This window comes from Oryctolagus cuniculus, chromosome 4 (genome assembly GCF_051225735.1).
Source record: "Oryctolagus cuniculus isolate XC-2025 breed Fujian yellow rabbit chromosome 4, ASM5122573v1, whole genome shotgun sequence".
NCBI lineage: Eukaryota > Metazoa > Chordata > Mammalia > Lagomorpha > Leporidae > Oryctolagus > Oryctolagus cuniculus.
The window spans coordinates 110353785-110414732 of record NC_142870.1 but is presented as its reverse complement, the minus strand read 5'-3'; the positions used below and the strand labels follow the sequence as shown (position 1 = coordinate 110414732).

The 60948-nt window shown below is 43.3% G+C and overlaps 1 protein-coding gene and 2 long non-coding RNA genes across 8 annotated transcripts; 2 read left to right on the top strand and 1 right to left on the bottom strand.

Annotated features, from left to right (window-relative positions):
- Positions 1 to 415: 415 nt before the first annotated feature.
- Positions 416 to 21138, top strand: LRRIQ4 (leucine rich repeats and IQ motif containing 4). 3 transcript variants are annotated; one of them, XM_002716389.6, is made up of 5 exons: positions 416 to 1479; positions 9084 to 9257; positions 11450 to 11588; positions 14687 to 14883; positions 20849 to 21138. In XM_002716389.6, exons 1-5 carry the CDS (start codon positions 457 to 459, stop codon positions 20999 to 21001), a joined length of 1686 nt encoding a protein of 561 aa, XP_002716435.3. In that variant the 5' UTR covers positions 416 to 456; the 3' UTR covers positions 21002 to 21138. The 3 variants fall into 3 exon arrangements, with proteins under 3 accessions (XP_002716435.3, XP_089187087.1, XP_089187086.1); XM_089330961.1 differs by lacking the exon at positions 20849 to 21138 and having other exon boundaries at positions 425 to 1479; positions 14735 to 17516; XM_089330960.1 differs by lacking the exon at positions 20849 to 21138 and having other exon boundaries at positions 425 to 1479; positions 14687 to 17508.
- Positions 21139 to 21270: 132 nt separating this feature from the next.
- On the bottom strand, positions 21271 to 31556 carry LOC149127075 (uncharacterized). Of its 4 annotated transcripts, XR_016232573.1 has the most exons (4): positions 31296 to 31501; positions 30079 to 30178; positions 28065 to 28157; positions 21271 to 22693 (listed from the first exon to the last, which is right to left on the bottom strand). It is a non-coding gene; the product is annotated as an uncharacterized LOC149127075 (long non-coding RNA). The 4 variants fall into 4 exon arrangements; XR_016232571.1 differs by lacking the exon at positions 28065 to 28157 and having other exon boundaries at positions 31296 to 31556; XR_016232572.1 differs by lacking the exons at positions 21271 to 22693; positions 28065 to 28157 and adding an exon at positions 28165 to 29626.
- On the top strand, positions 30552 to 31408 carry LOC149127076 (uncharacterized). The gene is made up of 2 exons (XR_016232575.1): positions 30552 to 31154; positions 31258 to 31408. It is a non-coding gene; the product is annotated as an uncharacterized LOC149127076 (long non-coding RNA).
- Positions 31557 to 60948: the final 29392 nt, after the last annotated feature.

Here is a 60948-nt window from a genome sequence, read left to right as displayed (position 1 = left end):
CTAGGCTCCTGGCTTCTGTCTAACCCTGCCCTGGCCATCGTTGTCATCTGTGAAGTGAACAAGCAGATGGAAGATTCTCTCTCACTCTAACTCTGCCTTTCAAATAAATAAATAAGCCTTTAAAAAAAGTAATCACCTTTGCAACCTTCTTCATCTTACCTGGGAACAAAATCAAAATAGGAACACATACATATTGCATGCTCTATAACATATATATAGTCCTATATAAATTTGATGTGACTCAACCTGTTAGGAAAAGAGGAGCCTACATTTTAATTCTGCTCACATAAAACAAAAACCTACATTTCATGTTGCTTCATACATTCAAGTACTAAGTTGAATCAACTAAATTTTATGTTTCTTAGGGATAAAAGGGTGGTGGCAGGTAAATTCTAATTTCCCCCCCTTTATCCACAGTATCTCAGTTTTTGAATATTTGAAGCTTTCCTCAACATAATGGCCAAGCACATCATAAAATCAGAAGAACATTCACCTAAAATTCCTCAAAGACCTGATCCACAGCAGGTCACCGACAGAACATTTTTCATCGATGCAGCTAATCGGAACTTGACGGCCATCCCATTGGAGATACTAGCACTCAAAGAGTTAGAAGAAGTGCATTTAGAAAATAACCTGATTGAAGAAATTCCCAAGCATATTCAGCACTTAAAGAACATCAAGATCCTTTACCTGAACAAGAACAACCTGAGGAACCTCTGCCCAGAACTCGGTGGCCTGGGCAGCCTGGAGGGCCTGGATCTGAGCTACAACCCCATCCTCGCCTCCTCCCTCCCCGTCATCAGCTGCCTCCACACCCTGCGTGAGCTCCGGCTCTACCACATCAACCTGGGGGAGATTCCCATCGTGATCTGTAAGAACCTTCACCACCTGGAGCTGCTCGGACTCACGGGAAACCATCTGGAATGTCTGCCCAAGGAAATCGTGAACCAGACCAAACTCAGGGAGATCTACCTGAAGCAAAACCAATTTGAAGTTTTCCCACAGGAGCTCTGCGTTCTCTACAACCTGGAGATCATTGACCTGGATGAGAATAAACTCAGCGCCATCCCCGAGGAGATCGGGAACCTGACAAGTCTGCATAAGTTCTTCGTGGCTTATAACAACCTGCCCTTCGTGCCCGACTCGCTGGGCCAGTGTGAAAAGATGTCAGTGCTCGATGTATCCCACAACCTCCTCCAGTCCCTCCCGCACACTCTCAGCCAGCTCACGGAGATGACAGAAATTGGGCTGAGCGGGAACCACCTGGAGAAGGTGCCGCGCCTCCTCTGCAGGTGGACCTCCTTGCACCTGCTCTACCTGCAAGACACCGGCCTGCGTGGGCTGCGGCGCTCCTTCAAGCGCCTGGTCAACCTGCACTTCCTGGATCTCAGCCAGAACCATCTGGACCACTGCCCGCTGCAGATTTGTATGCTGAAGAACCTGGAAGTCCTGGCGCTGGATGACAATAAAATAGGACAGGTAGTGATTCCCCTTGCTGGCTTCTCACTCTGCTCTTATCCAGGGCCTTGCTGCCCTGGGTTGGTGCACTTCTCTGTCTATACAGCACATTTGAACTGGCTTTCTGGCTGAAGTCCAGAGTTACCAAAGATGTCCAACAAGGTGGCACTTACTGCCTTCTTATTCCCTAAGTGACAATGGGCACCAGAGATAGGAGCTGATGTTTGTTTAGAGCATGGATGTTGCAGTCACTGAACCAAGTGTTTTACATGGAGTGTCTTGTTTCATCCTTACAGTAACTTTTTCTCCACACTGATATATAAGGAAAATGAGCGACAGAGAGTCTAACTAACTTCCCAAGGCCAAACAGCCTGTTAGTGATAAATCAGGATTTTCACTCAGAGCTGCTGGGCTCTAGGGTTCAATTTTCTTTTCTTTTCTTTTTTAAGATTTTATTATTTATTTGAGAGGTAGAGGTACAGACGGTGAGAGGGAGAGACAGAGAGAAAGGTCTTCCTTCCATTGGTTCACTCCCCAGTGGCCACAACGGTTGGAGCTGTGCTGATCCGAAGCCAGGAGCCAGGTGCTTCTTCCTGGTCTCCCACGTGGGTGCAGGGGCCCAAGGAGTTGGGCCATCTTCTACTGCTTTCCCAGGCCATAGCCTAGAGCTGGATTGGAAGAGGAGCAGCCAGGACTAGAACCAGTGCCCATATTGGATGCCAGCACCACAGGTGGAGGATTAACCTACTGTGCCACAGCACTGGCCTCAAGGGTTCAATTTCTTAACAAAGACCACCTGATGCCAGGGCTGCTTTCAACAACAGATTTTTGTGACACATGTTAGACCTCAATGTTCCAGCCCAGGGAAAATGGAGAAACAGATTTTTTTTTTCCTACAGAAACTCTCTCATGTGCATGCAGGGTTGCATGTTCAAAAATGGTCATTGAAATATTGTTGATAATCATAAAGTATGGGGGACAGCAGAGAAGCAAACAGGTAAACAGTGGAGTAGTCACAGAATGGCATGCTATACAGTAACTGAAGTGATGTGGAACGCTATGGGCCAGTGTGGGTACATCTCAAAATTCTGATGTTTATTCAAAAGAAAAGCACAAACTTGTGGAACCTTATGAATGCATTTATGTCTTTTTAAATCACACAAAAGAACACATATATGTGTATACATACAACACCTATTTCATTCATGTTTATTTATTTATTTAACAGGCAGAGTTAGACAGTGAGAGAGAGACAGAGACAGAGAGAAAGGTCTTCCTTTTCCGTTGGTTCATTCCCTAAATGGCCACAACGGCTGTAGCTGAACTGATCCGAAGTCAGGAGCCAGAGGCTTCTTCCAGGTCTCCCACGAGGGTGCAGGGGCCTAAGCACTTGTGCCATCTTCTACTGCTTTCCCTGGCCATAGTAGAGAGCTGGATTGGAAGAGGAGCAGCCAGGACCCAAACTGGTGTCCATATGGGATGCCACACCGCAGGTGGAGGCTTAGCCTACTGTTCTACTGTTCCACAGTGCTGGCCCCATGCATGCTTATATATGTAATACAAGTATAAAAATATGAATTGAAAGAAAATTTACTAAATTCCTGAGGATTTCTGCTTCTGGAAAGAGAAAAGAAAGAAGTCAATTAAATGGGAAAGGATCATAGAGGAACTCAGTTTTAATTGCAGTACTTCAATTTGTTTATTAAAAGATTTGGGTGGTGGGCATGCATGTGTTTGTTTTAATATATATATTTTAAAGATTTATTTATTTGAAAGTCAGAGTTATATAGAGAGAGGAGAGGCAGAGAGAGAAGAGAGGTCTTCCATCCAATGGTTCACTCCCCAAATGGCTGCAACGGCCGGAGCTGCACCGATCCGAAGCCAGGAGCCAGGAGCTTCTTCCAGGTTTCCCACGCAGGTGCAGGGGCCCAAGGACTTGCCTGGGCCATCTTCCACTGCTTTCCCAGGCCATAGTAGAGAGCTGGATCGGAAGAGGAGCAGCCGGGACTAGAACTGGCGCCCATATGGGATTCTGACGCTTCAGGCCAGGGCATTAACCTACTGCGCCACAGCGCCAGCCCCATGTTTTAATATTTTAGGATTATGTAGAACAGGACCTTGGTAGGCATTTGGCACAGTAGTTAAGGCCCCTCCACTCCCACTTCTAGCTTCCTGCTAATGTGTACCCTGGGAGGCAGCAGGTGGAGGCCAAGTGGTTGGGTCCTTGTCACACATATGGAGTCCTACATGCAGCTCTCTGCTCCTGGCTTTGACCTCACCAGTACTGGGTATTGCCAGCACTTGAGGAGTGAACGAATGGATAGATCTCTCTTTCATTCTCTCTCCTTTCCCCCCCTCTCAAATAAAGTAAGCCAATCATCATCATAATAATTTCTTAAAAAACAAAGCTGCTGTTAAAAGCAAAGCGGCCGGCGCCGTGGCTCACTAGGCTAATCCTCCGCCTTGCGGCGCTGGCACACGGGGTTCTAGTCCCGGTCGGGGCGCTGGATTCTGTCCCGGTTGCCCCTCTTCCAGGCCAGCTCTCTGCTGTGGCCTGGGAGTGCAGTGGAGGATGACCCAAGTGCTTGGGCCTGTACCCCATGGGAGACCAGGAAAAGCACCTGGCTCCTGCCATCGGATCAGCGCGGTGCGCTGGCCATAGTGCGCCGGCCGCGGCCGGCCATTGGAGGGTGAACCAACGGCAAAGGAAGACCTTTCTCTCTGTCTCTCTCTCTCACTGTCCACTCTGCCTGTCAAAATAAATAAATAAATTAATTAATTAAATAAATGCAAAACGACTGTAGAAAGTAAAAAGGGGTGATTTGGAAACGATCAATTTTAACCGAATAATAGGTCTGCTTTTCCTGGCCTGGGAGTTTCGTGTGTTACTATACGTTATAAAAGTCCTAGACATAAAAGTTTTTAAACCTTCTGACTGATTTTCAACTTCTAGAATTTTTCTTTTTTTTTTTTAAAGTATGTAATATGTTTATTGAAAAGATGATTAAGTTTATTAAATTACAGTAACTTCACTACCCTAAAAAGCATTTTTATTTTTATTGACCTCACAGTCCTCATGCTCATTAACAGACTCAAAGTTACATACCATAATAAGTAGCACATTATAATTACAAATTTCCACACCATTAGAACTACCTCAAATTTTAAGTCCAAAAGATAAACTCAGAAACTTACCAAGATGAATATTTACAAATACAGTGTAGGAAAAACCAAAGTATTTCAACACTTTCTCTTGGACAAAAAGTCGCTACAGAGAGTGGAAAAGCTGATAGTCTATAGGTCACAGAAAAGAGAACTTGAACCAGAAAACGCTAAAGAACTATGCTTTCCAAAACCTTCCAGTGAGCTTGAAGTTAAGACACAAGCAACTAAGTATACTTCCCAAGTTTCAAATTTTCATTATTTGACTTTAGTAATCAACGATGGTACCATGCTGCATACATTGCTGTCTTTGGTATTCCTGCAATATTTTCATTCATGAGAAAACTTGCAGGCAAGAGCTATATTACACCAAAGCAAGGTAGCAAGGAAACAGGTTACCGTGGGATAATAAGGCCCTAATTTCTTTCTTTTTTTTTTCCTAATCGCTGTTGGGTTGTAAAACTGTGACGATTTATGCAGAGAATTTAGGACTGAGTCTACTGAGATAGCCACCACCTTGGGGAGTTTCAAAGTTCCGTGAGTACCCGTCTCCACAACATTCCACCACATATGGAGGAAGGTGCTTTCAGTGGACAGAGTCTTTTTTCCACAGTTGGATTGAGAGACTTGGATATAAAGCATGCTCAGGAGGGATAATACATTGCCCTCATTTCTGAATAATACCTAATCCTCCCAGAGAGAAATTTTAAGACATCACAGGAATGAATTACATTCAAACTGTTTAACAAAGAGAAGGTTCATCCAATACTGACTTTTACCCCCAAACTGCACTGAGATGGAGCTCTAGACCCTTGCATTGTAGTCTTCAGTTTTTCTGATGGTATTTGCAGGGCTTTGTCTTTCCTTTGCAATTTCCTCTCATGCTAATACATCCTGTACCCCTCAAGGCATTTCTGTCTCTACGGACACCTGGCATTTAAGCCAGCACTGTATCTCTTCCACTGCAAAGACTCCATTGATGGATTTCTGGCTCTTGAAGCCTGGTCAGTAACTTCTCCTTGCCTAGATAGATGCAAAAAATAACTAATTTTCAACATACACCTACGTGGATTTTATTTGTAAAGGGAAAGCCAAGGTGACATATTCAGTCTCAAAATGTGACTGCTCAATTATAGTGTCAGCAGAAATTGCCTTTCCTTGATGCCCTGCAGATCTCCTGTACGTCCAGATTTGTTTCCCTTATACTTTAATCTGACTATGATAAAACTGTGGAGCTGGACTGTCCTGAGAAAAGTCTCTGAGCATTCCGTGTGCTTTGAAAAGGAAACGTCGGGGCAGGTATTTGGCTCAACAATTAAGATGCCACTTGGGATGCCCACATCCCATACTGGGGTCCCTGGGTTGAAGTCCACCTCCACTCCTGATTCCACTTCCTGCTAATGTGTACCCAAGAAGGTAGCAGGTGATAGCTCAAATAGGTGGGTCCATGCCAGTGAGGTCCTAGCTCCTGCCTGGCTTTGACCTGGTTCAGCGCTTGGTGACTTGGCATTTGGGGAATGAACCAACACATGGGAGTTCTGCTTCTCTGCTTCTTAAATAAGTAAAATAAATAATTTTAAAAAGCTAAATCTAGGGGTTAATAAAAGAGTAATAAGAATTAAATTATTAGATTATAATGAAGTGATTAAAAATCACTGTGTTATTTTGAATGCAGGTGCCTTGTACTGAAGGGATCTCTGTGTCTGATGAACAATTTCGCAATAGTCAAGGAAAGCTTAAACATCCGTTTCTCTGCGGATTGACCTGACCTAATTTTTTTAAGTTAATAAATTAATAAACCTGGAAACAACATTTTAAGGAAAAATGAGTCATCACCCTACACACCACACATACACACACACATACACACACACACACGGGGGCGGGGACAGAAAGAGAGAAATGTCTTTTGGGAGCTTCCAGATGTGTGAAATGTTTACAGATAGGTTATCCATATAGTGAGCTTTCTTTTTGTCCAACTGTTAGTGACGCATTCACTGTCTGTCCCACCCGGCTGCAGAAGGGTGTAGCTGTGTGTGTGTGTGTGTGTGTGTGTGTGTGGTAGATCTGAGCTGAGCTCTAGATGACATGAAAAGTAGGTGACTGATTAGAGAAAGGGTGAGAGGAATACCCAAGGGCTAAGGCGGGGAACTGTGAGAAAGGATTTTCCAGTTGGGAATAAAGCCAAATAAAGGAACCTGTGAGTGAAGAAACTGCTGAGCTATATCGCTGGGCTTCATCTTTGACAAGAAAATAAAGCATCTCTGTTAGAAACATACCAGGGCACTCCAATTTAATCCCATCAAGGTGGCATGTACCAATGCCATCTCACTAGTCCAAGTGATCAATTTCAGTTCACAATTGATCATAATGAAAGGACTAAGAGTCAAAGGGAGCACATAAACAAGTCTAGTACCTGCTAATACTAACCGATAGAATAAATAAAGGGGAGAGTGATCCAACATGGGAAGCGAGATACTCAGCAGACTCATAGAATGGTGGATGTCCTAAACAGCACTCTGGCCTCAGAATCAGCCCTAAAGGCATTTGGATCTGGCTGAAAAGCCCATGAGAGTATTTCAGGCATGGAAAGCCAAGACACTCTGGCAAAAAAAAAAAAAAAAAAAAAAAAAAAAAAAAAACAAAACTAAATGAAAGATCTCTGTGAGTGAGATCCCAGTGGAAAGAACAGGTCTTCAAAGAAGGAGGTACCTTTCTCTGAAGGGAGGAGAGAACCTCCACTTTGACTATGACCTTGTCTAAACAAAATAAGAGTCGGAGAACTCAAGGGGCTTCCATAGCCTTGGAAACTCATGACTGGTGCATAGGGTGATTACTGATGCCATAAACAGGAGTGTCAATTTGTAAAGTCAACAACAGGAGTCACTGTGCACTTACTCCTCATGTAGGATCTTTGTCCTTAATGTGCTGTACATTGAGGCTTAATGCTATAACGAGTACTCAAACAGTATATTTCACTTTGTGTTTCTATGGGGGTGCAAACTGTTGAAATCTTTACTTAATGTATACTAAACTGATCTTCTGTTAAAAAAAAAAAAAGAAATTATCAATTCCCAACTTGACTCTCACTGGGATTAAACATGACAATAGGTCTGATCTGATTTCATCATCATTTAAAAAATCATCTATTTTTCACTTTATGTTTCTGTGTGGGAGAAAACTGTTGAAATCTTTACTTAATGTATGCTAAACTGATCTTCTGTATATAAAGAGAATTGAAAATGAATCCTCATGTGAATGGAAGGGGAGAGGGAATGGGAAAGGGGAGGGTTGCGGGTGGGAGGGACGTTATGGGGGGGAAGCCATTGTAATCCATAAGCTGTACTTTGGAAATTTATATTCATTAAATAAAAGTTTAAAAAAAATAAAAAAATAAAGAGAACTACATATCAAAAGAAAAAAAAAAGAAAATAAAGTATCTCTGAAACTTAATCAGTTGGGTAATTGTGTCACATATTCTTTTTTTTTTTTTTTTTTTTTTTTTTTTTTGACAGGCAGAGTGGACAGTGAGAGAGAGAGAGAGACAGAGAGAATGGTCTTCCTTTGCCGCTGGTTCACCCTCCAATGGCCGCCGCGGCCAGCGCGATGCGACCAGCGCACCGCGCTGATCCGATGGCAGGAGCCAGGAGCCAGGTGCTTTTCCTGGTCTCCCATGGGGTACAGGGCCCAAGCACCTGGGCCATCCTCCACTGCACTCCCGGGCCACAGCAGAGGGCTGGCCTGGAAGAGGGGCAACCGGGACAGAATCCGGCGCCCCGACCGGGACTAGAACCCGGTGTGCCGGCGCCGCTAGGCGGAGGATTAGCCTAGTGAGCCACGGCGCCGGCCTTGTGTCACATATTCTAAGAATGAGATTTTTCTTCCATGTGATCCAGAGGGCAAGAAATAAACCAATAGGTGGGCATGACAGTGATGCAGATTATGAGCTGACAAATGAAGAAGAAAGTATGACTATTAGAGATATTCATGGAAGATAATAAAGTTTTTCTTTTCTTAAGATTTCTTTTCTGGTTTTCTTCCCTCTCCCCTCCCCCCACCCCTTTTTTTTAATTTGAAAGGAAGAGAGACATAGAGAAAGCTTCCATCTGCTCATTCACTCCCCAAATGCCTAGGACAGCCAGGGATGGGCCAGCCTGAAGCCAGAAGCCCAAAATTCAGCCTCCCACACGGGTGGCAGGGCCCCAGGAACTTGAGCCATCATTTGCTGTTTCCCAGGGAGTGCATTCTTGGGGAGCTGGATTGGAAACACTGGAGCCCAGACTTGAAGCAGGCACTCAGATATGGGATGCGAGTATCCCAAGCAGTGAATTACCATGGCACCAGGCACCTTCCTGTTGCTCAATATTTTGTGTAGCAATCTGCCTAAACCCAAATCCTGATTTATTTTCTGAGTGTTAATGATAATCTCAACCTGAAACTTTATCTTTTTGGATTACTTCTAGCTACCTTCAGCACTGAGCTTTCTCTCAAAACTGAAGATTCTTGGGCTCACAGGAAATAAGTTCTCTGTCTTTCCAGAGGAAGTCTTTGCTTTAGCGTCTCTAGAGAAACTCTACATTGGACAAGACCGTGGATCCAAGCTTACCCATGTGCCAGAAAGTATTGGGAAACTGCAGGTAAACCGCCTCGAATGAACAGGCCGAGCACCACAGGTCCCTGTCCCCTTAAGCTGGCTGACCCTGAGAAAGTACAAGTTATCCCCACAGGTTGAATGTGGATCACACATACTAGGTTCCCAGCTCCAAACCAGCCATCACTGCCGCTGGACAACTCCCACATCTTCCAGTGATTGCTGCTGGGTGCACCCTGTCAGGTTTCTTTCTACTGTGTGGTCTGGCATGTTTTATTGTCAAAATTGGGTCATACCTCTTTCGACTTAATTTCCACTTTTTATAAGTAGCTCCTGAACATTGTACTATTTCGAAGTTATATCATCATGTAAGTGAAATGATTGGGAACCTGTATTTTGGTGCCCAAGGTCCTGGTAAAAATAATCATGTAACACTAGGTTCATACTGAATGTAAGTTCACAGTACTGTGCTGAACCCTAGTGAGCCAACAAGATAATGTCACTCAAAGAGTCTTACTAGCATGTCTTTGTAGATGTATCCTTATTCTTTCAAATGCGTCTGCTATTGCACCCTTAATAATGATATTGATGTGGGTTACCATGTAATTGCTGGTTATAGAACCAAACAATGGCATGTACAGCACAGGTAATTCTCACTATGACATAGGGGTACTGGTCCCAGTTCTCCTTCCCTTTACCTTGTGTTCATAGAACATCTTCTATTATTTTATTCCTTGTGCATGTTATGCCACAATCTTATTTATGGTGAAACACAAATATTAATTTTTTGCCCAGTGGACTTGAAAATACTTAAATTGAATACACCCAAACAAATACCTGTGCATTTTGCCTACTTCCACTTGGGTTGATATTTTAGGCAATTATAATTATGTAGCAATTATCAAGGTAATTAGTTAATAAGAGGCCAGTGTTAAGCCAGCGCCGTGGCTCAATAGGCTAATCCTCCACCTTGTGGCGCTGGCACACCGGGTTCTAGTCCCGGTTGGGGCGCCGGATTCTGTCCCGGTTGCCCCTCTTCCAGGCCAGCTCTCTGCTGTGGCCAGGGAGTGCAGTGGAGGATGGCCCAGGTGCTTGGGCCCTGCACCCCATGGGAGACCAGGAAAAGCACCTGGATCCTGGCTCCTGCCAGGATCAGTGCGGTGAGCCGGCTGCAGCGGCGGCCATTGGAGGGTGAACCAACGGCAAAGGAAGACCTTTCTCTCTCTGTCTCTCTCTCACTGTCCACTCTGCCTGTCAAAAAAAAAAAAAAAAAAAAAAGAGGCCAGTGTTGTGGCATAGCAGGTAAAGCCACCACCTATGATACCAGCAGCCCATATGGGGACCAGTTCACGTCCAGCTGCTCCACTTCTGATCCAGCTCCCAGTTAACAGTCTGGGAAAAGCAGTAGAAGATGGCTCAAGTGATTGGGCCCCTGCTATCCACATGGGAACCCAGATTAAGCTTCTGGCACCTGGCTTCAGCCTACCCCAGCCCAGGCCATTGCATCCATCTAGGAAGTAAACCAATGGATGGAAGCTCGCTATCTATCTATCCCTGTCTCTGTAACTCTTTCAAAATAAATAAATTTTTTAAAAATTAGTTATTTAAACGGAGCAAGCTAAAAATTATTTTCCCCTAATGTTCTAGTTAAGCAAATAAGCACTAGATTCCCATATTTTATTCTCCTTGCATCAGTGGAAACCAAGTATAATGGCTTCACTCAAAAATAATTTAATTTCTTGGTTGTGGGTTTTTTTTTCTTTTTTAAAAATTTTATTCATTTATTTGAGAGGTAGAGTTACAGAGAGAGGGAGAGACAGAGAGAAAGGTCTTCTATCAGCTGGTTCACTCTAACTGGCTACAATGGCTGGAGCTGGGCCGATTTGAAGCCAGAAGCTAGGAGCCCTGCAGGAGCCAGGAACTTCTGGGTCTCTCATGTGGGTGCGGGGGCCCAAGCACTTGGGCCATCCTCTACTGCTTTCCCAGGCCATCAGCAGAGAGCTAGATCAGAAGAGGAGCAGCCAGACACGAACCGGTACCCATATGGGATGCCTGCACTGCAGGTAGAGGCTTATCCTACTATACCACAGCTGCGGCCCCTGGTTTTGGTTCTTTAAGTATGTTTTTTCCCTTTATCCCAATTCATGATTTCTCCAGTGAAAGTACATGGGCATTCTGGTAATGATAATGCATTTATCAAGGTAAGGATCATTAAGATATACTCTTGTGTTATTTCAGAGTCTTAAAGAGCTGTACATAGAGAACAATTATCTGGAATACCTGCCTGTCTCCTTGGGGTCAATGCCTAACCTGGAAGTTCTTTTTTGCCAGCACAATTTGCTTAGGCAACTCCCAGATGCCATTTGCCAAGCACAAGGTAAGGAAACCTAGTAGATCTTAGCTTAGTAGACTTTGAGGCTGGGAATGCCCTTGCTGAACTGCTCCCTTGTTTTATTAAGGACCTGTCCCAGTGTAGGGAGAGCTGAGCCCTAACCCATTACCTTTTTGCAGGGCTTGCTGCTCAAATTCCAGAGCCCAAGTGCCCTAATTAGTGCAGCTAAGAGCCTCAGGGGGCAATTAGATTGTTTATTGGGAATTGGAAAGAGGAGTAAATAACAAATACTAAGAACATTATCATTCATCTATACACTCATTACACAACGAGCAATGATTTACTGAGTAGACTATATGTCAGATTTGGAATTGGGGTCCTGCAGTAGATTTTCATATAGGTCACTGAGTTACATGAATAAAAAGAAAAGTATTGACCTAGTATAGTGAAATTAGCAAGGGGACTTTTGGAGCTATATGATTGATATGGAAAATCATACGTGATTCCTAAACATCCAAAGGTTTTTCACTAGGCTAAGTCATTCTCTACTTGTACATCCAACAGTCCATCCATCTGCTTAATAAGCCTTTGCTGAGAATGAAGCCATATTAAAAATGTCTTTTTTAATAAAAGATTTATTTATCTATTTGAAAGGCAGAGTTATAAACAGGCAGAAGCAGAGAGAGACAGAGAGACGGAGAAAGGTCTTCCATCCCCTGCTTCACTCCCCAAATGGCTGCAATGGCTGGAGCTGGGCCAACTTGAAGCCAGGAGCCAGGAGCTTCTCCCAGGTCTCCAATGCAGATGCAGGGACCCAAGGGCTTGGGCCATCTTCTGCTGTTTTCCCAGGCCGAAGCAGAGAGCTGGAATGGAAGTGGAGCAGCACTGAAACAGCACCCATATGGTGGCTGCTGCAGGCAGTGGCTTTACCTGCTATGCACAGCACGGACCCCTAAAAATGACTTTTGTCATAGTGTGCTGAATATCCAGACTTATGGACATGTTTTCAAACTATGGGTGTTCTCTAATGAAGTAGGATGCAAGATAAGGAGAGTAAAAGCTGTTGCTTGCCCACAAGACATTTAAAAATTGGGTGTGAGGTAGGATGTAGTTCTCCTTGGTAAGGCTCCTGAGCATAAATTCTTGTCCTTGTCCTTGTCCTTGGTGCCTGGAGGAGTGAAACATTGCTTATTATTTTCCTGTCTATAATATTTATTTTTTAAATATTTATTTATTTGAAAGGCAGAGTTACAGAGAGGGAGAGGGAGAGAGGGAGAGAGGGAGAGAGGGAGAGAGGGAGAGAGGGAGAGAGGGAGAGAGGGAGAGAGAGAGAGAGATCTTCTATCCACTGGTTCACTCCCCAAATGGCTGCAACAGTCAGGGATGTGCCGATCAGAAGCCAGGAGCCAGGAGCATCTTCTGGGTCTCCCACAGTGGTGCAGGGTCCCAAGGACTTGGGCCATTTCTACTAAGTTCCCAGGCCATAGCAGAGAGCTGGATTGAAGTTCAGCAGCTGGAATTTGAACTCATGCCCATATGGGATGCCAGTGCTACAGACCAGGGCTTTAACCTGCTCTGCAACAGCACCGGCCCCTCTAATATTTATTTACACCACTTGCAGCATCCCATGTGGGTGCCGCTTCGAGTCCCAGCTGCTCCATTTATGATCCAGCTCTCTGCTATGGCCTGGGAAAGCAGTGGAGGATGGCCCAAGCCATTGGAACTCTGCACCCACATGGGAGACCTGGAACAAGCTCCTGGCTCCTGGCTCCTGGCTTTGGATCAGCCCAGCTCCAACCGTTGCAGCCAATTGAGGAATGATCCAGCAGATGGAAGACCTCTCTCTGCCTCTCCTTCTCTCTCTGTACATCTCTGACTTTCAAATAAATAAATAAATCTTTAAAAAAAAAAAAAAGCCACAGCCTGCCATACCAGCATCTTACGTGGGTGCCAGTTGGAGTCCAGGCTGCTCCTCTTCCAATCCAACTCCCTGCTAATGTACCTGAGAAAGAAATGGAGGATGGCCCAAGCCTGCGTCTACATGGGAGACCCAGAAGAATCTCCTAGTTCCTGGCTTTGGCCTGGCCCAGCCCTGATCGTCACAGCCATATAGGGAGTGAACCAGCAGATGGAAGATCTCTGTCTTCCCTTCTCTCTCTAACTCTGCCTTTCAGATAAATAAATAAATCTTAAAAACATATTTTGCACCAAAATAAATTTACCTTCAATTCCACTTTCCACAAACTTAAACAAAATTAGTTATTTATTTTCATTTTATTTGAAAGGCAGAGACAGACAGAGAATCTTCCATCTATCATTTTACTTCCCAAAATGCCCACAACAGCCAGGACTAGTTCAGGCCAAAGTTAGGAGATGAGAATCCAATCCGGGTCTCCCATGTGGGTGGCAGGCACCTAAATACTTGAACTATCATTTGCTGCCTTCCTGGAGTACACATTAGTAGGAAGCTGGGTCAGAAGCAGAATACCTGGAACTTGATCCAGGCACTCTGATATGGAATGTGGACATCCCAAGTGGTGACTTACCTACTGTGTCACATGCCTGCCTCCTTCCACAGACTTTTTTTTTTTTTAATTTAAAAAAGGTATTTGAGAGACAGAGAAATACAGACAGAAAGAACACCTATCCTCTGGTTCACTTCCCATATGCCTACAACAGCTTGGGCTAGGCCAGAATGAAGCCTGGAGTTGGCAACTCAGTGCTGGTTTCCCATGTGTAAGGCAGGAACACAATTACTTGAGCCATCACTGCTGCCTCCCACGGTATAAGTAGCAGGAAGACAGAGTCAGGAGCTGGAGCTGGGGGTGGAACCAAGACACTCCCATATGGGACATCCTCACAGATATGGAGTATGTCCTAACAAGGCATCTTTAACCACTAGCCAATGACTGCCCTCACACACTTTTTGAAGTACCCTTGCATTAAAAGAAACAACAAACGTAAAGACAGAGCTTTTATTAGATGGTGTAAAACAAGCTTTTTTAATTCTGATATATCTTTCCTCTCATTCCTCTTATAAATGCAGAGTAGTTGTATCCCTCACATACCAGGACAGATTTAGGTACTAAGTTAATGTTGCTTGTTCTTAAGGTAAATCCATCATTAAAATTTTTTTTTGTCAGCTTTGAAACAACTATGGCTGGATGACAACTTACTCACTCGTCTTCCAGAGAATTTGGATTCCCTCGTGAATCTTAAGATTCTGACACTGAAGGACAATCCCATGGAAGAACCCCCTGTAGACGTGTGTACTAAAGACATTGAGATCATATGGGACTACCTTAAGCAAAGCAGAAATAGGAAACGAATGGCAATAAAGGTAAATTCAGCACGGATTCCCATCAAGGTGCTCCCATTGCTTTGGGACAAGTCTAATGACACACCACCAGGGATTTTCCTTTGGGGCAACCCTTCACACATCACACCTCATCCCTCCTGGGAGAAGAGACTTCCAGTTACTTTCCGGATCTCCAGGGCTAATGAAAAGAATTTTATGTCAGCCCCAGTATTTCTGTCTTTTATGTCCCTTATCTCTTTGTCAGATAAGAAGGCAACAAACAGAAAAAGGAGCCAAAACTTCAAATCCTGAAACTTTCTTGAACAATTTCATTGGAGGGAAAAAAGGCTAACAAAGGCAGTAAGATAGGGTGAAAAATGAGAAATGGAAGCATTTATAGATCCGGGGACCTAGAGATCCGAATTCTGCTCTGGGCACTAACTGGCATCAAAGCACCAAGTGCTTTATCTTTCTGCTCTTGCCTGTTGGGCCCATGGAGGCAGGAATATGCACGCAGGCCAGGAATGTGTCCACTTTAGCCAATAGTCTTTATTCTTTTCAGCCGCCCAGTTCCCCATCATCTTACAAAGGATGACTACATTTGTCTCCTAAGCAACATCCCTGCTTCCATGCCTGCTCCCCATACAACATCCGCTCCAGTCAATAGTCTGACCAATGCTGTTAAAGCATAGCTTGGATCTTGCCAGTCTCTGCTGAAGCTGACAATTCTCCATTCCCCTGGTGGAGAAGTTAGTCTTTGATTTGCCCTCAACCTTGTCACACCTAACCAACTCCCTTTTACAGTAAATATTTTTAATTGACTACTTCCTAAAAGTATTTTGCACATTTAAAAATTTTTATCTAAATTTCTTTTGCCACAAAGCTTAAATTATTATAAAGGTCATAATTTCAAGGGGTTTCCCCCCCACCAGAGACCTTTTATTTAAGGGATACAAACTTCATGCTTTTCATAAATACAACTTTAGGAATATAGTGATTCTTCCCACCATACCTGCCCTCCCACCCACACTCCCATCCCTCTTCCTCCTCCTTCACCTATTCCCATTCTTATTTTTTACTAAGATCTATTTTCAATTAACATTATACACATATGACTAGTTCTATACTAAGTAAAGAGTTAAGTAAATTGGATGGGAAAAAAAAACCTATTCCTCAACAGTTGAGACAAGGGCTGTTCAAAGTCATTGCATCTCAAAGTGTTAATTTCACTTCTCTAGATTACCTTTTAGGTCCTCTATTAGTTATCACAGGTCAGGGAGAACATATGTATTTGTCTTTTTGGGACTGGCTTATTTCACTAAGTATGATGTTTTCCAGATTCATCCATTTTGTTGCCAACAAGAGGATTTCATTTTTTTTTTCACCATGTAGTATTCCATGGTGTATATATCCCATAATTTCTTTATCCAATCTTCAGTGATGGGTATTTGGGTTGATTCCAAATCTTAGCTATTGTGAATTGAGCCACAATAAACATAGGGTTACAGTTAACTCTTTCATGTGCTGATTTCATTTCCCTTGGGTAAATTCCCAGGAGTGGGGTGGCTTGGTCATATGGTAGGTCTATATTCAGATTTCTGAAGTATCTCCACACTGTCTTCCACAGGAGCTGTACCAGTTTACATTCCCACCAACAGTGGATTAGGGTACCTTTTCCCCCATATCCTTGCCAGCATCTGTTGTTTGTTGATTTTGTTATGAAAGCCATTCTAATGGGAGTGCAGTGAAGCCTCATTTTGGTTTTGATTTGCATTTTCCTGACAGCTAGTGATTCTGAGCATTTCCTCATGTGTCTGTCGGCCATTTGGATTTCCTCTTTTGAAAAATGCCTATTTAAGTCTTTTGCCCATTTCTTAACTGGGTTGTTTGTTTTGGTTGTGGAGTTTCTTGATCTCTTTATATATTCTGGTTATTAATCCTTTATTAGTTGCATAGTTTGCAAATAATTTCTCTCATTCTGTCAGTTGTCTCTTTTCCAGTGAATTTTAAATGTTGGCATTTTAAAATAGAGCTATTAGGTCAATATTATAAATCTTTCTAATGGAATCTTGTCAACATCAATTTTAAAAAATGCTTGGACAGGCTCTTATTTTGCAAGATTCTTTTTCTTCTTGAATATGTACTTCAATTCAGCTTTTCCCTCGAAGTGTCTCTCTTTCTCTATGTAGATATATATGAAAATATTTGTATACAAGCATATATTGCTTAAAATCTAGTGGGGAAGAAACAGAAACATGAACTATAACACATAAAATTGTGTTCTATATTAGAAAGTGATAAGTGATCCCTGGGGGATTGATGGAGAGGAAGGATGCCCAAGCTAAAGGGAACTGAGATTGCCAGAAGTAGTGTGAATATGGACGGGGGTGGAGGTCGATTGAAATGACCTGGTTGTGGTAGGTTTCATTGAACAGATAACTCAGTCTGCTTGAGATGCCACAGCAGGTACCATGGAATGGGCGGCTTAAACACCAGAAATCTATTTTCTCATAGTTTTAGAGGCTGAAAGTCAGAGATATGATAAGGGCCCTCACCCTGGTTTGTAGACAGCTGCCTACTTGCTGTGTCCTCCTTCAGGAGGGGCAAGGGTGGGGGAGGGACAACTCTGTGGTGTCCCTTCTTAAAAGGACACTAATCTCATCATGAGCAGTACCCCCCCCCCCCCCCCGCCACCTCTACCCCATCTAAACATAGTTAACTTCCCAAAGCCCTGTATCCAAATACTATCACATTGGAGGTTTGGGCCCGAACATACAGATTTGGAGGAAGTTAATTCAGTTCATAGCAGTGGCAGTTGAACAAACTTTTGGAGGAGAGAACCATCTGAATTTTGGAGAGGGTGCCCCAAGCAGAGGGAAGCAGAGAAGGCAAAGGCCCTGAGGGTTGTGTCTAGAATATCTGAGCAGGAAGGAGGCCTATGTGGCTAGAACAGAGCAAGGTTGGAGAGGAGTTCAAAGCAGAAAAGGGGCCCTGTGTTGGGGTGTAGTGGGTTAAGCCCATGTGAGCACCAAATTCAAGTCTCAGCTGCTTCACTTCTTTAAAAATTATACTATAGTGGCCAGAGCTATAGTGCAGGAGGTTAATCCTCTACCTACGGCACAGGCATCCCATATGGGTGCTGGTTTGAGTCCCAGCTGTTACTCTTCCAACTCTTTCTCTGTTACGGTCTGGAAAGCAGTAGAAGATGGCCCAAGTCCTTGGGCCTTGGGCTCTGAAAGGAAGACCTGGAAGAAGCTCCTGGCTTCCAACTGGCCCTGCTCTGGCAGTTGCAGCCATTTGGGGAATGAACCAGCCATTGGAAGACCTTTCTCTGCCTCTCCCTCTCACTGTCTATAACTCTACCTCTCAAATAAATAACATCTTTTTTAAAAAAATTATACTATAGAAAGTTTTTAAAAAGATTTTGTTTTATTTGAAAGGTAGAGTTACAGAGAGAGAGACAGAGAGAGGTCTTCCATCCTCTGGATTACTGCCTAGATGGTCGCAAGGTTTGGAGATGGGCCGATCTGAACCCAGGAGCCAGGAGCTTATTCTAGGTCTCCCATATAGGGGCAGGGGCCCAAGGACCTGGGCCATCTTCCACTGTTTTCCCAGGACATTACCAGACAGCTGGATCTGAAGAGGAGCAGCCGGGACACTAACTGGTACTCATATGGGATGCCGGCACTGCAGGTGAAGGCTTATCCAACGTTGCCACATCATTGACCCCCTTGCTGCTCCACTTCTGATCCAGCATTACTGCTTGTACACCTGGGAAAGCCGTGGAAGATGGCCCAAGTGCTTGGGCTCCTGTACCAACATGGGAGACCCTAATCACTTTCCTGGCTCCTGGCTTTGGCCTTGCCCAGCCCCAGGCCATTGCAATCATTTGGAGAGTGAATGAGTGGATGGAAGATCTCTCTCTCTTTCTCTCTTTCTCTCTCTCTCTCTCTCTCTGTGTGTGTGTGTGTGTGTGTGTTTATCTCCCCCCAACTATGTAACTCTACCTTTCAAATAAAAGATCGAATCTTTAAAAAAAAAAAAAAAGCAGAGAGATCAGGAGGGAGAGGGCAGGTCAGTAGGGATTTGCAAGCCATTGTAAGGACTTTTATTCTGGTGGAAATGGAGGCCAGTGGGAGGTTCTAGGAAGAGTCTACTACCAGAGGACAGGGAGTTCTTCAGTAGGTGGAAAGGAATGGGATCTAGGGAATAAAGGGAGAGCCTTTAGATGGGAGCCCAGACATCGAAAACAGGAGGGATGTAGGGCACACACATGCAGATTCCCCTTCTCACCACCTATCATTCTCCACATCTGTAAGACCACTCCAGATCAAGGATATTTACCAGATCAAGGATATATCACCAGTTTGTTGTTGTGTTAGTCCCTTTTCTGTTGCTATTACAGAATGCCTGAAATGGGTGATGTACAAAGAATAAAGGTCCATTTTGGCTCACAGTCTGGAGGCTGGCAGTCTGAGGGGACGTAGCAGTGGCATCTGGCTAGGGTATCATAACATGGCAGAAGGTGAAAGCACAACTGAGTGTGTGTGCAAAAGAGAGGAAAAACACAAGGGTGGAAACCAGCTCTACAGGAGAGTGAGAACGCACTCACGCCTGAAGGACTTAACCCAATTCTGCAAGAGCAGCACTAAACCCTCATGACCCAAACACTTCTTCCCCACCCCCCCAAAAGAACTTTTATTTAAGGAATACAAACTTCATGTATTTCATAAGTACAACTGTAGGAATGTAGTGATTCTTCCCACCATAACTACCCTTCCACCCACTCTCCCACACTTCCTCCTTCTCCCTATCCCAGTCCCAGTCCCATTCTCCACTAAGATCCATTTTTGATTAATTTCATACACAGAAGACCAACTCTATACTAAGTAGAGTTCAACAATTTGTACAGAAAAAAAAAAAAAACTGTTCCTCAATAGTCCAAACAGGGGCTGTCAGTCATTGTAACTTGAAGTTAATTTCACTTCTTCTTCTTCTTATTTTTTTTTTAGAAAATTAACTTTAAAGAAGCATTCAAGAATGATACATCTTTTGCGAGCACTTAGACATAGTTATAATACAACTCTTTGAGCACAGAGGTCCTGCATAGGAAGTTAGTGCACAGTGACTCCTATTGTTAATTTAACAACACTCTTATGTATGATGTTGGTGATCACCTGAGGCTCTTGACACAAGCTTCCTATGCTATGGAAGCCTATCCAATCCACAAACTCTGTCAGTATTTAGACAAGGTGATAAGCAAAGTGGAAGTTCTCTCTTCCCTTCAAAGAAAAGTACCTCTTTCTTTGATGACTATTTCTTTCCACTGGGGTCTCACCTACCAAGATCCTTCATATAAGACATTTTTTGTCACTGTGTCTTGGCTTTGCATGACTGAAATGCTATCATGGGCTTTTCAGCCAGACCAGAATGGCTTACGGGCTGATTCTGAAGTCAGTGTGCTATTTAAAGTGATTGTCATTCTATGAGTCTGCTGTGTGGACTGCTTCCCATGTTGGAACATTCACTCTTTTTTAATTCTATCTATTGTTATTACCAGACACTTAATCCTATCCAGATGATCACTTTAACACTTAAGGTGGCATTTTTACCATCCAGCAGCTTAAGAGGATTTGTGGTCCCATTGCAAGTTTTTAAACTGTACCCTTAGAAGTAAGTCCATAGGAATGTGTGCAGAACTATACAACTTTACAGTTACAAACTTCATACACTTCATATTTACAACTTTAGGAACATGGTGATTCTTCAAATCTCAGTAAAAAATAAGAGTGGGAATAAGAGAGGGAGGAGGAAGAGGAGTGGGAGTATAGGTGGGAGGGCAGGCATGGTGGGAAGACCCAAACACTTCTGAAAGGTCCCACCAACTTCAACCCTGTTACCCCGGGAACCAGATTTTGACAGGAGTTTCAGAGGGGACCAGCCATTTTCACACCACAGCAACCTTGATGCCAGCTGATTCTGAGTTTGAGTTTAATCTTGTTTTCAGATTCAGGCGTGGTGGCGTGGAACAATGGTACGGAAAGGATTCGGGAGATTTGCAGAACTGGCAAAAACACGAAAGAAAGGAAAGACGTCTCCAAAAGATAAAAAAGGAAAGAAGGATGCAAAAGGAAAACCTGAAAAGGGAAATAAGAAATAATTTTGTTAATTAATGAATTGAGACCATGGCCCCTAGTGAATTAAGAAGGAAAAATATCTAGGAATTAGATACTTACCACACTAAAATTGCTCATAGAATTATGATTACTTGTAATAATAAAAAATTCTTAGTTTTACTGAAATATTTATGGGTAAAATGATATGGCACCTAGGAGTTACTTTAAAATAATGTGGGTAGGTAAAAGGTACAGGTGAAAGAAGATTGGCCATGATTGATAACTGCACAGGCAGGGGAGGGGTCCATTATACCATTCTGTCTAATTTTGAAACTTTTTATTTTGAAGATATTGTCGATTCATGGGAAATGCCAAAGAAATATATTGGTAGGTCCAAGTACTCTTTACCACCCCTGATGTTGACATCTTGCTTGACCACAGTACTATAGTAAATCTACGACATTTATAATGATATGATTGACAGATTATTCAGATTTCATCAGTTATTCATGCACTCATTGTGTGTTTGTGTGTGTGTTTCAATACAATTCTGTCAAGTATAGCTTTGTATCACTACCACCACAATCAAGATACAGAATACACAAGGCTCTCTTGTGCTATTTCTTTGTAACTATACCTACCACCTAGCCCTCTCCCAATCCCTAATCTGTAATCGATCTCTAAATTCTCCAATATTTACAGACTCATACAAATGGAGTCATACAATTTGTAATTTGGTTTGGCATTTTTATTCAGCATAATTCATTTGAAATCCATCCAAGTATTATAGCATTAATACTTTGTACCTATTTGTTTCTGAATGGTTTTGCATAGTCACATAGTTTGTTTAACCATTCACCCACTGAAGAACATTGGATTGTTTCTCGTTTTGGGGCATTACAACTAAAGCTGCTCTGAATCTGCCTGTATATATTTCTGCGTAAACATAGGTATTCATGGAATTCATGTTACCCAAACATCCCCATTTACAGCAGCCAAAACTACCTCAACTGGATAATTATTCTTTTTGATTTTAAATTCACGTGTCTTTCAAGAAATGATTGCAGTCCTAATTATTAATGTAGCAAAAGGGAAAGAAAGCAATTAGATTTGAGGATATCAGAGTAGAAATGTGTAGGCATTCATTTCAACCTCACAATGACTTTCATGGTTTTGTAAAATAAAACCAAAAATTTCAAAAATTGCTTACAGCAACACAAAAACTCTAGTTAATGAACTAAGTAGGTTTCATGTAGCAAATTCTCTCAAAGAAACCCCTAGAGGTAATATGTAAACAATTTGTTAAACTACAAGAGATCTTATTTTAACAGGATGTAATTTTGATACTGGGTTTTGAAAGTTTGACTTTTTATGGAGATTTATATATCAGTAACCATTGTTAGTGTTCATGGTTTATATCTGTGGTTAAAAGACAACAGAAGGAGGCTGGCGCTGCGGCTCAATAGGCTAATCCTCCACCTTGCGGCGCCGGCACCCGGGGTTCTAGTCCCAGTCGGGGCACTGGATTCTGTCCCGGTTGCCCCTCTTCCAGGCCAGCTCTCTGCTGTGGCCAGGGAGTGCAGTGGAGGATGGCCCAAGCACTTGGACCCCGCACCTCATAGGAGACCAGGAGAAGCACCTGGCTCCTGCCTTCGGATAGGTGCGTTGGCCATTGGAGGGTGAACCAACAGCAAAAAGAAGACCTTTTTCTCTCTCTCTCTCACTGTCCACTCTGCCTGTAAAAAAAAAAAAATAGACAACAGAAGGTAAGGATTTCATATGTTATTATAATAGTAAAGATAACATGAAACCATTACCTTTCACATTAGAATTACACATACACATACATGTACACATATGCACCCGTATATTTAGAACACTTAACATGTAGGAAAACAAGAAAATTTCAGGGCAAGAAGAAAGCAGATGCACTGCTAGAATCTAGACATTTTGGTAGGCTTTATACATGTAAATGAATTAATCATACATCCAAAATAAAGGAAAATCTGTTGGAAAATGTTAAAATGCCATCCTTGTTTCATAAGACAGAGAATAGAGAAATGTGCATATTAGGTTATTGCTTACATATACTCACAAAACTCTTATAACATTAAGTCCCATTAAATGACACAGAGGTTGATAGCTGATGACACTGGAATCCATTCACATTCTCCTCCTCCTCAGGAAAATTGTGTGTAGCTAAGGTAAGACCTGAGAAACCAGCTTGCTGAAACCCACTGTGGTCAAAGTGAGTGCTTCTTCTGTGATCCCGGCCACAGCATTCTAGTCCTTCCTCCTGGGAAGCTGGGAGAATTCACTTTTTCATTCTCACGCTTGAATAATTGGATAGCCATTCCAAATATTAACCTCTACCCATACTTCACAACCTTGTAGGCAAATTAACTCAAAATGGATAATACGTGAAAATGAAAAATGTAAATATACATCCAGCACAAAAACTTCAGTCTATCCAGTGAACAAATTAATAAATGAATCTTTGTTTATCAAAACTGAAATTTTTGCTCTGCCAAAAATACTGTTAAGAGAATGAAAAGACCAGTAGGTCAGACTTTGAAAACATTTGCATATTATGTATCTGATGAAGGATTTGTATCCAGAAAATCTAAAGAACTCTCAAAACTCATCAGTAAGAAAACAATACAATTTTTTAAACTAGGCAAAAGATTTAGAACAGATATCTCACCTGAGAAAATATATATAGTTTAGTTGATAAATATGCACATTAAAAATTTTTGGTAACATTAATCATAGGGAAATGCAAATCACACTCAAAATGTTTTGTCCTGATCTTGCAATTATAGTCATATCTGCTGTAACACTTACTTTGAAAGTGAAAATTTATTCCAACTAGATTGACATATCAGGGAACAATTAGAGCATAATGCAGATGTCCTGTTCACTTATGCAGTTAGTCCACAGGAAACACAATGGGAACACATAAAACTTCCCCCAGCTGAACTGAGCTGCATATGCAAATAAAATATATATATATATATATATATATATATGCATACACCTTTCTGTGCTCACTTCAGCAGCACAGACTAAAATTGAAAAGACATGCATACACCTCGTGAGAACAATGCTTCTCATCCAGGCATATTTGGTATTAGAATAGTTTTTAAAATTTATTTGAAAGGCAAAGAGACAGAGACAGATAAAGATCTTCTATTCACTGGTTCACTCCCTAAATGCCTGCAATAGCCACAGCTGGGCAAGGTCTAAGGCAGGAGTTGAGAGTTCAATCTGGGTTTCCCACATGGGTGCCAACTGACATAACACTTGGGAGAGAGTCAGAGAAATTGTTGTTTTCATTAGCCAGCAAGCACCGGCTTGGAACAACTCCCATCATGTGACTGTGCAAAGGCAAAATAACATAGCAGGCCTGAGGCTGCTGTGCTGCAGGGCCTGTAGCAACCACAGAGCCTGGCCCTTGGCCGATGCCTGGGAACTTAGAATTGGGGAGTGTTCCCACCATTCCCTAGTGGCTAAGAATGGTCCACTTTGTACAGTGTGATTTATGTTGAACCCCACCTGTGAGTCTGGGATTTTGGTACATGTGAAGCAGAGGGTCATGACTAATGCTCATGATGAAAACCCTGAACTTGTAGGATGAGGCGAGCTTTGCTGACACACCTTGTCAGGGCTCATTGCCATTGGCATTAGGTGTGTCCTTTGTGATCCCATTAGGAAAGGACTCCCAGAAGTTTGTTCTTGGGGTCCTCTGGACTTGGCTCCATGTGCCTTTTCCTTTGCTGATTTTGCTTCCTGTCCTTTTGCTGCGATAAATCTTAGCCATGAATACAAATTACATGCAGAGATCTGATCCTCCTTGTGAATCCCTGAACCTGGAGGTGGCATGGGGAGCCTTGCACTGAACGCACAAAATGCTAGCTGCCTGGCTTGTATATTTGAAAAAATGCTGCAAAATCACTTTATCTCAAAATATCACCTTCTAATTGCCCACCATGCTCTTGCCTCCAAAAAGGCAGAAATTTAAGATTCAGTAGGCCCTTTATGGAGACTGAGGTATATCCATGACCTTCAGATATACCCATACTCATGAGGAAGCAAAAAATCCTCTAAGGAAGTGCGTGGTAGGAAGTCAGCTATGCTTACACCTAGTAAATGCCTCACTTTTCCATCAGATCCACAGCAATCCCAATCATATTGGTGCCTCAGAGAAGTTAAAAGTTACTATGGATATAGGTCTCCAGAATTGGTTGTACACAATTTATATTTTAATTGTTAAGTCTGTAGATACCAGAATCATTAATTTGGCATTCAGAAGGGCCATTTTAAGAGGGCAAAGCTCCTGAAAAGAAGACAAATGAGTACCACATGACTTGGCCTATGGCTGAGCCTTGGAATGAAAGAGTCCCCTCTCTCAAACCTTGCATGTTAGTGCTTGCTGCTTGCAGCGATTGGGGGAATTCTCTCACCAAGAGCTGTAAAAGTCTCACTTTTCAAAGCACAATTGTTGAACAGTAGTAACTTCAAAGCTGGCAAAAATTGGAACCTGCTCAGGAGGTTTCCAGAAGAACTGCCCATAATTTTGGTAGCTGAAAATCCAATTCTTGAAGATTTGGGAGTATAAGAATAACCTGGACTGGGGGCCAGCACCATGGCTCACTCGGTTAATCTTCCGCCTGTGGCGCCAGCATCCTATATGGGTGCCAGGTTCTAGTCCTGGTTGCTCCTCTTCCAGTCCAGCTCTCCGCTGTGGCCCAAGTGCTTGGGCCCCTGCACCTGCATGGGAGACCAGGAGGAAGCACCTGGCTTCTGGCTTCAGATTGGTGCAGCACCGGCCGTAGTTGGGGAGGGAACCAACGTGCAGAATAACCTGGACTTAAAATATCACAGTGAAATGTTATAGGCATTACCTCTCAGAGGATCTTCTGAGTGTTTGGCTCCCATAACCTTCTTAATCTGGCAACCACAGCTCTCCCCACTCTGACCCTACCATCCCTTACACACTCTTAAACACCACCCAAATCAACCCTCTTCCCAGTGTGCTGTTCAGGCCTTTTTACTTCCAAGCCTTCCTCCAGGTGGAAGTTCAGAGCAACAATTCTGAAGACAGAGAACTGGGTTCTAATCCTGGATCTGCTACTAAAGAGCTGTGTGAATTTTGGACCTCTCAGAGCCCTAATTTTCTCAACTATTAGATACCTACTTCTTGGAGTCATTGGGAAGATAAAATAACTTGGCATATGTAAAGTGCTTGGTATAGTGCCTGGCACATATTAACTGCTCAACACATGTTCAATGTTATCATTTTTAGAATGGAATACCAAGGAGTCAATGAAAGCAAGCAATCAGAACAAAAGCGAGTTGGGTCCTGTGGGGCTTACTGTGCCATAGGTCATCTCTAATCACTATCTTTTTCTACTTTTCTTGCTTCCAGGTCTCCCCAAGGCAGGCAGAATCCTGGGACCTCTATGGGGAAAGCTAGCCTCCTCAGAGCCTTCCAGGGCCATCATTACATCTTTCATTTTCATTACAACCATCACCATCGCATGATACTTTCTAGTTAATCTATTTATTCTCTGTCTTCCTCACTGCAGGCAAGTTCTGTGAGTTCAGAGACTATCTTCTCCCCAAAGTGGTTATCAGTACCTGGATCAGAGTAGAGATCAGAGGTGGAAAAGTTTGAGGAAGGTGGATGCCCACACCACAGGTGGAGGCTTAGTCTACTATACCACAGTGCCGTCCCACTCCTCCCATATCTTTTTGTGTAGCTTTATTTTATTTTTTTAAAGATTTATTTATTTATCTGAAAGAGTTACACACAGGGAGAGAGAGGAGAGGCAGAGAGAAAGAAAGGTCTTCCTTCTGTTGGTTCACTCCCCAATTGGCCACAATGTCCAGAGCTGCGCTGATCTGAAGCCAGGAGCCAGGATCTTCTTCTGGGTCTCCCACATGGGTGCAGGGGCCCGGGGACTTGGGCCATCTTCTACTGCTTTCCCAGGCCATAGCAGAGAGCTGGATGGGAAGTGGAGTAGCCAGTATACCAACTGGCACCCGTATGGGACGCCGGCACCATAGGTGGAAGCTTATCCTGCTATGCCACAGCGCCGGCCCCTATATAGCTTTATTTATATCTGAGTGTCTTGACTTCACTTGTTAGTCAGAAAGCCTCAGTACTCTTCATTTTGGTATTCTCTCTACCTGTTTGTAATCATCTTTGTGACACTAAGAAACTCCTTCCTCACCACAGGTATTCAGACTAGCAGCTAAGACACCTCTTGGGATAGCTGTTTCCCCTATTGGAGTGCCTGGGTTAGAGACAAGATCTGCTTCCAGTTCCAGCTTCCTTGGGAAGCACCAAGTGATGGCTCAGGTTGTTAGATGCCTACCACACACATGGAAGACCCAGACTGAGTTCCCAGCCCCAGCTGTTGCCGGCATTTAGAGAGCTAACAAATGCATGGGAGATTGGTATCTATTTCTGTCCCTCTCCTCACTTTCAAATTAAAAATAAGTAAATAAAAATGCACAAAAAGAAATTCACTTCTCAACAGCAACGTAAGTTCAAAATATTCTACCTTAAGTGCCCAATCTGTCACATATAGATGTATTTAGGAAGAATTTAACATTTACTACATTATATAATGCACACCAAACACTATTTTAGGCTATTTATAGAACTTTGATAATTTGATCTTCCCAATAACTTCAAGAAAAGTGTTTATCTCAAGTTTTCCAAGTTTCCAAACATACACCTTGGTTTTAAGCCTTTTCTTTGTCCTACAGTTTACACCTACTTGGAAAGCCCACATCATCCATCTCAGTGAGCATCGGTGAAGACCCCCGACTTCAGAGGCTTTAACATGGTCAGCTGAGCTGGTGAGGCTTCCAAGCCTCCACCCGCTCCCAATTGCAGGAAAGATCTATTTTCCCTGCTCACCCAAGTAACTAAATGCAACATTCACAAAAAAGCAACAGCGAAGTTCCCATTCTGATCTACTGTGAGGCCACAAGAAAGTGGGTGGTAGCAGAGAAGGCAGAAACTCAGCTGGGGAGACTGATTGAGCACATTGCATTGACAAAAACCAAAAGGAGACATAACTGTAGGCCTCCTACCATCTGGCCCGCCTATGGACCTGACAAGGACTTCATGCACACTCCTCCTGAGATCTGTATCAATGGCCAGTGGTTTGGATCAGAATCCTGAAACTACAGAAGTTCATAGCATATTATAAAAACTATGCATGGATTTCAAAATTATTTTACCAACATAAATTTATCTTTTAATTCTGTTTTTCCACAAAATTTTTGGAGCATCCTCATATCTGTGCATCCTCCTCTCCTGCACCTGAGCGTCACAATGTAATAGAATTTTCGATTTACTCAAGTTGACAGTGAGAAGGATGTTACAGACTCTGTGTAAGGGTTAACACGTGTCATTCTCTATTCTCCATTAATGCGGATACTTATGTAGAGGAATGTGTTTTAACTTCACGTGCCAGTGAAGCCATTCCTTCCTACTTCTGAGCCTAAAATAATACCAAGTTTTCAAAAGTAAGAGAGGGGCTGGTGCCATGGCTCACTTGGTTAATCCTCTGCCTACGGCGCTGGCATCTCTTATGGGCGCCGGGTTCTAGTCCCGGTTGCTCCTCTTCCAGTCCAGCTCTCTGCTGTGGCCCTGGAGGGCAGTGGAGGATAGCCCAAGTGCTTGGGCCCCTGCACCTACATGGGAGACCAGGAGGAAGCACCTGTCTCCTGGCTTTGGATCGGCGTAGCTCCAGCTGTAGCGGCCATTTGGGAGGTGAACCAACGGAAGGAAGACCTCTCTCTCTCTCTCTCTCACTCTCTCTAACTCTGTCAAATAAATAGATAAATAAAATTATAAAAAAAAGTAAGCAAAAACTTGGTAGCTTTAGTAACAGAAACTTTTTTTAAAGATTTATTTTTTTGAAAGGCAGAGTTACAGAGAGGCAGAGGCAGAGAGAGAGAAAGATAGTCTTCTATTCGCTGGTTCACTTCCCAAATGGCCTCAATGGCTGGAGTTGGGCAGATCTGAAGCCAGGAGCTTCTTCCAGGTCTCCCACGCAGTTGCAGGGGCCCAAGCACTTGGGCCATCTCTTTACTGCTTTCCCAGGCCACAGCAGAGAGCTGGATCTGAAGTGGAGCAGCCAGGACTTGAACTGGCGCCCATATGGGTTGATGGCACCACAGGTGGAGGCTTAGCTCACCATGTTGCCTGCCCCTACAAACCAGTCTTTTTTTTTTTTTTTTCTTTTTAAAGATTTATTTTATTTATTTGAAAGACAGAGTTACAGAGAGAAGCAGAGACAGAGAGAGAGGTCTTCCATCAGCTGGTTCACTCCCCAGATAGTGGCAATGGCTGGAGCTGTGCCGATCCGAAGCCAGGAGCCAGGAGCTTCCTCCAGGTCTCCCATGCAGGGGCCCAAGGACTTGGGCCATCTTCTACTGTTTTCCCAGGCCATAGCAGACAGCTGGACCGAAGGAGGAGCAGCCAGACTAGAACCGGCGTCCATATAGAATGCTGGTGCTTCAGGCCAGGGGGTCAACCCGCTGCACCACAGCGCTGGCCCCTAAACCAGTCTTGAATGTTAAAATGGTGACAGTAGCTCCTACAGTTCAAGGCACAGCACTGCCACACATTCCAAAATTCTGAAACCCTGCCACAGAGAAAAACTTGTTTTTTTGCTAGCATTCAAAGCACTTCAGCAATTTAAACTTTTTTTTACACGATCCTAATTTTACAAAGTATAAGTCTATTAAGTACACAAAAGAAAAATATTCATATGCTTTCCTAACATCAAACATTAAGTTAGAAGTCAAATTGTGTCCCATAATCCTTCACTCCCAATATTTTTACTCATAAAGGAAATGAAGCTTCAAAATGCAACAGCTGTGCAGAAAATACAGGTAGCAGGCAACCTTCAGCCAGCAGCAGAATCCTCAGGGGCTTGTTAAACGCAGGAGCCCTGGGTGTTACAGAAACCTGGGGAGCGAAAATTCCCTTTGTTCAAAGAGGCACCAGAGACAGTGGAGGATCGAAGCCAGCGAGTTCAGCTGGAATCATTTCTGGGGAACTGAGCATCCAACTCACGTTTCTTCTAATACTTACAGGTTCATCAGCATCATATCTTATCTGTTACAGCATTGGTGGGTTTAAACTGCAGCCTATGTGTCTCAGGACCACACTTCCAATGGTTGGTGGTATGTTTCTAAAAGAGATACCAGGGGCAGATTTATTAGCAGAATTTAGGACATCTTCCCTCCCTAGACAAGATAACAGTGGGCAGCTGTTTCACTATTTAATTGGGAGCAGTCACTTTTCAAGGCTTGTGTTGGGGGAGGACGGGCGTATTTCCTCTACACAGGGTGCAGTCCGAGAGGTTCTGATTCAGTAGTTACGGTTGACGTGTGATTCCCCCCCACACACACAAGGGTCTGCGAACCTGGGCAGCGCGCTCCAGCTTACAAGACCTGCTCCAAATATAAGGGCGTGGATTTGCGTTAAAGTAGTGTGGTAGACCCTGCGTGGCCAAGATGGTGGCGCGAGGGCCGTTCTGCTAGCCGAGGCTCTGGTGATCTGACCTGTGGCGGGGCAGCTGCGAGAGCCGGCTGAGGATAGCAAAAGGTAGTGCCGCGGGCGGAGCTTCGGAAGCAGCCCTTGGCGCCAGGCCCAGGCCATCATGGTCTATGTGCCGTCCAGGTCCAAGAACTGGCGACGCCGGCATCGGGAGCGCTGGGAGAAGGCGCAGGCAGAGCGGAAGAGCGGGGCCCGGCTGCAGGCTGAGGACCTGGAGCTCCCGGGCCAGCCACCGCGTGGACTAGAGAAGCCTGGGCTTCCGGGAGCTGCTACAGGACTTAGGGAAGCAGCAGCGCCAGTGCCTCCAGGAGCCCAAACAGAGGAGGCCGCACGGGCCGCTGGTGCAACCCAGAACCCGGCAGCCCCTGGGTCATCCAGCCCCTGAGTGCCGCCTTTCCCGTCAAGCCGGCTGCATGGCACCTGGCCTCCCACTCAACCGCGCTCTGAAAGCTTGAACTGCCCCCACCCCCAGCCAAATGCCTCTGTTAAAACTGGATCCCCACTGCAATAGTATCCACAGGTGGGGCCCTTAGTGCGTGATTCCCTCTAAAGGAGGCTCGGGACCTTGCTGGCCCCCTTGTGAGACACACAGCTACAGGGTGCTGCAGGTAAGTATGTGCCAGCCCACACCTGACTTAATCGCATTGATCTTGGACTTCCTAGGCTCCAGAGCTGTTAGCAATAAATTTCTGTTGATTATAAATTACCCAGCCCAAACAGACTGGAACACATTGTGAAGGATCGCTTACCCAGATGCTGCTTGTCTGAGCTTCTGACTCCAGCTTCGGGGAAACATGTACCATGGCAGGCAGCAGTGATGGTTCAGGTAACTGGGTTCCTGCCACCCACTGGGAGACCTGGCTAGCAATGGGGGCTCCTGGCTTGCAGGCATTTGGGGACTGAACCAGCCCACGGACAAGGAAGGAAGGAAGGAAGGAAGGGAGGGAGGGAGGGAGGGAGGGAGGGAAGGAAGGAAGGAAGGAAGGAAGGAAGGAAGGAAGGAAGGAAGGAAGGGAGGGAGGGAGGGAGGGAGGGAGGGAGGGAAGGAAGGAAGAAAGGAAGGAAATTTTAAATGTAGTTTGATCCCTTTCTGTTAGCTGACACATCTCATTTGATTAAAGGCTTGATTTATGATACCCAAGAAAAAGAGAAAAAAGAGGTCAATAGTGAGGTGGAGATGATGTGGCATAACTAGGCAGTTAACATTTAGGCCAGCTGGAACTCTTGCCTGCCCAATGATGCTGTCTCTTTAACTGTAGGTTTGATACGCCCACCTTCCCAGAATGCACCTGTGGCATCCGGGAACTGGGCGCATGGTAAGACCCCAACCCTTCCTTATAAATGGAGGTGGACGGGGTGTTGCGCTCTTTCCATTTTGGGCCTTCCTAGTAGGTACTGCCCCGTCTCCTCCCTAACACCGTGGACTGCTTTGGGTTCTTCCAGTGCAGCGCTCTGAGGGACCTTCCCCACTCTCCCGCCAACCCACTCTGGCACCGTCCGGGTTCAGGGACGGTCGATTCCAGTTTTTCTTTGCTCTCTAGTTTATGGACAGTGCTGGGCCCATTCATGTTGGGCGTTTCTCCGTGTGGGACGGCCCACACTCGCGCGTGAAGGTACATTTTATTCCCTCACTGCCCGATAAACCCTGTTCCTGTTGGCACAGGATACTGTCTCCGTTTAGTATTTCTGTCCCTGAAGGAGACAAGATCCTGAATCGAAAATTGACAAATTCGTTATCCACCTCAGGGAGGGGGCTCTTCACAACCAAACTCCCACAGAGGTGTGACAAGTGGTGGGTGTATTTATAGAAAACCACAATACTCCTTTAAATTCTCAGCGAGGCTCAGTGTTATGGATGAGTTTCACGAACTGGTGTTTTTCAGGGAGCATGGGGCGAACAGTAAATTGTTGCAGTTGATGTCTCAACGTTGCAGTGGAATCCTTTCTGAGAGGAAGAGCCTGGAGGGGGCAAGAGGCGCAGGGTCACCACACAGACCCCGGGAGTCGGATGAAAGCGGGCTTGAGGCAAGCAGCCCGCAGACTTATTTCAGTTAGTACAACAGCTTACATAGTCAAGACCAGCCAATCCAGTCAGGGGGCGGTCTATGCCCCAATCAATCATAGCCTGTTGCCAGGCAGTTTCCAAAGCCATCCAATCACAGCCTGTTCCCAGGCAGGCTCCATTGCCAGGTGGGTTTCAAAGCCATTCCTGAGTAATTGGGGCTTGCTTGCCAGTGGCCATCTTGGCATGGTCTTCTCATTCAGCCACAGTAGATAGGAAATATTTCTTGGGAAAAGAAATGACTCTCCTAAACTCAGCTCAAGGAAGGATCACTTACAAACAACAAAACAACAAAAGAAAAAAAAAAAAACATAAAACAGTGGTGTAGCTGCTCCTCCTGCAATTGGTGAGGACCACCCAGCAGAACTGGCTTCTGTAGTGGGTTGGCGGGTATGCTTTGCCGCCCCATCTCTACACAGACACCTTTATTCCTCTGTGTGGGGTTAGTGCACACAGAACTGTTTCCCTCACAGCCACTGTTCATTAAGAGCTATTCAAATCCGGACACTTGTGGACAGCCCAGCTTCTGCAGGAACTTCTCATTTTTCTCCATTCCGCATTCCAGTTCCACTTCTGAACTGAGACGCTGAGCTAGGTGATAAGAATAAAGACGTCTCTGCTGTTGCAGTATGAAAGGTGAATAATGACCACGTAGGACAAGCAAAGAGCCTGACAACAGCCTGGCCTGTTCCCTGGTGAAACCTCAACTCAGAAAGGAGGCATTTCCCAGGGATGGAACTGAACTATTGCTGCCATCAGGTGCTCAGAGGCTGGGGCTGAGAGAGGCCACGGGACTCAGTGGCATTCTGTTCATGGCCAGACCGGGCTTCTCAGCCTGAAGATGGAGCAGTGTTCCTGGGCACAAGGTAAGCGGGGTAGCCCAGCATTTGAGATGCTCGCTGCTTGAAGAACACGTGTGTCCTTGGTGAATGCAGCTAACTGCCACAGAGTCATGGGAATCTGCCTCCTAGCAGCCAGCAGGAAAGAAGGGGAAGCATTGAAATCACCGTGAATGAGGTTCAGATACTGCACAAAACACTTACTGGTCCATTCTAGACCATCCAGTGGACAAATGCACATCCTGAAAGAGCAGTGCTTAGATTTGGCAATTTCTCTACAGCTCCCGGAGTATGCATTCAGAAAGGCTTGTTTGCCCTTCTTGGTACTGGGGACTACACAGCTGACCCTGTCACCTCTGTGATAAAACTGTTGACATAACTACAATAGTAAAAACTGTCATTTTATTGAAGACCTGTTTATGTTCCAGGGCTTCACCTACTTGCTGGTGTCTGTATTTAAGACACACAAAATACCTTTATCATTTTGTAATGACAAATGGATGTGCATAAGCCGACAGTGACTTTGCAGTGGTTTTTTAAGTGAAAATGTATAATTTTAAACATACAGAAAGAGCATATTGGAATTCAGTAGGAAATCATAAGTTCCGAACATGCAGTAATATTTTACTACCCTCTATTAAAAGGCGTAAAAGAATTTTGCTAAACAGAAATGTATTGACACCAGTGAAAACCCAAAGATAGAACTGAAGTAGTAATAAGGCTAGACTGAAAGGTTAGCAGGATAATAAAAACACCTCTCAAGCACAGTGTGCCCTGTGACTTGCTGTTTTTGTTAAGAAAACTACGTATATAGGATGTCTGGTTTTGCGGAGATGATTGACCTTGCACATACCACCGGTAGGAGGCAGCATCACCCACCATTTTACCTATTCACTTTGGCTTTCAGTTGTATCATGGTACATTGCATACATGGTATTTTATTTTGGATGGCATTGTCAGATTTGGGGGGGGGTGGGGACAGGTTGCCCAGTTAAGTTTAAATTTCAGATAAACAAGGAATCTCTTTTCAGTAGTCCTAAGTATTGTTTGTATTTTATCTGGCAACATTTGGGGTCAGGCCGAGCAGAGTTGCAGATGTGGATCAGAGAGGAACTGCCTCTTGCATGCCAACAAGTACAGAACATTCTGCCCAATCTTAATGCTAGGGGTCACAGTGAAACTATTTCATTGATTAGGGAACTTAACGCTATTGATTAGTAAGAAGCCGAGTCTAAATTGGAACCTAGAACAGTTCATTCCAGAGACCATTGTGTGTGTGTATGTTTTGTTTTTTATATGGTTTTTTAATGGTTTCATTTGCATTTTTAAAAAATATTTATTTGAAAGTCAGAGTTACACAGAGAGAGGAGAGGCAGAGAGAGGTCTTCCACCCGCTGGCTCACTCCCCAACTGACTGCAACGGCTGGAGCTGTGCCAATCCGAAGCCAGGAGCCAGGAATGTTCTGGGTCTCCCACGTGGGTGCAGGCGCCCAAGGAGTTGGGCCATCTTCTACAGCTTTCCCAGGCCATAGCAGCTGAATCGGAAGAGAAGCAGCCCAGACTTGAACCGGCGCCCATATGGGATGCCGGCGCTTCAGGCCAGGGCGTAAACCGACTGTGCCACAGTGCCAGCCCCACTTTATATTTAAGAAAATTTTCTCTATATTGTATCCCACTGCTTTCTTCTGTGTTCTTAATATTTTTTTATCTGCAACCTACAATCATGCTCAAGGTTCCAGCTCCACTAAATCATCTTTTTCTTCTGTTCTCTCAAGTCACTGTTCTGTTGATTTCCTTTACAGCGAAATGTTTGAAGATAGTGCTTTGTACCTACTAGCTTAATTTCTTCACCTTATTTGCCAATTAACTCTCTACCTTCTGGTTACCACACTTACCTATCCAGGTAAATTTTCTCTCAGAATTCACCAACAATTACCCTGAGTTCTCTAAGTGATTCGGTGAGTTAAGCAGCATCTTCTCATTAAGTTCTTTCCAACTCAAATCTGTCAGAGTTGATTCTGTTATTTACAGCTATCTAAACACTTTTATGAAACATTTTTACATGTTGATAACAATGGTAGTACTGTATAGGGAACCCAAATAATGAGTTCCTGTTTTCAAATAGCTACCTAACCAATGAAGGGGACAGATAAGAAAGCTTCATTAGAGTACACATGAGAAGTACAGTGGTGGAGGGTACAGGGGGTTGTAAGGCTCTTAACAGTAAGAGCTTAAAATTATTTTTTAATCAGTGCACACAAGGAGGCTTCAGAAAATTCATAGAAAATACACTGTATGAGCACTAAAATTTGAATTTATTATTGCACATGTCATTATATATTATTTAGTTCAACCATTAAAGAAAGACTGAATTGATTCAGAACTTGAGAACTACCCGAAAACAGAAAGGATTTGACCTGCAGACATGCCCTTTACATTAATTCCTATCTCCGTGCACTGGGGAAAAGAGAGTGGAGTTAACTGAGAGGTTGGTAGAGTTTCTTGGAGGAGGTGAGAAAATCCACTGTGGGAAGAGTTGGCGGAGAGCACCTCAGGGCAAGCAGCAGCCCTTGAAAGGATTCGGAAGCGAATAGCTTGAATCTCCATCAGAAGCCCATGCCGTGTGTTTGATTTATTAAGGAATAAACTATTTCAACTGGAAATCTTTAAATCTCTATGTGTCGGCCTGCGCCGCGGCTCAATAGGTAACCCTCCGCCTTGCAGCGCCGGCACACCGGGTTCTAGTCCCAGTCCCGGTCGGGGCTCCGGATTCTGTCCCGGTTACCCCTCTTCCAGGCCAGCTCTCTCTGCTGTGGCCCGGGAGTGCAGTGGAGGATGGCCCAAGTGCTTGGGCCCTGCACCCCATGGGAGACCAGGATAAGTACCTGGCTCCTGCCATTGGAGCAGCGCGCCAGCCGTGGCGGCCATTGGAGGGTGAACCAACGGCAAAAGGAAGACCTTTCTCTCTGTCTCTCTCTCTCTCATTGTCCACTCTGCCTGTCAAAAAAAAAAAAAAAAAATCTCTATGTGTCTGATTGTGTTTCTGGGCTTTCTTCTGTAGTCTTTAGGTCCAAAGTGTTGTAGATAGAGTTAGTATAAGCAGGGCATAGATAACCCTTTAATGAAACTTTCCATTCTCTTATTGTCATTGTCTCTGGTAAAGAACGATGGGTTGATTTTTTTTTCCCCTTACATAAGATTATTTGGAAGAATAAGAGAAGAATCATTTAAAATATTTATATCAATTAAAACGAATAATTCTGTAGAAATGGCAATATTTCACTGAATGATTTCATTGTATGCCAAAGTCAGAGTATATAATCATATCTTTGCTAACCAAATGTCATAATTCACATGAGAAAGATTTGTACAGTGAAATTATGTGTAAAAAGAATAAAATATTCTTGTTTGTATATACATTTAGAAGTCTAGGGGGCTAGTGCTGTGGCTTAGCAGGTAAAGTAACTGCCTGTAGTGCCAGCTCCCATATGGGCACCAGTTCGAGTCCCAGCTGTTCCTCTTCTAATCCAGCTCTCTGCTATGGCCTGGGAAAGCAGTAGAAGATGGCTCAAGTCCTTGAGCTTCTGCACCCACGTGGGAGACTTGGAAGAATCTCCAGGATCCTGGCTTCGGATCAGTCCAGCTCCAGCCATTGTGGCCATTTGGAGCGTGAATCAGGAGATGGAAGACCTCTCTCTCTCTTTGCCTCTGCCTCTCTGTAACTCTGACATTCAAATAAATAAATAAATATTAAAAAAAAAAAGAAAATACACTGTATGAGGAAAACTGTGAGTCAATTTCAAAATTTTTACACCAAAATAAACTTATATTTTACATATTTTCTGTGTATCCTTGTACTATCCTCTCTGTATATGTTTGCATAAAAAGTTGAAAATGTTTAAAAGACTTAATCTAATAATAATATAAGGCTGATTGCATATGACACATAACTTTGGAGAGAGATTTAGCAGTATTCGTTTTCATAATCCTTAAATTTGTAATTTCTGATCAGGGAATTTATAGTTTAAAAAAAACCCTGAAATACAATGAAGCAAAGAATGGAGGAGAGGAAAAGCTGAAAATGTTCACTGGAGGGCAAAAAAGGAACTTATACAATTATGGCACATGTATGTAATAGAATATCATGCAGCTGTGAAAATTATACACATGGGGCATCATGTAGCAATGTGGGAATTGAGCAACACAACAGTATGTTCCAGAAGTAGAATCGCAGCTCCACGAAGGCTCTGGAGGGATTTGTAAGCTGTTAGAACTGTGCAAAGGAGGCCAATCTGGCCCCAGTGGCCTTTCTGACTTGCTCCCTTCTTGTGTTCCTTCATATCATTCAACCTGCTTTAGCATCCCTGACCTCTTGGCTCTCTCTCAGATACTCAGTCCTGAAGTAGACAGGCATACAGGTTAAACTTGATTAGGTTTGTGAGCTGGAAGACCACGCCTTCACCATGCCCCTGGGTGACTTCATGCCCCTACCTGGCCACATCTGAGCGCCCACCGGCCAATCAGGTTAATTAACCACTCCCCTCTGAAAGTGGGTTAAAAGCCTGGGACATGGTGTGTCCTTTTTTTTTTTCCCCTCCCTTCTTGGCCTCTGGGGGCTGGCTGTGGCCCTGTGCCTTCAGCTGGCCTGGATGCTCTTCCACATGGCTGGTTCCTGGTGCTCAGGTATGAACCTGGATTTACCCCTCTCCTTTAGACGGGGTCCTCACTCTCCTATGAATCTTTCACACCAAATAAAAGCTTAAAATGTACCTTGGTGCTTCGTTCATTTATGCCAGTATTCAGAATTTTCTGAATATTAGGCAAGAACCCATTCGGGCTTATTAATATTGGGGATTTATTAATAAGTATATGGTCATATCATATGGCACCCCAGATGGGACTTTCGGGGAACTTTAAGGGGCCACTTTCCAATATTTTAGGGAGCCAAATTCCTATATTGGTCCCACCTGAGACTTTCACACTAACAGTTGCCTTTACCTGGAAGGCCATTCCCACAAGTGAGAAGGCCGCCTCTTGATTCTACATGGCCAGCTTTGCTTAGATCTGTGCTGCCAGCTCAGAGACACCTCCCCTCCTACCATCCCGCCATTCTCAGTCTCTGTAGCCCTGTAGCCTGCTTTATTTTCCTTCAGATCACTAAACCACCTGAAATCACATCTGCACTTGGTTCTTTGTTTATGTGAGGTCCTGTTTTTCATGACTGTATTTCTTTTTTTTTAACTTTTATTTAATGAATATAGATTTCCAAAGTACAGCTTATGGATTACATTGGCTCCCCCCCCCCCGTGACTTCTCTCCCACCCGCAACCCTCCCCTTTCCCGCGCTCTCTCCCCTTCCATTCATATCAAGATTCATTTTCAATTTTCCGTATATACAGAAGATCAGTTTAGTATACATTAAGTAAAGATTTCAACAGTTTGCACCCACATAGAAACACAAAGTGAAAAATACTGTTTGAGTACTCGTTATAGCATTAAATTTCAATGTACAGCACATTAAGGACAGAGATCCTACATGAGGAGTAAGTGCACAGTGACTCCTGTTGTTGACTTTACAAATTGACACTCCTGTTTATGGCATCAGTAATCTCCCTATGCTCCATCATGACTATTTCTAACACAGAACAGTGGCTGACACATCCCAGGCACTCAGTTAATGCCTGCTGACTGGCTGAGTGACATAAATGCTTGCACGTGAAAAAAAGACTAACAAGAATCTTGAAGAAACGACCATTGGTGTTCTAATGAAATGAAATTAGGTGTTTTCCATAACCTTTTCTGTAGTGTTATGTTGCTCTTTATAATTTTAAAGTCAAATTGCATATTATTTAAAGCACTTGTCACTGGAGAAAAAGCCATGGGTTCTTGTCTTCACGCAAGAAAGAACTCAGGCGTGATACAAAGATTGAAGCAATAAGGTTTTACTGGGGATAGGGCATCGGTCAGAAGAGAAGGGACAGAGAGTGCCCAGTCACTTGGCGTGGGGGAAAGCAAGGTTACATGGTTGAATGGAGAGAATACTCCTGGGCAGGCCAGGCGGGCGGCTCAGCAGAGAGCAGAGGGCTGAGCTCACAGTCTGTGTTTAGACTCCCGGTTTTTGAGGGAGTCTCTTTACCCACTTCCCCTTCTCCTCCAGGACAAAGGATGGGGAGCCCTGGCAAAAGGGTTTGCTGGGTAAAAATTATCAAATTCCTCCCCAGAGGTGCTGGCACCTGGCAGAGCAGAGGGGCTTCCCTTAGGGCCTCTGTGAACATTTTATTGCCCCATGTTACCAGGTCAGGGAACCCATCTGGTCCCGAGGGGAGAGAATTCTCCTGGGAGCTTTCCGTGGGGGAAGGGCTGGGACCACCTGGAAGGTTATCAGGGTCTGAGCAGGACTTGGAAGTGCAAAATGCTGGGCTTCTGGGGTTTCCAAAGCAGATGCTGGTTTCTTCAGGCCCTTCTCTCACACATAGGCTAATTTTTAACTTCCTACCTAACAGTACTTAACTAAGATAATGTTTAGCACAAAGATTCATATTAGTTTTAGTTCAATCCCTAAGATCTAAAAGATAAGGACATACAGTAGTCAGAGGTGACCCCCTTTTAAAGTGGCTGCCCTTTGCTTTCATTGCTGGGCTGGATATCAGCTGGTTCAAAGTCATTGTTCCTCTTTTCTGCCTTCAGCTTTGGAGGACTTGAGTTTTGAGGTCAAGGAATTTGTTGACAAATGAAATATGGGGTTTTATTTCTCTGTCAGAGCAATTTTTCTTCCTATTTTACTCATGGTCTGATTGAAAGGGATCTTTCTCAAAAGATATCTTTATGTTGTTTTACTGGTTTTTTAGGATTTAGAAGAAATGATCATTTGTATTATAAGGAAAAGAAACTAAGTATTTTCCATAATACTTTCTGTTGTGTTACATTGCATTTTTAAAAAATAAGATTTTGTCTAACCTATGTGAGGTTCAAGTGTCGTCTTCTGCACACTCCCTCCCACTGCCATTTTCTTTCTGTTTTTATTGCTGGTAATGTTTAACATAAAAATAAGAAGGAAGTAATCCAGGATCCGGGAAGCAAGAGATGAAAACAGATACAAACCCAAAGCAAATTTGGATTTTTAACTCTGCCCTGTTTTATTATGTGAGGTTCAGGTTATTAAACACTGTTTTGGCAAGTACATCAGATGTGTCAATACCTTTTAAATTACAGTAGTTGATTAGATTGCCCTGTGAGAGAGATTAACCTAGGAGAGTGAGCACACCTCTAAGCAGGACTGGCCATGTGCAAGTGCAGGGTTTGTCTGCTGTGTTGGGGCCTCCTCCTTTTGTGTACCACTTCTTTTTTCTTGGCATTTTCCCACCTTTTCAGCTCTAGCTCTGTACTACCACCCCTTTGAAAATATGTTGGCAGTAAAAAATTCATTCATTCCATGAACATTGTTAACCTATTGTGGGCCTGTTACTGTTCTAGATGCAAGAGAGTCAATGATGCACAAGACACAGCTCCTGTCTCTGATGGAGTCTTTACCCAGTAGGAAGATGGACTGATATGCCAATGAATGCCCGGGACAAGAGCTGTCATGGAAAGGACATGCAGACCCCGGAGAACTAAGCTTTCTTTGGAGAACAGACTTTGAGCATGGAGTGACATTGCCTAAGTATTGAAGAATAAGGAGCTTGCTAAAACAGGAAGAGAGGGAAGGGCATTCCAGGCAAAAGCAGCAAGCTCAAAAACTCCCAGACGGGCGGGGATCGACACTGTGGTGCAGTAGGTTAATCCTCTGTCTGCAGCACCGGCATCCTAATGGGCGCCGGTTCTAGTCTGGTTACTCGTCTTCCTATCCAGCTCTCTTCTATGGCCTTGGAAGCAGGCAGTAGAAGATAGCTCAAGCACTTGGGCCTCTGCACCCACGGGGTGACCCGGATGAAGCTCCTAGGCTTGAATTCTGGTTTGCCTGAAGCTAGGACAGGCAGGGGATGAGGGTTGAGGGTAGCATTTGGAGTGATTTGAGGCTAAAAAGAATTCATAAGGATCAGTCTACTATCACACCTGGAATTTGCTTACATTTTACAGGAGGGAAAAAGATTTAAACTAATGGGATAAAACTGTAAATGGAATCTAGGTATTCTTGAAATTTTAATGTTTATGATTTCCTCACTATAAAAGAGCTCTTTCTGTCTATAATACTATGTTCCAGAATGACTCCAGAAACATTTTTCACAGGGAATCCTAAAAACTGACCATACAAAGCCTCCATGCTTGGGGGATAGAATATTCCATATGCCCGGAGCACTGCTTTGGAAATCACAATTGAACATTCCAATTGCTTTTTAATTTTTCCTTTCATATCAGAGAAGTGTCCAACCCTGGGTTACCCAGGAGCAGACAGCAGTGGAACTAGACAGTTGCCTCAGGCTTTGGTCCCTGAGTTGAGCAGAGCCCTCAGGGACTAAGTAGGAAAGAAGCAAAACCACTAAGTCAGATCCAGCCACAGCCAGCACTGCCTCTCCCTGCCCGCCCCCGCCCCATCACTCCCATGGGCCCTTCGACTTCTGTTGGTCTTCTAGCCCCCAACACGACTTACCTCCCTGATCATCTTCATCCAGTTTTACCTTTTGGAGATTTAGGCAGAGTGATTCTCTGGGGTGCTCGCTCAGTAAATAGTTTGGCTTTTTCTCCCTAATGCTTGTCTCCAACTTCTCAAGCTTAAGAAAACACTGCTGGATGGTGTTCCAGGATGCGGTAATTTACCCAGGTGAAACCCCACCCAGCCTGTGAGGCCTGCTGGGTTCTTGTGCCAGGGATGGCAAGAAGCAATGCAGGAACCAGAAGAAAGGAGAGAAATGCCAGAGTCAAAAACAACTGAAGGCCAGCAAGCAATCAGAAAAGCATGTACAGGGAAGATTTGTGCATTAAAAGGGAAAAGCACCTGAACATTTCTTACTGTGTATTTTATGTAATAATTTACCAGGCTCTCACTTAGAAAAAGCAAGTGTTCTTCCAGATGTGCTTGTGAAGTTCCTCTGCAGGTAAAAATTTTAATACATCCTCAGGCTGCCCATATCCAGCCTAAGCTTTAGCACTGCGGTGTTTTTTTGTTTGTTTGTTTGTTTGTTTTTACAGGTAGAGTTTAGACAGAGAGAGAGAGAGAAAAGTCTTCCTTCTATTGGTTCACTCCCCAAATGGCTGCCACAGCTGGCGCTGTGCTGATCTGAAGCCAGGAGCCAGGTGCTTCTTCCTGGTCTCCCATGCAGGTGCAGTGGCCCAAGCACTTGGGCCATCCTCCACTGTCCTCCCAGGCCACAGCAGAGAGCTGGACTGAAAGAGGAGCAACCGGGACTAGAACCAGCACCCATATGGGATGCCAGCGCCACAGGCGGAGGATTAACCAAGTGACCCACGGCACCGGCCCCCAGCCTAAGCTTTGAAAACTGGCTTAAATAAATCTTACATTTTCCCCTTTGTCTATGCCCTGGACTTTTATAAAGGTACACCCAAGAAGCAGAATCTGAAGGTATCTACAACCATACTAAGGCAGCTAAAACCTTGTAAGTTTTTCCTTCTCCCAGGACCCTAGAGCCTTCTGGAAAACTAAGCTGGCATTTCAGTTCAACTTAACATTAACCAAGCAGTTACTTTTGACATTTGCTGTGTTCTCAATAGATAAGATTATTTGTCAGGGAACCCAAGAATAACGCATAATTGACTTTTTTTTTTTTTTCATTTTATTTGGAAGGCAAAGTGATAGAAAGATCTTAAACCCACTGGTTTGAACCCCAAATGCCAGGAATAGCCACATTTGGGCCAATCTGAAACAGGAGCTGAGAACTCAATCTGCGATTCACATGTGGTGGCAGGGTCCCAAGTATTCAAACCATTATCTGCTTCCTCCCAGGATATACATGAGCCCGAAGTTGGAAACTGGAGTGGAGGTGGGACTCAAAGTAAGGCACTTCATTATGGGATGCAGGCATCCCAAGTGACAGCTTAACCTCATTAATGCGAAATTTCTCTTGCACATAGTTATTTTCATGTATTTCCTTTTGCAAAAACAAGGAATATTTTTCCTTCCTTTTCAACCCTTATGTATGAGCCAGCCATATTTTTTTAAATTTTCAAAGAATGCTTTTGGAGGCCTTTCATTTTTTGAGCTAATATATTAGAGTGAAATAGATTTTTCAGTGGTACTTATCAAAGGGAGATACATTTTTCATTTCCACAGCACTTAACTTCCATAAAAGGGATAGGAATCCTGTCCAAGGTTACAATATGGCTGAACCTTAGGGACGTTATGCCAAGTGAAATAGGCCAGTCATAAGAAGACAGATACTGAGGACACCCCTTACACCAGGTATCTAAAGGACTCAGATGCATGGAAGCAGCAAGTAGAGTGGTGGTTGTTGGAAGGGGACTGGGGAGTTATTTAATAAAAGAGTTTCAATTTTGTAAGATGAAAAAGTTCTGAAGATGTGTTTTACAACATCATGAATATATTAACACTATGTAACTGGATACTTACTAATGGTTGATAGTAGCATTTACAGTAGAAATTTTTTTTTACCACAATTAAACATTTTTAAAGATGTATTTATTATTTTGAAAGAGTTCTAGAGAGAGAGGGAGGGGGAAGGGGAGAGAGAGAGAGAGCGCCAGTGCCAGAAAGCTGTGTTTCATCCATTGGCTCATTCCCCAGTGACCATAATGGTCTTAGCTGGTCCATGCTGAAGCCAGGATTCCAGAACTGTATCCAACTCTCCTTTGTTGAGGGCAGGGATCCAAGTACTTGGGCTATCTTCCACTACTTTCCTAGGGACAATAGCAGGGAGCTGTATTAGAAGTGGAGCAGCTGGGGACTTGAACCAGTACTCATATGGGATGCTGGTGCTGCACAACGCCGGTCCCCACAATTAAACGTTTTAAAAGCTGTATTTTAGAAAATGATTTTGATGGCTAGGACTGCAAATGTGAAGATTTAGGAATACTTTAATCAATTTCCATTTTTATTTTCCTTATGTATCCGAAGATGTGATATGATTTTTTGTTTGTTTGTTTGTTAATTTTTTTTTTTGACAGGCAAAGTGGACAGTGAGATAGAGAGACAGAGAGAAAGGTCTTCCTTTGCTGTTGGTTCACCCTTCAATGGCCGTCGCGGCCGGCGCGCTGCGGTCGGCGCACCGCGCTGATCCGATGGCAGGAGCCAGGTGCTTCTCCTGGTCTCCCATGGGGTGCAGGGCCCAAGCACTTGGGCCATCCTCCACTGCACTCCCAGAGAGCTGGCCTGGAAGGGGGCAACTGGGACAGAATCCGGTGCCCCGACCGGGACTAGAACCTGGTGTGCCGGCGCCGCAGGGCGGAGGATTAGCCTAGTGAGCCGCGGCGCCGGCCGTGATATGATTTTTAGAAGCCAGGCCTAAATGTGTCTAAACAGATTTTAATAAGTATAGAATAAAAATTCTAGGTAACATTTTTTTTTTTCAAAACCCCTTCAGTTACTCAGTTCTGAAGCATTCTGGTGTCCTGCAGTATCTTGAGTTACATGTCTGATGGACTTATTAAGCCCTACTCAGAACTCTTGAAGAGACATAGATATACTTCCAGCACTTTAGTTAATACTTCAATTCTTAGCTAATTTAAGCAGAAAAGAAAATTTTAAAAGAGTGGTTAAGGGCCAGTATTGTGGCACAGGGGGATAAGTTGCTGGATGATGCTGGGGGATGATGCTGGATCCCATGTTAGAGCCCTGGTTCAAGTCACAGCTGCTCTGATTTCAGTCCAGCTCCCTGCTAATGCATCTGGGAAAGCAGCGGAAGGTGGACCAAGGGTTTTGGTCCTTGCCATCTCTGTGGGAGACGCAGGTGGACTTCCTGGCTCCTGGCTTCAGCCTGGCCCATATCTGGCTGTTGCAGCCATTTAGGGAGTGAAACAGTGAATACAACATCTTTCTCTTTCTCTTCTCTGTCACTCTGCCTTTCAAATAAAATAAATCTTTAAAGAGAAAAGACATTTAAAAAGGATGGTCAAAATTCTAATGGATGGCAGAAGGTAAACACCTCTACTTCTATTGAAATCCTATTTAAACAATAGCTAAGGGATTTTTTTAAAAATCATAAATCTGGGGGCAGGTCTTGAACATAGCAGTTAAATGCCCATGTCCCTTATTAGTGTATTTGGATTCAATTCCCAGTTCTGGCTCTGGGTTCTGCAGACCTTGGGAGGCAGTGATGATGACTCAAGTAATTGGGTTTCTTCTACCCATTTTGGGAAGACCTGGTTTGTGTTCTTGGCTCCTGGCTTTGATCTGAGTCCAGCCCTGGTCACTGTGGGTGTCTAGGGTGTGGACCAGTAGGTGGAGACCATCACTTTTTCTTTGTCTCTTAAGTAAATACACACACACACACACACACACAATCTGTAAGGGTAAAGAGAATTGGATAGCTGTCAACAAAATTTTAGAATTTAGAATATATGACCGACTTTAAAGCTAAGTGTCTACAAAGGTTAGGGGCATAAAATTTCAAACTTCAGAATTCCAAAAGGCTAAGTAATTGAAGGTATCGTCCTGTATCCATCAATTTTTCATTACTGTAGCAAAATACTTGACTCAGACTACTTAAGAAGGAAACAGATTTATTTTGGCTCATGATTCTGAAAGCTCCCAGTCCATAATTGGGCAGACACCATTGGTTGGACATCTGGTGATGGATGTATTTCTGGCAGAGACCTGAAGTGAACAGAGTTTCACACAGCAGAGACAGGGAGCCTGTGTGTTTGTGTTCATGTCTGTCTATGTGGTCTCTTACAAAACACAAATATTTAATTATAGGGCTCCACCTTAATGACCCAATCCAATCCAACCACCTCACAAAGGCCCAACCTTAAAATAAACATAAATGGATCAAGTTCCCATCCTCTTAGTACCATTAACAGAAAACTTCTGGGACCAAATCTTTAACATATAGGTCTTTGAGAGATGTTCTACACCCAAACCAATATTCAAACCTTAGTACGAGATAAATCTGAAGGAAGAAGTAAGTATGCGTAGGACTGCATGCAGCAGGGTTAATTTGAAAATTGTAAGAAGTTAAATTGTTGAATATCATTTCTCACCTCAGAGCAACTGGGAGACTTCCTCTTCCCACCCTGGAAAAGGATTGAAAGTTTATTTTCAGGAAAAATTGAAAGAGAATTTAGGATTTTGGTCATGTTTTGAGACCTTATTTGAAAAGAAGAAAAATGAAGTCTATGAAGTGAACCATAAGACCCCTCTCTCCTGCCCCCTTTAAAACAGAAGCTTACCTCCCCCATAGTGGTGCAATGATGAACACTTATCTGAGGAAACCGTTGAGCCTAAGAGAAAAGACCTAGATAGTGGCAGGTGAGAGTTTCTCAAATTGAGTACATCCCTATCCAACACATTATAAAGAAGTCTGCTGATCAATAGATTGTTACTTTTGTACACATAACTCCTAAATAATGCCTCATTTTGCATATGCATGGTAGACCAAGGATCTCAAGACAATTTGAGGAAAGACTATGACATGAAAATGAGATGCAGGAACAAAGATAAAGGAAACTCAGAGAAAATAAAGACAATTTAGGGAGAAAAGACTTTTAAATCGTGTAGAGAGCTGAGAGAGGATGTAGAGTTCATAAATGAGGGGCTGGTATTGTGTACCTTGCTAAGCTACCACCTGTGTTGCTTTGGTTAAATTCCTGGCTGCTCCACTTCTTTTTTTGTTGTTGTTATATAGTAATTTTTTTTTATTTAATAAATGTGAATTTACAAAGTGCAACTTTTGTATTGTTGTGGCTCCCCCCACAACCTCCCACCCTCCCATGGCCCTCCCCTCTCCCACTCCCTCTTCCATCCCGCCCTTCATCGAGTTTCATTTTCAATTACCTTCATATACTGAAGATCAACTTAGTATATACTAAGCAAGGATTTCAACAGGCTGCACTCACACAATCGCAAAAGGTATAGGGTATTGTTCGACTAGTAGTGTTGTTTTTTAAGTTTCATAGTAGAGCACATTAAGGACAGAGATCCTACGTGGGAGCATGTACCCAGTGACTCCCGTTGTTAATTTAACAATTGGCACTCTTATTTATGACGTCAGCAATCACCTGAGACTCTTGATATGAGCTGTCTAGGCTATGGGAGCCCCTTGAGTTCACCGACTCTGAACTTGTTTAGTCAAGGCCGTATCGCAGTGGAGGTTCCTTCCTCCCTTCAGAGAAAGGTGCCTCTCTCTTTGATGGCCTGTTCCTTCTGCTGGGGTCTTGTTCACCAAGATCTTTCATTTAGATTGTTTTTTGCCACCATGTCATGGCTTTTCATGCCTGTGAGACTCTCATGGACCTTTTAGCCAGATCCGAATGTCCCAAGGGTTGATTCTGAGGCAGGAGTGCTGCCATTCTATGAGTCTGCTGTGTGTCCTGCTTCCCCTGCAGGATCATTCTCTCCCTTTTAATTCTATCCTTCATTAGTTGCTTACACTGGTCTTATTTGTGAAATCTCATCGACACATACCCTATCTTTTTGATCAGTTGTGTATTTATACTTATCACTTTACCGAGTGCGCTGGCATTGGTACCTGCCTCCTTGGTAAGATTGAGTTGAAATCCCCTGGCACATTTCTAGTTCCACCATTGGAGGTAAGTCCGAGTGAGCATGTGCCAACCTATATATCTCCTCCCTCTCTTATTCCCACTCCTATGTTTAACAGAGATCACTTTTCTGTTAATTTTAAATGGCTAAGAATGATCGTGCATTGATTACAGAGTTCAACCAGTGGTCTTATGTAGAACAAACAGAGCAACAACAACAACAACAATACTAAAAGGAATAAAATAGTAAGTTGTTCCTCAACAGTCTAAACAAGGGCTGATCATGTCTTGTCTCTCATAGTGTCCATTTCACTTCAATGGGTATCATTTTAGATGCTCATTTAGTTGCCATCAGTCAGGGAGAACATATGATATTTGTCCCTTTTGGACTGGCTTATTTCACTCAGCATGATGTTTTCCAGCTTCCTCCATTTTGTTTTAAAGCCCGGATTTCATTGTTTTTTACTGCTGTATAGTGTTCCATAGAGTACATATCCCATAGTTTCTTTATCCAGTCATCCGTTGATGGACATTTAGGTTGATTCCATGTCTTATCTATTGTGAATTGAGCTGCAACAAATATTGAGGTGCAAATGGCTCTTTTTTCTCCCCTTTAATTCCATTTGGGTAAATTCCAAGGAGTGGGATGGCTGGGTCCTGTGGTAGTGCTATATTCAGGTTTCTGAGGACTCTCCAAACTGTCTTCCATAGTGGCTTTACCAGTTTGCATTCCCACCAACAGTGGATTAGTGTCCCTTTTTCCCCACATCCTCGCCAGCATTTGTTGTTGGTTGATTTCTGTATGTAAGCCAATCTAACCAAGGTGAGGTGAAACCTCATTGTGGTTTTGATCTGCATTTCCCTGATGGCTAGGGATCCTGAGCATTTTTTCATGTGTCTGTTGGCCATTTGGATTTCCTCTTTTGAAAAATGTCTGTTAAGGTCCTTGGCCCATTTTTTTATTGGGTTGTTTGTTTTGATTTTGTGGTGTTTTTTGATCATTTTATAGATTCTAGTTGTTAATCCTTTATCTGTTGTGTAGTTTGCAAATAACGTCTCCCATGCTGTTGGTTGCCTCTTCACTTTCCTGTTTCCTTTGCTGTAAAGAAACTCTTCAATTTGAGGTAATCCCATTTGTTTATTTTATCTTTGATTACTCGTGCCTCTAGGGTCTTCTCCAGGAATTCTTCGCCTGTTCCAATATCTTGAAGGGTTTCCCCTATGCTTTCAATTAGTTTCATGGTGTCGTGGCGCATCTCTAGTTCTTTGATCCATGTTGAGTGGATTTTTGTATAAGGTGAAAGGTAGGGGTCTTGCTTCATTCTTCGACATGTGGACATCCAGTTTTCCCAGAACCATTTGTTGAAGAGGCTGTCCTTGTTCCAGGGGTTGGTTTTAGGTCCTTTGTCGAATATGAGTTGGTTATGGATGTTTGGATTGATCTCTGGTGTTTCTATTCTGTTCCATTGGTCTATCCATCTGTTTTTGTACCAGTACCAGGCTGTTTTGATTATAACTGCCCTGTAGTATGTCTTGAAGTCTGGAATTGTGATGCCTCCGGCCTTGATTTTATTGTAAAGGATTGCTTTAGCTATTCTTGGTCTCCTGTTTCTCCATATGAATTTCAGCATCGTTTTTTCTAGGTCTTTGAAGAATGACTTCGGTATTTTGATTGGTATTGCATTGAACTTGTAAATTGCTTTTGGGAGAATGGACATTTTGATAATATTGATTCTTCCAATCCATGGGCTGCTCCACTTCTTTTCTTTCTTTCTTTTTTTTTTTTTTTTTTTTTTTTTTTTTTTTTTGACAGGCAGAGTGGACAGTGAGAAAGAGAGACAGAGAGAAAGGTCTTCCTTTGCCGTTGGTTCACCCTCCAATGGCCGCTGCGGCTGGCGCACCACGCTGATCCCAAGCCAGGAGCCAGGTGCTTCTCCTGGTCTCCCATGCAGGTGCAGGGCCCAAGCACTTGGGCCATCCTCACTGCACTCCCTGGCCATAGCAGAGAGCTGGACTGGAAGAGAGGCAACCAGGACAGAATCCGGCGCCCCAACCGGGACTAGAACCCGGTGTGCCAGCACCGCAGGCGGAGGATTAGCCTAGTGAGCCGCGGCGCTGGCCTGCTCCACTTCTAAACCAGTTCCTGCTAATGCACCTGGGAAAACAGCAGATAATGACGCAAGTGCTTGGGTCCCTACAACCCACATGGGAGACTTGGTTGGAATTCAGGCTCCTAGCTTTGTCTTGGCCCAATCCTGGCTGCTGTGACCATCTGGGGAGTGAAGCAGCAGATTAAATGTCTTTCTCTCTGTAATTCTGCCTTGCAAATAAACAAATCTTTTAAAAACAGAATTCATAAATTAAGAACAAGAAAATTCAAGAAAAAAACCAAAGAGACCAAAATGACTTATAGTAATTAAAAAATAATAGCAGTTTCTAGGCAAGATGAAAATGGTATTGGTGTAGTTTTTTTATTATTATTATTATTATTTTGACAGGCAGAGTGGACAGTGAGAGAGAAAGAGAGAAAGGTCTTCCTTTTGCCGTTGGTTCACCCTCCAATGGCCGCTGCGGCCGGCGCACTGCGCTATTCCGAAGGCAGGAGCCAGGTACTTTTCCTGGTCTCCCATGGGGTGCAGGGCCCAAGCACTTGGGCCATCCTCCACTGCACTCCCTGGCCACAGCAGAGAGCTGGCCTGGAAGAGGGGCAACCGGGACTAGAACCCGGTGTACCAGTGCCGCAAGGCGGAGGATTAGCCTAGTGAGCTGTGGTGCCGGTGGTGTAGTTTTGACTATACCTAGTCCTCCAACAATAACCCCCACCACAATAAAGTACATAATTGTTATCTAGTGTAAAAGTAATAAGGTATCCCATGAAAATCTAAATATAAGGAGAGGGATTAACTGATGGCAATGATACCCATATGGTATTAGCAAGAGGGCAGGAAGAAGTAGAAAGTAGGCAAAGGGTCTTCTCAAAGTGCTGAAAGTCAGCAAACCCATAATAAAATTGCCAAAGGTATTTATCCACAAATCAAAACATCCCCACTCAGCGTAAAAAGCTCATTGAGCCTTTTCACGAACAGTTGCCAGGGCTGTAAATAGGTTCTGTGGGTGATGGCAAAGAAAAGCTTAGATGGTGTGAGACACTTGGCCCTGTTAAGTATCAACATTAATCAACTGAGCCTCCTTTCTAGGACAGTCTCTCACAGAGGAGAATATGCTGGGAGTAGAACTAAATTGAGCAGTGCTGAGTCACCAAAGGCAAAGGAAAGAGAAGGTCCAAATAAAAGTAAGGGAAGAGAATGAAGACGGTAGTTTCAGAAAATACAAGGCAATGCTGTTCAACTCTTTGTACTTGAAGTAGACAGTCCATTGAGCTAGAAAAGCAATCCTGACTCACCCGCCTCTCCTAAGGTGTACCATGTGGGCCTCTTCATAGGGCTACTTCATGTATTTTCATGACATACAGCTAATTTGCCAAAAACAAATTTTCTTTTTTTTTTTTTTAAAGATTTTATTTATTTGAAAGAGTTACACAGAGAGAAGAGAGGCAAAGAGAGAGAGAGAGAGAGAGGTCTTCCATCTGCTGGTTCACTCCCCAGTTGGCTGCAATGGCTGGAGCTGCGCAAATCCAGTCAGGAGCCTAGAGCTTCTTCTAGGTCTCCCACGTGGGTGCAGGGGCCCAAGGACTTGGGCCATCTTCCACTGCTTTCCCAGGCCATAGTGGAGAGCTGGATGGGAAGTGGAGCAGCCGGGTCTCGAACCAGCGTTCATATAGGATGCCAGTGCTTCAGGCCAGGATGCTAACCCAGTGCGCCACAGCGCTGGCCTCAAAAACAAATTTTCAAGAGAAGGGGTAAGAGGAAGGCTGTAATGTTTATTGTGAATTTGTCATGCAACATCAGTTTCACCATATTCTGTTCATTCAAAGTGACTCATTAAGTCCAGCCCAACATCAAGCTGAGTGGAATTAGCCTACATCTTGTGGAAGACAGAGTATTTTTAAAAATATTTATTTACTTCAGAGTTACAGAGAAATCTTTGACCTGCTTGTTTACTCCCTAAATGGTTGCAACATCCAGGGCTGGGCTGGGCCAAAGCCAGGAGATGAGAGTTTCATCTGGGTCTCTCACTTGAGTGGCAGGGGTCAAAACACTTGGGCTATCTTCTGCTGCTTTTCCCAGGCCATTAGCAGAAAGCTGGATCAGAAGTAGAGAAGCTGGGACACAAACCAGCACCCATATGGGATACCAACTTTGCAGACAGTGACTTAACCCTGTATACCACAATGCCAGCCCCTAGAAGGAGCATAATAAAGACTTTTGTAAGGGCTGGCACTGTGGCAAAGTGGGTAAGGCCACCACCTCAGTGCTGGCTTCCCGTGTGGGTGGCGGTTCAAGTCCTGGATGCTCTGCGTCTAATCTAGCTCTCTGCTATGGCCTGAGAGAGCAGTGGAAGATGGCCCAAGGACTTGGGCCCCTGCACCCACATGGGAGACCTGAGGGGAGCACCTGGCTCCTGGCTTTGGATCGGTGCAGCTCTGGCCATTGTGGCCATCTGGGGAGTGGATGGAGGACCTCTCTCTCTCTCTCTCTCTGCCTCTGCCTGTCTGTAACTCTGCCTTTCAAATAAAATAAATCTTAAAAAAAAAGAATTCTGTGGACATTTAAAAACTATTCTAAGATAGAAAGAAGATTAGAGAGAAATGAAAACTACAAAGAGAAGATAGGCAAAGACAAATCAGCATTTGTTGTTAGGGGATACTCTGAAGCAGAACCCCAAAGCAAAAAGTGAAACATTTAATTTATGAAAGCATTAATGAAATAAAATTTACATCTACTGTAATGTCACATTGCTTACCTAGGAAAATCTATCTGGAATGGGGAGCAGCATAATAAATCCTGGTAAAATAAATGAGTTTTAAAGGGTAGGAAAAGACAAGAAGTCATTTATAAAAGAGGCAAGTCATTTAAAAGGGAAGGTAATCAGATTGTCATCAGAATTTTCAACAGTAGTTTAGCATGTATTTCCTGATAGCAGAGTAGTATATTTAAACTACTTGGGGGATAGGAGGAAATGAGACAAATATTCTAGCCAAACTGTACTCCTCAGACATATTGTGATGACCATTTTTGAACTCTGGAAGTACTGTTGCCCTGACCCTTCCTGTAGAATCTCAATCTGTACAATCATCTTCAGACAATAACAAAGGTAGCTGAAGAAACATCAGCACAATGATTGACTGATGGTGATCACTGATTATACATTTACCCATGGAACTAAAAGTAATTGCTATATTTAAGGGAGACCAGATATTTAATGGTTTTACGCTTTGATACTATAGATATCAAATTATGGAATTACTAAAACGAAATAGCTACTACAGTACAGAAACCATAGTATAACCGTGTGTAATAACTATACTGTGGAAACAACTAAAAACAAAAAGTTATAAAGAAAACAAAAAGCCTAGTCTCTTTAGAGATGAGAGAAAATAAAAACAAATAAATTAAATACAAGTAACAAAAGTTCCAGAACTAAAAAAGTATGTTTCTACATTGAAATGGCCTCCTGAAGTGCCAAAAAAAAGAATGAGGAAAAGATGCCTATAATAAAAACATTTCTTGAAATTTTAAAACAATGAGAATAAGCAGAAGGCCCAAAAATCTGCCACAAAGGAAAAAGTTGTATAAAAATTATCAAGACTCAAAATATCATTAGTCTCTCAACACCAACATTAAAAAGTATATAAGGTTGTGCCTTCAAAACTCTAGCAAAGTTATTTCCAATACAGAATTCTGTGTTCCCAAATTGTCTTGCGGAAGGAAAGGGAAAGATACTTTCAAACATATTAAGTCTCAAGAATTTTTCTCTTATGCACACTTTTTCAGGAAGCCAGTGGATGATGTGTTCCATGGAGATGAGGGCACTAGCCAAGAGAAAGAAAAACCTGGGCTCCAGAAGGAAAAAGGAGTCCCAGAATAACATGTCCAGGTTTAGGTCAAACAAGTCCTTAAGCAGTCAAAACAGAGGACTTTAAGATGGATTTTCAATGCAAAAGAATGGAGAGAGGGAATGATTTCTGTTGCACCTGGCCTTATTGGAAGGAGTGTTGAAGCTCTAGCAGAATTCATGGATGAATTATTAATAAGTACAATATAAACCAACTTTCATAATGCATTAGTAGTTTAAAAACCATTGGAAATAGTAAGTTTGGAAAAGTTACAGGATTGATATGTAAAAATCAGTTGAATTTCTATACAATAGTAGTGAACAACACAAAAATAAAATTTTAAAAAATTGCATTTACAATAGTATCAAAAGAATAAAATACTTAGAAACACATTTAACAAAAAATGTATAAAATGTATACTCTGTAAATGCCAATACTTTGTTGAAAGCAGTTAAAGATGTTCTAAACTATCAGGAAGACATCTCACGTTTATGGATTAAAAAGCTGGTACTGTTAGCAATATCCCCCAAGTTGACCTATCGATTCAGTGCCATCACTATCAATGAATTCCAGCTGGATTCTTAACTGACAAACTAATCCTAAAATTTATATGGAAATTCAAAGGACCCAAGATATCTTGAAAAAGAATAAATTTGGAGGATTCACACTTCCTAAGTGCAAATCTTACTACAATGAAACACTAATGACAGTGTGGCATAAGGATTGACATAGAAATTAATGGAGGTGCTGGCGCCGCGGCTCACTAGGCTAATCCTCTGCCTTGCGGCGCCGGCACACTGGGTTCTAGTCCCGGTCAGGGCACCGGATTCTGTCCCAGTTGCCCCTCTTCCAGGCCAGCTCTCTGCTGTGGCCAGGGAGTGCAGTGGAGGATGGCCCAAGTGCTTGGACCCTGCACCCCATGGGAGATCAGGATAAGTACCTGGCTCCTGCCATTGGATCAGCGTGGTGCGCCGGCCGTGGCGGCCATTGGAGGGTGAACCAACGGCAAAGGAAGACCTTTCTCTCTGTCTCTCTCTCTCACTGTCCACTCTGCCTGTCAAAAAAAAAAAAAAAAAAATTAATGGAAATAGAATCAAGAGTACAGAAATAAACCCTCACATTTATGGCCAAAGGATTTTAGACAAGGATGCCAAGACCATCCAATATGGAAAGAAGAGTTCTTTCAACAAATGGTGCCGTGACAGCTGTATTCATATACAAAAGATGAGGTTGGACTCTTCACACCATCACAAAAACTAAAAATGAATCAAAATCTTTAATGTAAGAACTCAAACTATAAACTCTTAAAAGGAAACATAAGGATAAGTCATTGTCACTTCAGAGTTGCCAGTTCTTATGTAGAGCACCAAACAAACAGAAGTAACAAAGGGGGGAAAATAGACAAATTGAACTTTATCAAAATTTAAAACTTTTTTTGCTTCAAAGAACACTATGAGAAAGTGAAAAGACAGCTCACAAAGTGAAGGAAAATACCGGTTGTGCCCAAATCGTTAGATCTCCGCAGAGACCCCCAGAGAGTCGATCACACCGAACTGCAAAAGCAAGGTTTATTCAGGAGTACAAGCCGCGACAGGGACCCCGTCCAACCAACCAGCACAGCAGAGGAAGGAGTGAGGCCCGGTCTTTGAGAGAGTTTTTAAAGGAAAAAACCACAGGGTTACATCAGCGGGGGCTTACAGCACTGGAGCTTTGGGTACAGGAGTTACTTTGTTTAACAATCTCTACTGTGCTGCCCTTGGTCTACTGAGCTAGCTGTCCTTGGTAATAAGCTTTGATATCTCTGGAATGCCTGAATGTCTGCTTTTACAGGAACTCAGGTCTGCTATGGGAAACAGAGGCTGCTTTTTTTTATTGTTTTAAAATGGAGTCACTTTGGCTTTTCAATACCATAGTCATTTATCTGATAAGAGACTTAACATCTAGAATATGAGCTACTTCAAGAAGTTTATGGGAAAATGGATAATAATTTTATTGTGTTAGAAAAAATTTTGATTTGATTCAAATGACAGGTCTTCAGAAAGTTCAAGGAAATGCATCTGATGAAAAACTGCATGGATTTCAATTTTTTGATAAATGTGTTTTCATTTACTCAAGTGTTTTGAAATATTCTTGTATAGAAATAACTCTGGTAACCCAATAGAAATAAAAGCCCCAGTTTTAAAATGGACAGATAATCTGAAAAGACATTTCACCAAAGAAGATGTGCAAACAGCCAATGCGTATATGAAAAGATACTCAGCATGATTGATCATCAGGGAAATGCAAATAAAAACTCAGATAATGCAGATGTAAAGAAATGAGAACCTTCATTGTCTGCCTGTAGGAATAAAAATGGTGTAGCCACTTTGGAAAAGAGTCTGACAGTTCATCAAAAAGTTAAACACACAGTTACCTTGACTTAACAATTCCATCCTAGATATATCTAAAAGAACCGAAACAGATGTACCTAAAAACCTGTACAGAATGTTCACAGCAGCATTTTCTTAATAGTCAACATGCAAAAATAACTCAGATGCTTATAAACATAAGGGATGAACACAATATGATTTCATACAGTGGAGTTTTATTATAAAAATAATGAAGTATTGATATATGCTAGGCTACAGATGAACTGTGGAAATAGGCTGAGCTGAAGAAGCTACATACATGATTTCATCTATATAGTCACAATAGGCAAATACATATAGAGAAAGTAGATTAACTCTTACATAGGAGCAGAGAGATGGCAGGTGATAGATATAGGGTATGGGGTTTCTTTTGGGGGGGGATGAAAATGTAAAATTGAATATGGTGATGGTTGTATGGGGAAGACATTTGACCCAGTTAAATCATTTTTGGGGGCACCTACAGTCCCTGTTTTATTGCCTAAGTTCAAGATCCTACTCCGTTCCTAATTGTACCTTCTGGTCAGTGCCCACCCTGGGAGACAGCAGGTGATGGGCTCAAGTGTTTGGGTCCCTGCCACTCCTGTGGGAGACACTCATTAAAATTATTAAATACTGGGGGCCGGTGCCGTGGCACAGTAGGTTAATCCTTTGCCTGTGGAGCCAGCATCCCAAATGGGCTCCAGTTCTAGTCCCAGCTGCCCCTCTTCCAATCCAGCTCTGCTATGGCCTGGGAAAGCAGTAGAAGATGACCCAAGTGCTTGGGCCCCTGCACCCGCATTGGAGACCCGGAAGAAGCTCCTGGCTCCTGGCTTCCAATTGATGCAGCTCTGGCTGTTGCAGCCATCTGGGGAGTGAACTAATGGAAGGAAGACCTTTCTCTCTGTCTCTCCCTCTCACTGTCTGCAGCTTTACCTCTCAAATACATAGAATCTTTTTTTAAAGATTTATTTATGTATTTATTTTTTTGAAAGAGTTACACAGAGAGAGGAGAAGCAGAGAGAGAGAGAGAGAGGTCTTCCATCCGATGGCTCACTCCCCAATTGTCCACAAAGGCTGGAGTTGTGCCGATCAGGAGCCAGGAGTTCCTCCGGGTCTCCCACGTGGGTACAGGGGCCCAAGGACTTGGGCCATCTTCCACTGCTTTCCCAAGCCATAGCAGAGAGCCAGATCAGAAGTGGAGTAGCTGGGAGTCGAACCGTCGCCCATATGGGATGTTAGTGCTTCAGGCCAGGGCATTAGCCAGCTGTGCCACATCACTGGCCCCAATAAATAAAATCTTAAAAAAAAAAAAAAGAAAAGTATTAAATACAAAGAGAAAGAAGTCTGATGAGTTGTAAATAGAAACACAATTTTATAGAGTCAAAGAATATTTTTAATTTTATCTTAAAAGTATACCTTGAATAGATAATTAAAGAATTGATGGACCAGTGTTGTGGCGTAATGGGTAAAGCACCTGCCTGTAATGGCACTGTCCCATATGGGCACAAATTCATGTCCCGACTGCTCCACTTTTTTTTTGACAGGCAGAGTGGACAGTGAGAGAGACAGAGAAAGGTCTTCCTTCCTCCATTGGTTCACCCCTCAGTGGCCACTGCGGCTGGCGCGCTGCGGCCAGCACACCGTGCTGATCCAAAGCCAGGAGCCAGGTGCTTCTCCTGGTCTCCCATTCGGGTGCAGGGCCCGAGGACCTGGGCCATCCTCCACTGCACTCCCAGGCCATTACAGAGAGCTGGACTGGAAGAGGAGCAACTGGGACAGAATCCGGCGCCCCAGCTGGGACTAGAACCTGCGGTGCCAGCACCGCAGGCAGAGGACTAACCTATTGAGCCGCGGCGCTGGCCTCCACTTTTGATCCAGCTCCCTGCTAATGGCCTGGGAGGGCAGCAGAGGATGGCCCAAGTGCTTGGACCCCTGTACCGACATGGGAGACCCAGCTGAAGCTCCTGGTTTCAGCCTCGTCCAGCCCTGGCTGTTGCTGCCATCTGGGGAGTGAACCAGCAGATGGAAGACCTCTCTCTCTTTCTAACTCTGCCTTTCAAATAAAAAGAAAAAATAATCTAAAAAAAAGAAAGAATTGAAAATGATTTCCAAAGCTCTTTAAGACTGGGATTACAACATCAATATTTTCCCAGGACAGTCTTTTAAAAATGAATATCCTCGTTAGGTGAGTTTCTTCAGGAATTGAATCTATGTGTTGTTCAATGACTTGACTGGATTGTTTTCCCTAAAGCCTAGTGGCAGCGATTAAGAATAACAACAACAAAAATCCCACCAATATTTTCCAGGTGGTTTGGACTTACTAGCTTTTAATATAGTATGTATTTATAGTTAAAGCTTTTAATTCCACAGTACATTATATCTCAGGTCTGAGATATCCATGTTCAAAGTCTATCATATGGCAGACATTCAGTTAATCAGACACAACTACTAACAACCAGTAGGACCTGCTGCAGGGTTTTGGCGGTGAGGGTCAAGGAAGACTATAGATGTGAGTGAGGCCAGTCCCCTGCCCTCAAGGAGCTTGATTGTAGGAGGGCTGTCAAAACATACACTGCAAGAGAGAAATCAGACCTGGGCTCTATTCTGGTGTCACTAACTGGCTGCTTGAGCTGACATGTTATTTAATCTTCCCAAGTCTTAGTTTTATCATCTATCAAATGCTTAGAAGGGCAGAAATAGGCTGTGTAGATTAAAGTGAAAAAATACGTGGAAATAACTAGCACAGTTCCTGGCACATCTGGGTATTCAGTGGTGCTTGTTTTTCACTCGTATATTTATAGAAATGTCAGATTTTAAAAATGCTAGAAGTCACAGAAAGTGTGTTTAGAGGAAAGGAAGCCATTCTAGCTGAAGGAAATGTGATGTGATGAATGTCACAAAGCAAGAAGTTTACCATGTTTGCTCATGGACACCAAGCAAAGGCAGCCTCCTGGGCACTCTGGCTACCACTTTGGCTCAAGTGCTCTGGGCCAGAGTATTTCCTGATAAGCAAGTGTCTATAGTCTATTAAATAGTCAAGGGATGAGCTCAGTGGTAGGTTGGCCTACTGTGCCAGTGTTAGCAGACCACCATCTTCTTGGGAGAATTAATTTGTTTCTTGTTTCTTTTTTTTTTTAAGGATTTATTTACGTATTTGAACGAGTTACACAGGGAGAGGAGAGACAGAGATCTTCCCATCTGCTGGCTCACTCCCCAAATTGGCACCAGCCAGAGCTGAGCCAATCTGAAGCCAGGAACCAGGAGCAGTTTCTGGGTCTCCCATGTGGGTGGCAGGGACCCAAGTAATTGGGCCATATTATGCTGCTTTCCCAGGTGCATTAACAGGGAGCTGGGTCAGAAGCAGAGAAGCCAGGAATTGAACTGGTACCCGTATGGGATGCTAACACCTGAGACAGTGGCTTTATGCCACACTGTAGGCCCCAATTTTTTTTTTTTTTTAAATAAGCAATGAGGTAGAAATTCCAGCACAATAATAGAGAGACACTCAAGGGGTTTGCCGTTGTGTCTACAGTCTCTGCTTGGTTGTGCTCCACTTACTCACCCAACTCGTGTGTTTGAAGCCCTAATCTCCCATGTGACTGTACTGAAGATGAGGCTCTTAAGGAGGAAGTTAAATGAGATCATAAAGGTGGAATCATAATCCAACAGGACTGGTATCTTTATAAAGAGGAAGAAACACCAGCAATCTCTGCTCCATGTGTGTACACAAAAGAAAGGCCATGTGAGGACCCAGGGAGAAGGAAGCCATTTGCAAGCCAACGAGAAAGACCTCACCAGAGATCAACTCCACTGGCACTTTAATCTTGGAATTAACATCTTCCATGGTGGTCGTAAATAAATTCCTATTGTTCAAATCAACCAGCCTATGTTGTTTTATAATAACAGGCTAACACACTACCAAAAAGTGTCAGAAATGCTCTTGGGTTTTGTCCACATTGGTTTTATCCTTATGTGAGAAAGCTCTCCTGTTTTACAAATGTCCACGGAGTTCCTAACTCTCTGCTCTGGGGAGGCTGGAACAAAAGGTTTCACTCACACTCAGGTGCCTTCTTCAAAGCAAGGATTCTATTTTTTTTCTCCCTTGGGTGGAAACAACTGGCAGGAAGGACATCTGTTCATTCCTGCAGAATCTGTTCTGGGACCAGTTCAGTTACTGGTGGCTGCTTCTCAGGTCTTTACTATCAATATGAAGGAAAAGACCATGTGGAACACTTCTCATTAGAATTTGAAAATCACTTAAATATTTAGGAGCAGTCAGGACTCATAATAATACTAGGGTACTTCAAAAACTTTGTGCAAACATGAAATTAAAAGACAAGTTTATTTGAGTGCAAAATTTTAAAAATAATATGTAATTAAATAGTAGGCACATTTATGAATATTACACGGTGGTGGGTTCTGACAGAGCTCAACTGTGATAAAATCCTACGCTCTTCCAGTGTTCTTACAACAAGTAATAAAAAGGCAGAAAGCACATATTTCAACCAAACGTGAAAGAGATAGAGAAATATTTATACATATTTTCAG

Bases quoted from the DNA above. Each gene is read 5' to 3' on its own strand.
- LRRIQ4 (XM_089330960.1), top strand. From the start codon at position 457: ATGGCCAAGCACATCATAAAATCAGAAGAACATTCACCTAAAATTCCT. The intron at 1,480-9,083 runs GTAGTGATTCCC...GATTACTTCTAG, and splicing joins ATGACAATAAAATAGGACAG to CTACCTTCAGCACTGAGCTT. The intron at 9,258-11,449 runs GTAAACCGCCTC...GTGTTATTTCAG, and splicing joins AAAGTATTGGGAAACTGCAG to AGTCTTAAAGAGCTGTACAT.